Source organism: Equus asinus, chromosome 9 (genome assembly GCF_041296235.1).
Source record: "Equus asinus isolate D_3611 breed Donkey chromosome 9, EquAss-T2T_v2, whole genome shotgun sequence".
In the NCBI taxonomy this organism is placed as follows: Eukaryota; Metazoa; Chordata; class Mammalia; order Perissodactyla; family Equidae; genus Equus; species Equus asinus.
In genome coordinates, this window is record NC_091798.1 from 75,392,906 (window position 1) to 75,464,994 (window position 72,089).

General features: G+C 39.8%; 1 protein-coding gene across 1 annotated transcript; it reads left to right on the top strand.

Annotated features, from left to right (window-relative positions):
* The first annotated feature begins 3,401 nt into the window (after window positions 1-3,401).
* On the top strand, window positions 3,402-48,562 carry PCSK1 (proprotein convertase subtilisin/kexin type 1). Its single transcript, XM_014867508.3, has 14 exons — window positions 3,402-3,804; window positions 7,249-7,353; window positions 11,040-11,150; window positions 13,332-13,478; window positions 14,781-14,857; window positions 20,130-20,218; window positions 22,977-23,149; window positions 24,151-24,363; window positions 26,856-26,956; window positions 37,691-37,924; window positions 40,215-40,372; window positions 41,741-41,874; window positions 43,673-43,834; window positions 45,471-48,562. Exons 1-14 carry the CDS (start codon window positions 3,625-3,627, stop codon window positions 45,849-45,851), a joined length of 2,265 nt encoding a protein of 754 aa, XP_014722994.1. The 5' UTR covers window positions 3,402-3,624; the 3' UTR covers window positions 45,852-48,562.
* The last annotated feature ends 23,527 nt before the right edge of the window (window positions 48,563-72,089 follow it).

A 72,089-nucleotide genomic window follows, 5' to 3' on the forward strand; every position in this document is an offset into this window, starting at 1 on the left:
TTAGTGGTTGTAAAAATGTCAAAATTTTTATTCTCTACTTATGCAGATAAAATTTTTCATTGACAGTAGCTATCAAGAATTTGAATAGATTGTCATTAAAATGTTTTAATTGGAAATGGTATATAGGCCCTCAAGCATAAAACTTGAGATAAAAATTTATATTGAAGGAAGTATATTCATTTTCTCAATTTAAAGTTATCTATATTCAATTTTAATATGTTGCCCAAAATATTGCATTTCATTTTCTTGTAAACATTGTGTCATGTAAAGAAAATGTAATGAATCTCTTTACTAAGTCCCATACAGATGTCCCCAAATTTCCTCCAGTTTACCCCAGCATGCCCTACAAATATTATTTTCTATTTTGAGGAACACTGCTATAGGTAAACTTGCCTCTGTAAAATGCTCTGCTACCAAATATCTTCTAGTTTAATTACAGACTAATTAATTACAGACTTGACTTAATATATAGTTACTCTTACCCACAGGAAACAGATAAGTCTACATAACAACTGGAAAATGTTAAACCTAAGTTATTTCCTCACTCTTTCTCCTATGCCTCTTGAAAATCTTGGAATATTATTCTGGAGGGATAGCAATGATTTTTTTTTTCTTGAATTAAATAGTTACACAGTGTTAACTTTGTGATAAAGTGGGCACATTGTTTTGTCCACGTTAGTGTACATATTTTATTTCACAGTAACAAAAGGTTTAGAAAATTTGTTTTCGAAGACTAAAAAGATGGTGATTATAGGTCTCTGAACATATTCCTACTTCCTGCTGGTACTAGCCTTGCTCTTATTACTCTCCAAGAAAACTTAATAAATGATTAACTGCATCATTAACAGGGCAGTTGGGAGCCGTCATGAAAGACATGACACTTACGTGACAGTTCATAATAGAAACACAGTCCTCTGGTTTCTGAATTATCCTGTTTTCTATATAAATTAATCAGATGAGTCAAATGCTGTTAAAACTTATGGGTAATAATTGGCTCTTCTAATTCATGATATAAAATATGATGCTGATGGGTCTGGAGGTTATTACTATGATCCAAATAGCAGGATAGGGCTGGCCCTTGATATGACAAAGTTAAGATGGATCTCACATTTATTTGCACCCCTAGACTTGGCAAACATTCATTTCTTCTACATACCAGAAATTTGTGGTAAATAAGGTCCATTGGATAAAATTCAGACAATTTGAGAATAAATTACTCATATATATGCTATTACTATATATTGTATGTATATGTACTATATACTATATATATACAAATTACTATATATATATATAGTATATATAGTAGTTTGATTGAGGATATTATCTTCTTACTGTGAGAATTTAGTTTGCCCTATTAAGTATATCAAACAAATGTTTGTTCCAGGCTTGTAAGGTGCTCCATCTAAGACAAATGCTTCATTAATGAGACACTGGTTTCATTGCCAACACTATGCCAAGCTGATTTTCTTGAACAATAATAAGAAAGGGGCAAATATGTTCCTGCTCTAACCTTACCTACCATCATTAAACATTTGCCATGAGGTTCTCTTGCCTTGCTAGCACATAGTTAGCATCTGTCTGCTATGAGAATGAAACCCCCTAGAGAGCTTGAGGCCACGACTCAGCCTGAAGCATGAAGGGAAAAGAAGACAGCTCACTCAGCCATCAACAGTTACACATGTGAATTTACAGAGCAGACAGAAAAGCTATCGATCTGAGCCCATTCCACAACATCTCATGTGAGAGTTACTTACATTATTGTAATATCCTTAACTGCATCACATGGCTTATTAACACTGGCACTTGTTTTGGTTAAGAAGCTTTATGTTTAAAGAAATCATCTAGTCCACATGTCTGCAAACATGGAAGCAAATGAAGAATTAGCACCACTCAGCCTCATCCTCCACCAAGTCCCAGTCTCATTTGCTTCCTGTAAAGAACATCTCTTGCTTCCTTTCTCCACAAGCTGTCGTGCCTTCTTCTCAATCTTATATCCCTTTTCTTCTCTTTCTCTCGAATAGGCTGCGCCCCCCGGCGGTTGGGAGCTTAAAAAAAGAAAAAACCTTTCGCAGACGAGACTTCTAATCCTCAGCAATTTTATTTGGGGGCTGTGTCCAACGCGTTCCTGTGAGCTAGACGCAAGTAGTCACGATCATGAACCTAACCACATTTCCCCTCTGTGGTCAATTTCCTATTTTTCTATTTGAAAGTGGGGGAAGACACACGCCAAAAGAGAAACAGCTTGGTTCTGACCAGTCGCAGAAGGGCAGCCGTCCTTAGGGCTCAAAAGGAGGAGCAGCTCCGGCCACGGGCGCGCGTGGCGCTGTCCATTCCTCGGTGCTGAATACTACACACCAGGGCATTTCCTGCCAGGTTCCACCCCTCAGGATAGCAATAGGCTCAGCCACAGTAGACTGAACTCCTTTCTCTTGGGGACCGGGGGGTGGGGGGTGGGGGTGTTATTTAGACATTTGCCTATTCTCTTTCCATGGGAAAACATTCTTCCACAAAGAGATATTGTGCATTTTATGGGAAAGTAATGGCACAGCTCCAGTTCAACACCAAAACGAAATGCTCTACTGAAGGAAAAATGCAAAGTTCGGAGTTAACGAAACCTGCTCTTTCTCTCCCTGAGTCAACGCAACAGCATTAGGCCCCATTTGGGTCCCTAGACCCCCCTGTTGATGAAGAAAGAAAACAATTTTCTGTTTAAAAAATTCATGTAACTAATCATTTTTCTGATAAGCACTCTGAAAGAGGTGATGCTAGACTCTGCAATATCTGGAATAAAATTTTAGATATTGTTTTACTGAGGTTGAGAAACAGAGGAGAGAAGAAAGTAAACTTGTTAACTGAGGTGGTTCGAATGGCTAAAATACATTTTTAAAAGTATTTCCTTTAACATTATCTTCCAGATGTGCTCATTTTCTTAGGCAATTTAGATCAGAATCGGAGCAGTAGACGCTTTTCTCCTCTCTGTCCTCCCAGGCTCTGTCCGATTTGAAAGGCTTGAGAGCCCTGTTCTTCATAGCAGGTGCTAATATCCACAGGGCCATTGTAAGAATTCTCTTCCCTCCCTACCCCCCACCTCGAGACAATCAAGAAAATATAAAGAAAATGGACAGAAGGGAGGGAAAGTGTGCTGCACTCCCAGTTTTTGGTAGCACTTCTCTCTGAGAAGTAAAGGTGTTTCTCACGGCTGCAGAATTTACAGTCAGAGAGCAGACTTAACTGATCCCAGCAAACTGTTCCTTCCTTTTCTTAATCCCCCGCTGCTTATTTTAGCCGCTTCTCCACCCCGCCGGGAATACCATCCAGATCTTAGTCCAGGTAGATCTGACGTCAAGAGATGGCTTTCGTCGATTTGACGTGTAAACACTCATTTCCATTCCGGCTCTGAAGGGCTGGGGCTCCACTCAGCCGGGAGACCGAAGCGCTGCACTGAGCGCTCGCCGCCGCCCAGCCTCTTATCAAGTGCCTCCTATCTCCTCGCAGAACAACTGGGAGCGAGAAGTGGTCCAGAGCCCCGAGGGTGGAAAGGGCGAGTCTTTCCGGATTTTTTTCTATTTTGCTTCTTTCCCCCCTCTCCTTCCCACTTGTGTGCAAGCGAGTGTGTGAGCCATGGAGCGAAGAGCCTGGACTCTGCAGTGTACTGCTTTCGCTCTCTTTTGCGCTTGGTGTGCATTGAACAGTGTAAAAGCAAAGAGGCAGTTTGTGAATGAATGGGCGGCGGAAATCCCCGGGGGACCGGAGGCAGCCTCGGCCATAGCCGAGGAGCTGGGCTATGACCTTTTGGGTCAGGTAAGAGTTTGCACTTTCAAGAAACTTTCTGGGGCCCGAGGGGACGGGCGGTACTGAAGCGCGATATCCCAAGTGGGAGCCCCAGGTTGCACTCTCCTGAGCCCAGTCGCAAAGAGCAGGAGCTTCTCCAGCTCTCGTCCCTGGTGCGGTTGGAGAGAGAAGGCTTGCATTATTTATTGTTTGGGCAGGGCGCAGCCAGGCAGAACGAAGCCGCTGCAGCTGGGTAGAGCTTATTCTTGCTGTTGTCCTCTCTGGAATTGAAATCCGTTCCCGCGCGGTTTGGAAGAAAAATCTCTCCACGCTTGCTCACGGAACTTGAGATGCACGCAGGCTCTTACCAACCAAGCGTCCCCGGGAGAGGCAGCGCGCTCTGTTGCCTGGGACTCAGCGGGTCTGCGTCAGGAGCGGGCTGTTTCCTTCTTTTCAATATGGCAGCATCAGATCCAAGTCCTGATGCAAGGGGCCAAGCAGGCTTGGTGATGTCCGCCGCCAGCCTTTGGGAGCACGCCCAGGGTGTTGGGAGAGCACCAGCGGCCGGGACTTGCAACCCGGAGACTGGGGTGCCGCCGAGTGGCCTGGGTAGCCGGCGGGAGAAGAGGTGGGTAAAAGACAGAGGACCAGCTCTCCGCGTCTCCAATGGGAGCTCCAGGTTTTCACCGGGAACTTGCAAAGTCCAAGCTTCACAACTTTGCTAGGTCACGCTCCCTGAAGGAACAAGCTGCCGAATTGACTATGAGGAAAGGATTTATTTCTTTCTTGTTCCTCAGCCAAATGCGTAATAGCTTCCCCAGGGATTTCAGCTTGTGATGAAAACTGTTGCCTGTCCAAGTGAAGGCTGGGTTAATAGATAGCTGGGTGAGGGGGACATTAAGGCTTTACGAGGGAGGCTGCTGTGCGACTCCGGGGAACTCCAGGGGGTGTGAGTTCTAATCTAAGCTTTCTTTTCCTTGGCTCAGAATCAAGCCCTCGCCCCTTGCCTTGGAAGTCTGTACGCATCAAAGCGGGGGAGGAGGGAGTTGTGAAAATTTTGGCGCGTTTTTTCTGGAGGTGGTGGTAGAGACGCTGCTGAAGTCATGGATGAGTAATCGACGTGGGCGTTGGCGATTCCACAGATCGAATTCACTGGGGAATACGCCTTCCCTTGCCAGAGGCTTCATTCTCAAATTTTTTGAGCCAAACTGTCTTTGAAATGCCCAGCAGGAAAGTCAACACACAGATTAATTTCTCCGTGTCCCGGTAGCAAACCAAGACTTTTGCTTTTGTCCAGACCTTGTTCCGTGCCAGGCTTCGTCTTAGGGGCTGAGGAATAATAGGAGAAAAAGAAACTTTCAAGAAACCAAAAATCTAGAGGAGACTGGTTTGGAAACAAATGATTGCAATTACATGTAATTGCTGTAAAAGTTATGCCTGGAGTCTCAGTATTTGTTGATTGAAGGATTGAAGGTGGAAAGGAACTGGGGAGGGATAGAAGAAGACAGTCCAAAGGAGGAAGCAATTGCACAGGGTTTAGGAAGAAGAGTCAGAGGTTTCCAGGAGAACAGGAAGAGATTGGAGAAGACACTCCAGAGGTAGAAAACAGCTAGTGGGGAGCCAGGGAGATATAAAGAAAAGGGTTTAGTAGTAAGTCTGGAAAGTCTGCAAGGAATAGTTGGGACCTAAAGAGAGAGTGAGTAGTGGGTGGAATTGTACTGGTAGATACTGAGGGTATCATGGAAATCATGTGTGTCCTATGCAGGGAGGTGACTGGGGACTTAATCCTATATCCCTTGGGCAGCTAAATAGCACTGGTAACTGTGTGGAAGGAGATTAGAGGAGAGAGCAAAAAGTAAATCCCTCTTTCTTTTCTCACCTATTAGCCCCGGGTATACATCTAAACCTGGACCATTCATTATGGAAACTGCCTTTCAAAATCATAAATCCCAAAACTAAAAATAACAATAAATCAGTATTCTTGGTAGGATCTTCGAAGAAGGGATGGCATAGTCACAAGAAGCTTTAAAAGTAGTGAGAAAAACCACCTATATTTACACATGATTTGCATATTCTATATTTTCTCTAGCCATTTACAGTTAAAATGGCATTACTAACAACCGTTTAAAAAATAATAATTCTTTGTAAAAGACTGATAGAGCTTTGCTGGTTCTGCTTATTTCTCCCTTTGTTTACACGAACTTAGCATCACTATCCTGAGTTCCTTAAGGCCTCAAGACAAAGCTAGGATTAGGGGTGAACAGAATCAAAGCCAGTTGATATCAGAAACAGAGCTAAACATCGGTAATCTTTTCTTATGGCTACTGTTCTCTCTCTCCAACTCCATCTATAGCTTATAGCAGATTCACTGCCTGAGGTCCAGGCTTGGAGCAGGGCCTAGGCATCTCTATTAAAAAAATTCTCTAGGTGATGAGAACCACCAAGTTGAAGAATGTCATTCTTCTGAAATAACCCATTGTCAATTGTTTGTCTCTTAATTAAAAAAATACAGGGCATCTAGAGAATTTGCTGGATTCAAATTAAGTACCATTTTGAATAAAAGAAACACTAGCTTAAAAGAATAATGAACATGGTTCTAAATGGACCGAAGGTATTGACAGTCACCCAGAGAAGTTTACACACTCAGGTGGAACACCTGTCCTAAATGTGGCATGCTGGCTTTTTCCCACAGCCTTGAACTAGTGGAAAGTCAAATGGTCACTACTAGTAGCTTATAGCAATTATCACTATGGATTCAATAGCTATGTTTTACAACAACAACAAATTGTTTTAACTGAATATGGCACTGATAGTACACAAAGGGTTTGCCTGCTTTCCACAGATTATTGTTCTCTAACAGACTAAATTTGATGAAATGGGTATATTTTTTAGAAATGTCAACTACACAACATTGTCACGTAGGAAAACAAATGTAGTTCCTCTGAAATGTGTGAAACAGAAGTATCACAAGCCCACAAGTATATTGTGAACCCAACCGATAACATCATGAGGCTCATCTCGCTCAACACACTGACAAGAGAGGGAAGGCTTTTATCTGTGTCTTCCTCATGAAGAAAAAAAGTTAACTTCAAATACAAGGAATGAGCTTAATAAAAGTTGCCTATCTCTAAGTTAGTTGGGGCACAGTCTAACCCATATACACTTATTTTGGAAAGTGGACATTTTGCTTTTTGGTGAGGAAGATTGGCCCTGAGCTAACATCTGTTGCCAATCTTTCTTTTTATTTTTCTCCCCAAAGCCCCAGTACATAGTTTGTATATGCTAGTCATAAGTCCTTCTAGTTCTTCTATGTCGGATGCCACCAAAGCATGGCTTTATAAGCAGTGTGTAGGTCCACGTCCAGGATCCAAACAGGTGAACCCTAGGCAACCAAAGCAGAGTGTGCAAATTTAACCACTACGCCACCAGGCTGGCTCCGAAAGTAGATTTTAATTCTAATTTTTTCTTTTATAGATAGGATCACTTGAAAATCACTATTTATTCAAACATAAAAACCATCCCCGAAGATCTCGAAGGAGTGCCTTTCATATCACCAAGAGATTATCTGATGATGATCGTGTAAGTGTTATGCATTTGTCTTCAAATGGTAACCTGACTTATTTGCTTTTTTTTATAGTTGCCAACAAGAGCAAAAGCACTTTGCAAATATGATTCTTTTTTATTGTGCTCACAATTATTTATCTATAGTGTTTCCTGTTTTTCCTTAAGCTTATAATGGCACATAATAATAACTGAATTGAATTGGATTGGATTGATTGAGTTAACTAAATTATATATATAAATGAATAATATGTATAAAGACTATATAATATATATATAATACTAGCTCACAGGTCCAGTCTAAGAGCATTAAAGTGAATATTAAAAATCAGGTAGCAGTACTAATTAAAATGTTTGACAATAAAAGCAGTCAATAACCTTTTATTATATGCCTATTATGTACCAAGCCCTTTAATATCTCATGTAGGAATGCCAAAGAACTATAATACATGAAGCTTGCTTTTGATAACATTTCAGCATAACTTAAAAAACATTGTGTCATTTCTATTTGGTTTGGTTGTATAGGAAACTAGTGTTTATGAAAGAGCTTTAAATCCATGTCTTCATGAGGCAAATATTTTACTAAGTATTGTATTGTTTGATCCAAAGCATTGGATCTCTTTTTATCCTAGTTTGTATCCATATTCCATCATTAGGCAACAGCAGGAAATGTCTAGACCGAATGTAGATAAATAGTGTGGGGACAGTTTGAATGCATATCTAATGGACCTATTGATTTTTGAACTATGTTTTTGAAGTCAGCAAACATATCAATAGAAATATTGACTGTATTGGGAGTATTGCAATTTGCACACATAATGTTGCCTTTTCTCAAGAATGTGCCTTCCTGGTGGAAATTTATTCTGGCTGGCCTGATATCTGAATACATGATTTCTGTTGCCTAGGACACTCCGGGGAATATGGAAGCTTTGTGAGAGATAGAACACATCCTTTCAACTTCCCAGAAAGAAAAGTATAAGTGACGGAAAGGTGATAGAACTGTTGAAAGTACATGAACCCTGTGAAATAGTTTGCTATTTTATTTGTTCAGCAACTGATAGAATTTTTAAAAAAGAAGAGAGAAAATTATGAGAGTAGAGAATGACCGAGCCTGGGTTACCAGAGTTCAAATGTAAACGCAGCAGCCACACCCAGACAAAGAATACTGAGTCAGGACCACGGACAGCGACCCACAACTTAGACACATCCGTTGCTATATTTTACTCAGGTTAAAGGCTAGCTGTGGGAGACCAAATCAGAGACCCCGGACATTAAAAGTTTCTTGTCCGATGAAATCTTCCCTTCCCCATCCCAAGGCAGACGGCATATTGCACATGGTCTTTGAAAAGTAGGACAACTTCCAGCACCCTGACTAGGCTTAATTCTTATGTAAAGCAGGAGAGATTTCCTTGTCTGGCTAACTGCTTGCCTGATATTAATGCACAAGGAATCAAACTGACTTCCCTTCTCATCTTCATAGGAGAAAATTGGACACAGTAGAGCATACATAACTATTACTACTACTCAAAGTATCTCACTAATATGAACAGATGGTCCAGTTCTATTCTTTAGATATTTCCTTAATCGTTGATTTTGGGGAGAAATCTTAAGGCATAATTAAGAAGAACTAAGAATTTGCTCTGCAACATAACTTCATAAAAAAGGAGTCTATATAATCCTACGAAAAAAATATTTTTAGAATAATTTTATTTTAAGAAAAATCATAGAAGCTTGCAGTGAAAGCTTGGACTAGATGATCTTTAATGCTCTTTGCAAATCAAAAGTATTATTTACAATTAAGTACATGATACCTACTATATACAAAATACAAAGACACCACCAATTTGCTCTGTTCCATTTGTTCTGTTCTTGTAGAGATTAATATGGGATTTGGAGTTAATGGCATTAATCATAACACTGTTTCCAACAATTGGATGTTTATCTGATCAGATGGCAGAGTGCTTCTTCTTGTGCTTCATTTTTAAAAAATTGCTTTTGATTTTCACTTTATTGCTCTTTCTTTTGATAGGGAATAATATTCTCTCAAATTAGTCCTCTGACATGCAGCAATAGGCTATCTTTACAAGTCTGCTAATGAAATCTCCAACTGTAAGTGACTCTCTCCCTCAAAGATTAGTACTTGTTCCCTAGCAGCCAGCTCCAAAGACCAAATCAGATGAGAGGCAGTATATTCCAAGCATTGAGGTGTTTTAAGCCAAAACAATTAACTTAAAAATATAGGCACTTTAAAAATAAATTATAGTGACTAATTGCTAACTCTCAAGTCCCTCCCAATGTTTATAAAAGGTTTGCAGTATACTTTCTAATTGAAAATTCAGGACAGTCTTAGTGGATAATTTTAATCCCTTAATTGCAAATTATCTTTCAGTTTTTATTTTTGGGTTTAACTCCTGAGTATTCTCACATTAACAATATCCCACCGCACACTGGAGTATCATCACGTGTACAATAGACAGCGTATGTTTTGAGTAGGAAATAGTCATGTTGCCAAGCAAAATAAGAGCATGGTATTATCTCATAGGAGCTGCCCTGGTGGTCTAACGGTTAAAATTTGTGGTCTCATGACCAGAGCCTGGGTTTGTTTCCCAGTCAGGGAACCATACCACCTGTCTGTCAGTTGTCATACTGTGGCAGCTGCATGTTGCTGTGATACCGAAAGCTATGCCACCGGTATTTCAAATACTAGCAGGGTTACCCATGGTGGAGAGGTTTCAGCGGAGCTTCCAGACTAAGCCAAACTAGGAAGAAGGACCCACTTCTGAAATATTGGCCATGAAAACCTTATGAATAGCAGTGGAGCATTGTCTGATACAGTGCCAGAAGATGAGAGGATGGTGCAAAAAGACTGAGCAGCGTTCCACTCTGCTGGATACAGGGTCACTAGGAGTTGGAATCGACTCAACAGTACTACCAACAACAAATTATCTCATAATAAATAGAACCACAGGCAGCCCCTCATACTCTCAGGGCCTCAAGTATAATAGGATTATGCCATAAATATGGGGCAGGTAATTTTTGTATTGTCAGATCTCTTTGCATAATACATGAAACTAAATTAATGGTAAGTGTGTATAGTCAGTAGTGCCCATTCAACACCCTGGATCTGTTTCTCATATTAAACACTCTTAAGTAGGAGGTTGAAGCACAGGGGAGCCAGCGTTTCAGATATGCAAAGACACAGCACCTTTCTTGTCTTGTGTAACATTTGCAATTTCTACCTTTTGTGTGTAAAGAAAGAGAAATTAAGCTGTAACAGCACCAAACAGCAGTCTCTGGGATCTCTTAGCTTGTTGACTCATTCCATGAAAATGGACAAATTTTCAGCTACAGAGCCCTGGAACCTCAATACAAAAATGAGTATTATGGTCCATTTGCTGATGAAAGCAGGCTGAACTTTTACTTCCACTGTAATCACAGTGTAAATAATTTGAGGGAATCATCGCTTCACTGACTGGTTCTCCTCCCCCTAAAGGTACAATTTACTATAATAGAGGAAATATTCATCTTCCCAGTGGGTAACCCCTTCTTCTCATTGAGCTACCAGTTTGATCTGTAGTCAAATGAGAACATGGCGGAGCTGCCTGAACTCTGATAGGAAGGGCACCGGAACTAGTTAGAGGGAAGATGGTTACACAGAGGTGGCTATTTGGCTGTTGACTTTCTTGCTATAAATCTCCTTGTAGGTGATATGGGCTGAACAACAGTATGAAAAAGAGAGAAGTAAACGTTCAATTCTAAGAGACTCAGCACTAAATCTCTTCAATGATCCAATGTGGAATCAGCAGTGGTACTTGGTAAGTACCTACCAAAGGACTGTGTAGAACCTGGGTTATTTATATTGTTACGTTTGCACAATAGTTTTTTTTTTTTTTTTTTTGAGGAAGGTTAGTCCCGAGCTAACTACTGCCAATCCTCTTTTTACTAAGGAAGACTGGCCCTGAGCTAACATCCATGCCCATCTTCCTCTACTTTATACATGGGACACCTACCACAGAATGGCTTTTGCCAAGTAGTGCCATGTCCACACAGGGGATCCAAACTGGCAACCCTGGGCCACCGAGAAGCGGAACCTGTGAACTTAACTGCTGCATCACCGGGCTGGCCCCTAGATTTATTTTTTAATGATGGAGAATTCAGCAGAAGGCTATGTTACCTGGAAACTAGGGCCGATGGGACCTTCCATGATCTGGATCTTCTGTTTTACTAGGCGAGAGTGTCTAAACACAGATCTTTGGCTGCTGTGAGAGAAGTTGTTACCTTTTTGTCTTCTTAAGCTTATCAGGAGTAAATGCAGAAGAATCATGCCTTGCAAGTTAGGGATTCCAAAATAGTACTCATGGCAAAAATTGCATTTGGTCAAAGTTACTCTTGAGAACCATTTATATAACCCAAAGTGTACGGTGAATATGATTCAGTAGATACAGCCCTGAGTGGCAGTTTTTACATGCTTACAGGTGAGATTTTCTGAACTAGGTAAAAGAAGGAATACAAGGAAGGACAAAAGATATCTACTTGCAGTTATCTAGACTTGCAAACCATTCTACCTTTAAAATAGTTACTAAATATTTATTGGTATGTGGGCATTGAGTGGACAATTTGTAAGTGTTCCTGCTTGCCTGCAGAGTGTTTCCCATCGGTTTTAGTATTACGTCTCTATAGCAGTAATACAAGTTCATAGAAGTGTTTATTGTCGAGAGTATCATAAAAGATAAATTTTCTTGATAACCGTAAGCTAAGGCTTAGACTTCCTTGTGGCATAATGGATTGGAAAGCGGATCAATGCCTTTTGACACTCTCTTAACCTAAGCAGTACTTGCTCATTGCAGCAGAAGGGACTCATTAGCTAACATTTGTGCATACGTTATGTGCCAAATACTGTTCTAAGCGTTTGACATAAAATAATTCATCTGGTTCTCACCACATTATGCTGTAGATTCAAGAATTATGCCCATTTAACAGAGGAAGAAACAGAGGCATTGGCAAGTTGAATAACTTGCCAAAATCACATGGTTACTAGTGGTGGGGCCATAATTCATGGCTCCAGAGGCCATACTCTTAACAACCACACTCTATGATTGTTCTTGTGACTGACATGGGGGCTTTCTTCTCTGACTTTGGCCAACAATCTGTGTATATTTCCAGTCTCTTGTGAGTCAGCTTCATGGAGGCCTAGTAAGTTTTTTTTCCCCCACATCTTTCTGAGGAGCATCAGCCCAGGGGGCAATCCATTCACTGACACTTCTGGTTGTTTTTATTTATAAATTTCTTATTGACCCTTCATTATAAACCAGGCACTCTTCTAATACACCCCCCTCAAATGCTTGGGAATGTGCTCATATCTGCCTTCCCTTGCTGTCCATCTCTTCTCACCTTCAGTCTCATACACTGTAACTCAGAAGTTATCTGAAAAAGAAAACCCCAAGTCTCCTCTCAACACATACTTGCTCCCTAAATCACTCTTACTTGGAAGTAGGCCATTAAATTGCAAGTCCTGGTGAGACCACAGCCTCCTGGGCATTCCAGGTTCTGCTTCTTTTTTAGAAAATTTAGAAAAACATCTATGAACGAGAATATAAAGTGGGTTCAGTGTGGCGATGGAGGCTCAGTATTTTGGGGGAGACGGAAATATGGGACATCAAATAAAGCTTCAGTAGATGAAAAGCTTGAGCATATCCTTATAAATGAAAGAAACTAGAGACAAACTTCTTCTCTGAAGTCACAACGTTCAAAGAGAAGGGGCACAGGGTGATTCATCCTTTCTTGTGATTTTCCATTGGAACAATTGGGGAAAGAGCTGCACTCTGATGATTCACTTGGCCCTCAACTTTGTTTTTTATTTCATCTAATTGCCTTCGTCTACAGAGTAGAGTAACCCCAAGAAAAAGAAAGATGGGTCTCCAGACTGGAACTTCAGTTCTCATTTTGCAGCAAGCAAATCATGATTTTACCAGTGCTTCTTTGTTTTTCTTTACCAGCAAGATACTAGGATGACCGCAGCCCTGCCCAAACTGGACCTCCATGTGATACCTGTTTGGCAAAAAGGCATCACAGGAAAAGGAGTTGTTATCACTGTACTGGATGATGGCCTGGAGTGGAATCACACAGACATCTATGACAATTATGTGAGTGTGGGCCCTCTGGTGACTGCAGCTTAGGGAGGTCTCTACACAGACACACAGAGCTTTCCTTCCCTCAAGCAGAAGGCTGTTCTGATGTCCGGGCATGATGGGCCAAAGTTTTGCCATTTCCCTCACCCTCCTGCAAGCCCACGTGAACTTTTTTAGTATCAGTGGGCATTGAAAGAATTCACTGGAGCCAAGGATTGCACAAAAGCATATGCATTGGGGGTGGGGGTGGCACCTACACCAACTAAGTTATTAAAAGCCATTCAGACTCTATACCACTCAATATTTGGGGCATTAAAGCAATCAAATCTAGCCTGATGTCTGAGACTATTTTCACAGACTTCCTCCTTATATCCCTCATGGGTCAGTTTCTCTGACATTGTAAAGTTATATGAATGTAATTCCTTCCATGCAAATTCAAAGTGTACATTACACAGCACAAAAATGACAAGCTGAGAAAAATAAAAGTTTACTAGAAATGGGAAATAAGTAAATGAAAACTATTTACTTCATTGTTTATGAAGTTCTCCATAATACCTTAGGCTTTTAGATCAGTGTTTCATCTTTAAGATTGGCCCTTGTCTTTCTCTCATCCTTTCCGCTCATCCACTATTCCCCAACTAAAGAGCAAAGGAAAAGAGGGAAAAAAAGAGAAGAAAAAAGATAGTAGAAAGTAGGAATTACTGAAAGATATGGAAATATAGAGAAGTAGCAGTCTTGGTGACAGCATTCCTTTGTGGGAGATGTTTAAGTGTAGCAATCTGGTTGGAAAAGGGGGTGGTACATGGAAGCTTGTCTTAAATTTCAAGCTGATTCCCTTTAAGTAAATTACATGTTTATTTAGTGTAACTGTGGAGGCCGAAGGAGATTACTGTGGGCCTGAGCCCCACCCCACTGCCACCTCTTTGCACCTATCTTCATGGGAGAGATGAATGTCAAAGTGTCGCTAACTAGCTCTGTAGCTTAATTAAGGCATTCAACTTCTCTGGGCTTCAATTTTCTCATTTGAAAAGTGAGGTGGTTGAACTATGTAAACTCTGATTGATTCTGGTTCTAATATCCTATGAGATTCCACGAGCTGTAGGTTTGGTAACATTTACTGAGAATTGGATGCTGGCTTGCTTTTCTGCATACATCATCTGTTTGGTTTATGGGTGTAATAAATGATCAGTGACTGGGCCATAGTCTGAAATAGACTTTCAAGCTATCAGCCAGGATGGGACTGGGGAATGGGTAGAAGGCATGGGAAGTGCTGGTTTTTTAAATCATGCTGCAGTATTATTTTTATCGTCTCTTTAGGATCCAGAGGCTAGCTATGATTTTAACGATAATGACCATGATCCATTTCCCAGATATGATCCCACAAATGAGAACAAGTGAGTAACTGTGGATTGGTGGGGGAAATAAGTACTTTAAAATGCTTTTATCTTATTTCAGAAAGTTATACTAGAAATATGATCCACATTTCAGCTCTCAGAAAATGTGCATGCGCACCATCCATACCACAATATTTTGTTGTTTTTAAAACAGAAACCAAAGCTTCTGTTTTTATATTCCTTTTAGCTTACAGAATTACAGTTCAATTAAATTTTTTTCTTATATTATGAAGTGCTCCCCTCAGATGTTACTGAATAGGTATAGCTTTAGAATGAGTGTTGGGACATAAAGAGTAAAAATCTTGTGCCCGTCCCCACCGCCTTCAATTCCTCTAAGACTCAATTGGCAACATGCTTGATGTTACTCATGAAAAGAAATATAGATGACCAAAATAGCACATCCCCAGGACTTTCTGTGGTGGTCACAACCATGCTCACTAGTTCCCTCAGAAGAGCGTGGTCAGACACCAGACAAGAGAAATGCACCCTGAGGCCTGGCCCTCAAATTCAACACAGTCTCCAGGGCGTTGGACTAGTTTGTGGCCTGTTCCAGAATTCCTGCTGGGTATTCTCAAGCTAAAGGGAAGGGAAAGAGGGTATCTTCCAACTCCTAAATTAGCTCTCCGTAGCAGCCATAGGGCGATGAGGAAGGCCAAGAGCCAGACCTGCCAAAGCAAGAAGCCAAATAAAGACCAGGAGGCAAGAGACTTTTTAACTTTCTTTCCTAGCCCCAAAGAAACTTCAGCCTCTAGACATGTGGCCCCAAGTGTGCATGCCCATGTCAGAATTCTTTGCACATAATATTATCTCTCACAGACTCTGAGGAGACATGCTTTCTCTTCATTTGCTCCACCCAGAAGAGACTTGCACCAGAATAGATCAAAGCCAAGGCAAAATTAGGGCATGCTGCTACAAGTGGGGATGGAAAGAGCAAGCAATGACAGCTCTTTGTGTATGCCACATAAAGTGCTCCCCTTGTCCCTCATATGGCTTTTTCTCTCTGGGACTATCACCCAACTTAGATCAATTGTGTTCTCTCTCTCTGTCTCTCTCTCTTTCTCCCTCTCTCCTTCGCTCTCACTTTCCATCTCCCTATCTCCCTAATTTTCTCTCAGAATTCCCCTGTGGCTGTAATATCGTAACATTCCCATGGTGCAGTAATATTGACCTAAAGTTGCTTCTTTGGGTAGTCCCCCCCAGAAAGCCAACAACCCCCCAGAGGCAGGCTGGGGCCCATGCACTTGGCCTCAACTTCTGGGTTTATATTTCTTCCTTGGGCAGAAGGGGAGAGTTCAGGAGGGTTCCATGATATTGCTTCTTTGAGTACCATTTACTTCTTCTAGGGTTTATTTCTTAAAGGAGTTAACCACAAAGGCTCTCTACAGGTAAGAACATTCTAGTAACAATACAACAGGAACTGTGAAGAGGCACCTTTAGAGGAAAGGGGGATGTCTTAGAAACTTATAGCAGGAACCCCAGACAAGATTTCAGCCTTATATCTGAGTCAGGGCAGTGCAGGACCAGGAGGAACACCTACTCTTTTGGAGCATGACCTCGTAACGTTAGCCTGGCTGATAGTCACGGTTTTGCAGATTACCAGTATACAGGGTGACCTCTTTCTGCCTCCATTTTTAATTTTGTCTCCTAAAATGGGTGACAAGGCACCTGCTCCCTACACTCCCGAGAGGAACTTCCTAAAGAAATGGGCAGTAAGTGTTTGGAAGAAAGGAGCACCTTTCTTAGAATGAAGTAAAAGTGACAGCTCTTATGCCACTGCTTTGGTCAAGACTAAGAGAGAAATCTGCTCCCAGCCACACAGTGCTGCTGAGGAAACTGTTGGGGGGATAAGTCAGCCTCCTTCCTGGGCAGCACAGCCTGGGTCCAGCCCCAGGATCCAGTGTGAGTGCTAACTTGTGTGGTGGCTGGCATGATAGGGAAATACTTGGTGAAATAATATGCTGTGGAGTTTCTCTACTCATGAGAAGGGGACTCAGATTTTCCTCTTCATTCCCCCAAAAGGGGGAATCTAACATCACAGTATTTATAATAGCCAAATTTCCCCCAACTCACAGAGCTCCAAAGGCCCTTAGGAGGCAGCCCACGTAGTGATACTTATTTTGTATCTGAAAACTCTGAGCTTCCAGAACATAGCCTGCCATGGACCTTCCCCAAAGCATAGAGTTAGTCTGGCTAGCCAAACAGTTCAGAGAATAGACTTTGCAGCTAGATTTAGACCAAATATTAGATCTGCAACTCAATAGCTGAGTGACCTTGAACAAATTATTTAACTGCTTTGTGCCTCAGTTTTATCATTTATTAAAAAGAGATAATAGAATCTATTTCATAGGGTTATTATGGGGATTAAATGAGTTTATATATGTAATTGGCTTAGATAGTGCCTAGTACAGAGAAAAAGTGTTGTGATGATGATGACAATGACACTAATGACAATGATGATGATGAAGGCTTCTCATGTTGCAACTAAGGTAGACCTCCTTTTAGTGGGAAATCAGCATGACAAGAATAAGATCATTTGATAGGAGCAGAACCAGAGACAAGTCAATTTTCTAAGCCGATTTAGAATCTGCTGTTTGAAACTTACACAATAAACAACTATCTCTCAGGGTCCTCTTAACTATTAACCAAAAGGGCAGCATCCCTATCATTTATCAAAAGGTGTAATAAAAAATAGAGTCACCCTTCTAGTATGTTGTCAGAAATAGATCCCTTAGGTTTGGAAAATGAATGGCCCCGTTTTATCTTGGCCTTTATTGAAGTTAGAAAACTACCATCTCCTAATTCCAAAGGAATTCTCTCTCCAATCTGTGTTGCTGCTGTTCTTTATTAGTATGTAAATGAGATTAATAGAAGCTGCATTTGAATTCTTCTCCACAAATCAAAAGAGGAATCACTAAATCATAGAATCTTAAAAGTGCAGGTAACTCTTACTATTAAGTTGGCATGAATCTGAATTCAGTATTTCAACACCAAGTACAGATTATTTTTCTAGTTAAATAACATGTGTGACAAGATATTTTAACCAGCACAATATTAGTCTTTAAACTATCTTGTGCAATAATTTTTTAAAAATCAATTTGTTTAAACGTCACTTACAACCATTGTTCTAAGATAATAGAGCGTTTTTTTATCTCAGCACCTGATTTAAGGGGAAAAAAAGCTGTAGGTCTATAAAGAATGACATAGAACAATTTCGATAAAATCTCTTTTTCTTAAGGTGTGGAGCTGGGAAGTGGGGATAAGAGGAGGAAAAAATACCAACCCCTATTTGTACCATGATCCTATTGCAAATTCCAAGAAAATAGTCCTCAGTATGTAAGGAGAGATAAATAACAGGTGGCCACATTGCATCATTTTTAGGACCGAGGTACATTGCTGAGGATGTTTGCCAATGGGTTGATTCTGTTGGCTCAGGTTGGAGATTTTTCTGTCCCGGGCCCTGTGTCTCATCCTGTATAAAGAAATATAGGTGGTGGTGACTTTTGGGAGCACATTCCAGAGGATGACAACTGAATTTCTCCTACAATGACAAAGAGGGCCAATCCATCAAAGAAGTGTAAGGTCCTTTCTATGTGTTCAGTGTGCACATATTTCTCAGAGAATGGGTGTGTTGGTCAGGACACCTTCAGTGGCAAATGAAGATCCTAACTCAAAGATTAAGCAAAATGGTTTTTTTAAAAAAAAAAATCACCTAAAGGATGCTCTAGCTTCAGGCATTGCAAGATCCAGGAGCTCAGATAATATTCCACCAGGACACCAACCATTCTTTCCATCTCCTAGTGCTGCTTGCCTCTACTTAGCTTCATTCTCAAGAGAATCTTGCCTGGCATAAAGATCCACATGGTTCACAGGGAACCTAAAGCTCAAGAGAAAGAATGTAATTCTTTTCCCCGGAATCTGTATAAATCCTTGAAAGCTGTGTGGGACGAGGAGCCTCAGGGATAGAGAATCACAAGGAGTGAGGAACGACCACTTCCCAAAAGGGGAAAATGCTAGGAAACAAAAAAGAAGTAGATGTTTGCTGCATTAGGGAAAACCTTGAATTATTATTATATGTTGTTCTGATTTAGGATTCCTACCCAGGGTTAACATGAAAGAGCAGGAACATCATTTAACGGAAAAAGACCATGAAATCATCTTTGGTACTTTAGGAAAAAAAGATAAGTGAAAAACAGAATCATTTTGAATGGCCCAGTCAATTTAGGATTTTTACGCCCCATGCTGGGCTAAATTAATAGATGTCTAGTGCAGGAGTGTCTAAAAGTAGCCGGCTGACAGAGCTGCTCAGAGCTAACACTTCCTCTCTTTTCATCTATGTCAGGCTATGTCTGGTCAATGGCTCCTCCAAGGCAACAGCATTCACACTGCTCCTCGGTGCTTCCACAATGGAATAAAGTCATGAAATAAACAGTGAAAGTTCTCTTGACTTATTGGCCCTCATGAGGTCAGAGGGGTGGTGAGAAAAGACAATTACTATCCCCAGAATTTCAGAATTCATGCTTTAATAGTGGACTTTGGTGTGTTTTAGAGAAGGAATTTTTTTCTCCCAAATACTCTGAAATCATAAATTACCCCCTTTGTCTAATTGAAAAACCAGTCTTGTTTAGGCTTCTGGCCCCAGTCAGAGTTGCAGGAGCACCCTAGCTTCCCAATTAGCCTGTAGTGTCTTGTTAAAATCTCAAACTCCTCTTGGTACCAGAAACCCCTCAGATGTTGTAGTTTGGTGTATGGTTAGAAGAGGGGAGAAAGGCTTGAGAGGGGTCTCTGTTCTATCATATCCTACTAGGGCTGGCCCAGGACAGCCTAATTCAAGGAAGTCACTAGGGGAAAAGTGAGGAGCCACTTCACAACCATGCAGCAGCCATTTCTTTGAAAAGGTTTCCAAAAGTGTCAGATTTGCTCATAATAGTATCCATAACTAACATTTCCTAGGTTCTTACTATATACCTACTAGCCACTGTTCTAAGTGTTCTACATACAATATCTTGTGTGATGACACAACCCTTTGAGGACAAGTAAGTTCCCCAAGGTCATACCATACTTAGTGGCAGAAGCTCGAATTTGAACTCACATACTCTGGCTCCACTACCTGGGCTCTTCATCTGATATCTATACTTCATCTAACACGGATGAGAAGAAATCCAGCAATAAGGCGGAAAAAAAAACTTAATATATTCATGTACCATGGATTCATGTGCAAAAGAAAATGTTTATCCTCATTTATATTTTATAATTCCTATTTTTTAATCCTCAGACATGGGACCAGATGTGCAGGAGAAATTGCCATGCAAGCAAATAATCACAAGTGCGGGGTTGGAGTTGCATACAATTCCAAAGTCGGAGGTAAAGCAGAGGGCCATTCCTGTAGTTGTGCACTTTAATTTGAGTCTTGCATCACCTGGTATAAATGAGGTGGGGTGGGGGACTTTCAATAACCAGAGGAAGAAATGAACTCCATGCAAAATTTGCTATGAACTTGACTGTGACTTGCAAGCAAATCAATGGATCTGGATTCCTAGGAAATGATAGCTGAAAATAGCCTATACATTTTTGTAGGGAAATAAAATGGAAATGTTGAATAGTTTTTGAGCCAAATCTAATTTTCTCAGTGTTCTGATTTAGACGGGTTTGCTATTGAGTGCTTACTAAGGGACCAAAAGGACGAGGTAAATTTAGGTGGAGGTTCTCCCTACCTCCCAATTCTGTAGTTCTTCATTTCATAGCAAAGAACAGTTTTTAAAAATAAAAAGAAAACATATTTGTTATATTAAGCTAAAGGTTATCTTTGATAGCAGGAATTTAGAATTTTTCGTTGTTTCAGTCAGCATCTTTATGGGGAAACATATGGTAGGTTCCATCAGGGCAATTTAATAAAGGAACCATTTACTAGAGTTAAAGGAAACCAACGAGGGGCCAATTAGTGTAGGCAGATGTTACCACCTTTAGGCGTAATGGAGCAGGGGGAAGGAGAGGTCAGCAGAAACTGGAGATAGAAAGCTGTGGCCATCAGAGAGATCCACTGGACAAGAGCCATGGCCTTGAGCAAAACAACAGAGTTACCTCTAGGCAGAGAGGATCCAGGGGAATGAGTACCTCACTCTCCTCTCATCCCCCAACCTCTTGCTGCTGTCTTCAGTTGGCTGAACCCAGTGGAAAGGGAAGAGAACCCACTGGTGCAGTCCGTTTTCCTGTGGAGAAGGTGGAGAGGGGATCTGCAGGGGCTCACAGAGAATATAACAATACTCTCTCCTCTTTACACTATCCCTGCCATTGGCTTTCATGGTTATGCTATAAACTTCGAGTTTCTTTTGTTCTTAAAAACTATAACCACAAGAAAGTTCAGTTGTAGAACATGTCAATGACAGTAAAATTCTTTTAAACTCTTCATAAGTATATCTTGAATTCGGTTGTGTATTCCTTTTTAGAAATCAAATATATATACATCCTGGCATAGACAATGCATCTCTCACTAACAGCATACTTAGATTTTAAATGTTATTGCTAATTCCTTTGATACTAGCATCGCCAAAGTGCAGTGTTAATTTAAGGAAAATTAAGACAGAAGGACAAATTATGTAATTACCTGGAAAAAGAAATCACTTTTTAAGTTATGATGAACTAAGCAGCTACAGTTTGTGACAGAATCATCAATATAGAGGACGAATCAGAAACAAGATTCTCAAGGTAACAGTTTGTGGCAGTGTAGCACTAAAACACGAGACTTCTGAATCCAAGTCTACTGGTGTTTTTTTTTTATTACTCCACCCTTTGATGATCTAGCCCCAAATGCATTTTTTAAATAATATTTTTCATTTATTAGGCGCCTACAACACATTATAGGCAGTGTATCCTTGAAGTTAACAGGATGGATTTGGGTGCCAGATTTCTGGGATTCAAGTCCCAGCTCCCCAGTTTCAAGCTGTGTGGCCTTGGGCAAGTCACTTTTCCTCTCTGGCTTCAGTCTCTCCACCTGTAAAATGGGTAGAATTATGGCGCCCACCTCAAATGGTTGTCATAAGGATAGATGAGTTCATACATTTAAGGCCGATAGAATGGTAGTTCCATATAGTATAGCTTCAATGCATGTGAGCTGTTATTGTCCCCACTTTACAGATGAAGAAACTGAGGCACAGAGAGGTTAACTGGTTTGCACAAGATCATGCAGCTAGTCAGTAGAAGAGCTGGGATTTTATTTTCCCAAATGCATTTTTAACCAATTTTTTTTTTATAAATATGACTTTCACTAATCACGTCAATTACATGTTCTTTTTACCTATGCTCCATAGTAAAAAATAGTGTGAAAGTCTCAGGCTGTGTACTCCATTGCATTATCAGTCTGAAGCTGAGAATAACCAGGTAGCTTCATGTATCTGTCTAAATTGCTTTTGCCTTCCTTGTTCTTGGATCCATGAGTCTGATGATGGGTGACAGCCTGTTGGAAGGCACAAAAAGCTAGCACATCTGCCTTCTCCTGATGAAAAATGATTCTCCCTCAGGAGTGAAATCCATGGCAATGATTTCATCCTTGAGATTATTTAGAAGAAAAGGAAGCATGTTCCTTGAAAATGTTTCTTAGCAAACACATAAAAGAATGGCCTCTGGGTTATTTTTAATCAGTGCTTAGAAACAAAAGTTCTTTCTCTATTTGTTAGTTTTCTATTGTGGGTAGATCTTTTCAAGCTGCGTGGTTTCCTGTACGGAATCCTTTGTGCGGCACAGGCTGGGCCACAGCCATTCGTGGTATAGTCAGGAGCAGGAGTGTTGAGGCAGGGCTGCTTGATGCCTCTTTCTGAAAGCTATCTTGTCGTTTTCAGGTTATTGGGGTAGTGAGGGAGGGGAGACATTTTGTAATCAACAGAAACCATGGGCACTGCACATGCATATAGTTATCTCTAAAGGGCAGATAAGAAAGCTTATGCAGGCAGTGACTTGTATCTTCTGTGTTCTTAGCAGCTGAGTCTCTGGCATTTAGGACATCCAGTGGTTACCCTGTTTTTGACTCTTTTGAGAGTCCTTTAAAAAAAATGATTCAGCATTGTGCCATTTTACATGTACATGCTGACATCAACTTATGTGTATGCTTGTTTGTTTTGCTGTGCAGGCATAAGAATGCTGGATGGCATTGTGACTGATGCTATTGAAGCCAGTTCAATTGGATTCAATCCTGGACATGTGGATATTTACAGTGCCAGTTGGGGCCCAAATGATGATGGGAAAACTGTGGAAGGGCCTGGCCGATTAGCCCAGAAGGCTTTTGAATATGGTGTCAAACAGGTGAGATGCTTAACACAGACCCACCTACTATGAAACCTGACCGTTTGGAAATGAGGAGGGAATGCATTTATGTGAAAAGAAATGGTTGTGGATTTCTTGTCATTGCTTACAATTTGACGTGTATTTAGAGAGCCAAATCATTCTTCAAAGGGATGGAAGTTAAGGGTTAAGAGAGTTTTCCCCATTTGGGTCTGACATTCAAAAGAGATTTATTACTCCTAGAGTATTTCTTAAGAAATACTCCTTGTATGCCTTTTCTCATTTTCCTGCTGCTTTTGGATTTTTACACTAGGTAAACTACTACCCAGACTTCTTTTAAATGCTCTGAAAATGCATCCTTAAATACAGCCACGTGCCACTTCTCACTCTGCATGTGCCTGGTGAATACTTGCGCCTTGGTTGTGCTGCTCTGTGACTTGGATTTGCTGCATTCTTGCCAGGAGTCTGAGGCCTTGTTCTGCACAGGATGAAACAAAAGTAGAAACTTTGGAGAGTGCAAATTGAAAAATCATAGAAAGGGTAGCCTTGACGAGTTCTATTCAATTGAAGAGTCCCTTTTAATGCAGCTGCAAAGCAGATCTGAATAATGCCTGATTTTGTCATTCTATCAGTCAGCCAGAAGATTCAAGGAGAAAGAAAGAGAGGAAGTTCAAAGATTCAAGTGTAGTGACATAAGCCAAGGGAAGAGTGAAAAAATATGAGTGAGTGCTAAAGGCTGGATTATGAATCTGCGTAATAAAGAAAAGCACTCGCTCAGCCCCATCCCAGAGACAGCCCAGATGAAGCAGGACAGCAGAGCCAGAGCCCAGTGGCTTATAATATACAATCTTGTGAGATTTCCAACATTGTTGCTGGAGCCCCTGGAGTTGAAACAGGCTCCTCTGAATAACTGTCTCAGAGAACTTCCTTCATGTGTTTGTTGGGGATTTTATTGGGGTGTGACAGTGACCCACAATAGATGATAATAGATGTGATATGTTCTATTCTGGCTTTTCCTTTAGGGGAGACAAGGAAAGGGTTCCATCTTCGTCTGGGCTTCCGGGAACGGGGGGCGTCAGGGAGATAACTGTGACTGTGATGGGTACACGGACAGCATCTACACCATCTCCATCAGCAGTGCCTCGCAGCAAGGCCTGTCCCCCTGGTATGCTGAGAAGTGCTCCTCCACGCTGGCCACCTCCTACAGCAGCGGCGATTACACCGATCAGAGAATCGTATGTTGCTTTTGTCTAACTCTCTGCGTAGGTAGGAGCGCATGGCTTGTGTTCAAAAGGATCGCTTGGTCAGTATCTTTGGTAAAATTGATTTGCTTAAGCTTGATGTGTCAGTTGGGGAGACTCACGCTTTCCTTACTTGAAAGCCTGGCATATATTGGAAAGTTTTCTGTGCAGGCATAATGATGCTTCTGCCAAGATGATGTTGCCTCTCTGTCATTTTTAAACTCAGCCCTGAGAAGCCTGTCATTACAAATGGCTGAGACTCCAAATGTCTATTTGGTTTGTGCGATGGCTCCCTGAAAACAGCCTTAAAGGAGATTCCAGGGTTGTAGGGGCTTTATCACTCTTGTACTTGTTGATCCTTTAATATCAGGGATACGGTCTGACTTGCCCTTTAGCAGATGATAAAAATACAGAGCATACACCAGCTACGTCTCCTAAGAACGGACGACCTGAAGAAAAATAACAGTCCAAATTTCCCCTGAGGTGAACTTCTCAGCATCCAAATAAGCAGCTCGGGAAGGTTATATGCTCAGAGAGCATCTCCAGCCCACGCTTGGCTGTGTCTTTGCTTCCATGAGTCAGACTGCCAAGGGCAATTATTGGATTTCCCTTCAAGGGCACGATGAAGATGGGCCACAGGGGCCTTTGAGAACCAAGAGAGGTACTTTTAATTTAAAAATTTAAAGCCCCAAATTTAACTCCTGACACAGAAAGAACCAAATAGCTAAAGTTCGTAGATCCTAATCTCAATGAAATAACAGGTCATGATCCAATTATACTGTGGGTGAACTCCATAATAATTAGACTGTGGAATGTTTTTAAAATTCATATTAATGGCATCTCAACAAAATTGTCAGAACTACCTTCTTCTTCATACAGGATCACTATTCTGTAACTCTGCTTTTTTCTGCAACCTACTCTGGTTTAGACGGTATAAAACTGGGGTCTCAACTTAAAAGCCCTGGCTCCCCTCTCATGCCCATACCTTAATTACTCAAAAAATAGACACTGACGTTCTACCCAGAGGTCCTTTATGGCAGGCATACTATACCTTAGAAAGGGGTCTATCAGACATGGACCCCACTTGTGTTCAGAGCTCCTGGCTGTTGTTGCCTCTGTGGGTGGTCCAGAATTGCTTTTCAGAAAATAGCCTGTTATGCATTTCGGAGCCACCATTTCAAAGACTGTCCCTCATCTGAGCTACTCGGCTCTGAAATAGGAGGAAGAGTTTCCATTTTTGTAAAGATCCCTCCTTAGGTAAATCAGCCATATGAGAGACAGCTGGTGGATTCTATTTGAGACGGTTGCAATAACATAGCCTTTGTTTTACGCAAACCTTTTCCACAGCACAGTCATCTCTGAGGGCTTACTTGCGTCAACAGGTAAAAAGGGTAATCTTGCTTCTGCAGGCCTCTGAGGAGCGGAGACACTGTAACTTGAGAAATTCAGTGACTACAAGTGGGAAGCCAAAGGAGGTGATAATAGAACAAATTATTTTTTTACACCTCCCTCCCACACATTGAAGTCTTTAGGTAAAAACCATAGTGCAGGGGCCTGGTCGGGTGTCTTGTTAGCGATCCTTTGGCCCAACTACTTATTCAGCCAGCAGCGCTGTGGTCCTTAAAGTAGATGACTGGAAGTCTTTTGGGGTTCTTCCTTTCTTCTAGGCAACCTCTTCATTAAGCTACAATTAGGCTGGGTAACTCCTTACATGCAATGATATTGTGTAAAAATGCTTTCACAGACAGGATCTCACTTTAGCCTCAGAAAACGAGTCAGGAAATGTCAACCTGGCTTTACAGATGGAGAAACCAAGTGACTCGCCCCTGGGACACATCTACTGAGCAGCAGTTTTAGAATTTGAACCCAGATCTAAGTCTAGCACACTTTCCGTTTCAAAAACTCAGCATTTTCATCAAAGTGCAAGTGTGGACACTAACTCATAGGCATAAAATTATGTCAATAGTGAGCACAAACTACACACTAAACAATTTTGTGCAAGTAGTTCAAGTGGCCAAAATTAGGATGGCTTTCCATCCTTGTGCTGAAGAGGCCGTCAAATGTCAATCTGAAGGCAAAAGGGAATTTTGCATGAGGCAGAATTTCTAAATATGCCAGACCAAACACAATGGACCTGATGATTAATGGGCCAGCATGATTCACAGTGATTTCGAAACAGTCCCTTTTTTACAGACAGCATTTCGTTGGGAATCTCAGAAGAGAAAATATTCATAGTGGGAGTACTTCATCCCCAGAAAAGGCATCCTGATGCCAGAATTATAGACAAGTTGCATATAGAGGAGAGTGAACCAAAATATCAGCAGATGGCAAACATCCGCCTGGGGTTTAAAGGAGGAAGCGGGGGAATCGAATCAGCTGAGTTTCCTGATCATAGCAGATGCAGCCCTCCGTGTGGTTAACCCCCGGGGACAGGATCACACTGCTCACATGTTCTCCCATGTTTCTTTCCTCCCGATGCCACCTAGACGAGCGCCGACCTGCACAATGACTGCACAGAGACCCACACGGGCACCTCGGCCTCAGCACCCCTGGCTGCTGGCATCTTCGCTCTGGCCCTGGAAGCAAAGTAAGGCGTGGAAAGCTTCGAATCACGTTTACTAAGGCTGCTTCTCCTTCTTTTTAATAACATGGATTGTTTTCTGAATACCTGGTTACAGTAGAAAACTAAGAAAACTACAAAAAAAAAATTAAAATAAGCTCTCTTCCTGTTAAGATCTCAATGTATATTTAATGCACACACATCTTATAAAATTGGGATCTTAATATACACATTATTTTGTAATTGTTTGAATCCACTCTATAATATATTAAGAGCTCTTTCTCATGTCTAAATCAACGTTCCCTGACCTTTAGAAACCTGCTCTTCTCCCAATCCTCCTCCCACTCAGACACCAGGCCTTCTCACTTCTGTTTATTCCCACCAGGAAAGACTTTGTCCAGATAATTTCTTGTGGGCAGTATTAGGAACAACGAGTTTATAAAACATCCTTTTTTTCAGATTATATAAGCCCAGCCCTGGAGCTGATATAACACATCAGGGGATGTGAAAATTAAAAACAGGATTTTTATCTTTTTGTAGTATGTATTATATAATGCAAATTTTATTAAAATCATCTAATCATGCTTAGATGAGCACTCTTGTCCATAAATATTGGTTATCATCTCTGATAATTTCCGCAGGCTAAATAAACACCCACAATTAGAATTTCTGGGTCAAAGGCCATGCATGTGTTAATGATTTTGATACATATTGACAAGTTACTGTCCAGAGAGACTGTACCATTTTATATTCCCACCAGCAGTGTATGTGTGAAAGTGCCACTTTCCTAAACACTTATCAAAGCTACTTTTATTAGCTTTTGAAATGTTTGCTATTTTGATGGGTGAAAATGGTATCTCGTCTTTATAGGCTTTTATTTCATTACTAATTTAGCTCAATATTTTATATTCTTTGGCCATTTATCATCTGTGATTACTTAGTTGTGACCTTGATTTTGTTTTATGGGCTTAGTTTAGAAAAGCTATTCATGCTTGGTTAGTTTGACATTTACCTTTTAGTTTTATTTACACAATTTTTAATGTTCTGAAGTTAATGTGTACACAGTTATATTTGTCAGTCTCTTTCTTTAAGGCTTTTTCCTTTGCTTTTACGCTCAGAAAAATCTTTACAACGCAAAATTAGATAAACATTTATTTATATGTCTTTTATTATGGTTCCTTTACCATATTTAAGTTCTAAATCCCCCTGGCATGTATTTTACTGTATGATGTTAAAAAGGGATGTAATAACATTTTTTCCCCTCATAATAGTTACCCAATAGTCTAACACTTAATACAGAGGAAAATATCTGTCTCACACTGTATATTCACAACTTTTTGTCTTCATTTCTGCTTTCTGATTTTGTGTGGTGAGAAGTCATTAAATGTCAAGTCAAGAGCTATGCTTGCATGATAGAGGAAGCGACTGAACTTGTAAATTACTGTTATCCTTCCTAATAAGGAGGTTATCCTAGAAGAACATCCATATTCTCCAGAGAGAGGACAAGGCAGTGCCCTTATGTCATGTTCAGCAGAGGAGGTTCAAGTAGCAGAAGAGTAGAACACCATGGCCTGTGCCACAGCTGGGAAAGCCCTGAAGTTTCTGACTCTGTGTCCAGGAGAGTCCAGCACAGCTCCAGGAGCCCTGGGGCCACCTGTGGAGTTGTGGCTTAGTCCCTGGTATCTCAGCTATGAGATGGCCACAGTGGCTAAGAAAGACAGGCCTAGCAAGGCTCACACCAAGAGTCTACCTACTTGAGGGGGCTGGGAAGATGTCTGGTAAGTGAAGAGAACATCCAGGTGCTCGATCAGAAACAGAGGGAAAGTTGAAGCTCTTGGGCCAAACAGAAGAGCTATGTTCAGGATCTGAGTTCACTTGTAACAGGAAGAGGATGGACAGAGGGCAAAGTCTATGAACACAAGCTAAGACTGGCATCAGCCGATTCAAACCATATTTGAGGAAAAATTTCGAAGCCGTAAAAAGAGCATGGAACACCTGGCTTCAGGTTCTAGGCATATAACTCCAGCTGTCTGACCTTAGGCAAGTTAATTCCCCAATGAGAGCTCAATTTACCATCTATAAAACAGAGGGGTCAGATCAGACCATCTTTTTCAAACCTCTTCCCTTTAGAAGATTCTCCAATTTGTAATGGAAGGTGTCAGCATACATAGATCATCCAACATGGAATTGTGGAGGTTGGTGGTGAGAGGTCCAGAGAGGAAGAAAATAAGGTCCTGCGAAGACAAGCAGTTGCATACAGGTGGTGAGACAGGCTTATGATGTTCATGATTTTAGGATATAAGCTTTTAGCTCTGGGGAGTTATTAAAAGAAAACCATCCTTAAAATTTTGTCTTCTCTACCTAAACCTATTAGATGTATGTAAATGTAATTAGCCAAGTATAGCCCATCCTTGTCTAGTGGCCAGCATAGTATAAATCTAGCTCAACAGATGTAATGTTAATTTCACATAAAAACTGAAATTTCAAAATTGCAATCTCTGATTTTTAAAATTTCAAACCTTTTTCTGTACAAGGAGAAAATGATCTGAGAATGGTCTAGCCTCATTAACCTTAGTTAATTTCTAATGAACCGTTTATAAAGCAGGGGCTCCATGGATTGCTATGAAATACATGGATGAGTTTCCAGGGGTCCATGAACTTCTCTGAAACTAGATGCAGAATTGTTTGTGAGTGTGTGTATGGCATTTTCCTGGGCAGTGCTTTGTAGGTTCCATCAGATTCTCACACTGTTCATGATTTAAGAGACATTAAGAGTCTACGATATCCCTGGTGCATATTAAGAATTTAATTCCTTTCATTTTGATTCAATCATCAGTAAGATGAACACAACCTATCTTAACATTTATATACTTCCTGCCAAAGTACATAGAGATTATTGAGATGTCTGTTCTCACATAGACAATTTTCTGAACTCTATTCAATTGTCTATACCGAGATGATTAGTTCAGAAAATCTGAATGCCGGAATGTCTAGAAGTGTCCCTAGATGGTCAAGGTTAGAAGGATCATTTAACCATGTGCCACTCCTCAAGAAATAACTGTGGAGAATGAAGAAGAACTCGGGGCTAAATTTATCAAGAATAATAACATTCAGTATTCATCATGTTCTTACTACGACCAGGCACTGTGCTAACCTCTTTATAAACAATACTAATCCTTACAACATCCTTGTGACATAGAAATTAAGAGTTACATTTAATAAATGAAACTGAGGCTTAGAGAGGTTGAGAAATGTAACCAAGATCCCACAAAGAGATTCAAAATGAGGTCTATCTGACCCCAAAACCTGTGCCACCAGCAACTACACTACACTACCTCCCATTGCCCTGTAAAGAAGAGGAAACATTGAATGCCAGCCCATCATCCCCTCAAAGAGAGGGGGGGTCAGAAGATGGGGGCTCATAAAGGAACATCATAGCTCTCATCTGTCTATGAGTTCCTCATCAAAGGCTCCTGTCACAAGCAGACTACTTACTATGACACAGTAAATATTACACAGCTGGAGCACTGGGGATCGCGAAGAGGAGAGGGAAGAAGAAAGAATGGCTTATGGCTCAAATATATAGAGAGGAATACTTTCCTTCCTTAGAAGAGTGTTTCTTGGACACCAGCATATATAATAATCACCTTATTCTGCATAAACCTTGAGAGTTTATTTAGTATACAGATTCCTAAGTCCTATTGCCAGCAACTCAGATCCAGAAGTTTCTGGTATTTGGCCTACGAATCCACATTTTTAACAAGTATCCCAGGCAGTTTTAATGCTGGTAGTTATCTTAGCCAAATTTTGAGAAACAGCTGCAATAAAGAGTTACTTTAAAACTGTGTTTTCCTAACACCTCATCCAGCTGTTATTGGGAAGATCCCCATTAGGGTACTTAATAAGCATATCCTGGATATATATCTATATATATATACACATATACACACACACACGCTAAGGGATACATATATATATATACATGCACACTAATAAAGACAGGAACTGCTTAGATAAATGCCCATGGCACCATTATTATGTAGTGAGAATATCTAGGAAAGATGGCAGAAAATAACCTGTCTTCTGAAGAGAGTGCAAAGGAATCAATAATTTGTAATAAAGAACAAAGATTTTGAAGTGAAATATTGAATCCCCTCCCACCTTTGGAGGCATTAAACAAACATGAACCAATCTCCTGTTTTCATTAAAGGCTGGAGAAAGGGAAATGGGCTTTCAATGCTGCATGAAACCTCTACATAAATCCCATTAAAAAAATCCTTGACTCATTGGGTTGTGAAGTGTTGGAAAGTCTCCAGGTTAGAAAATCTTCCACATCCAGGCTCACTTTGATGTGATTAGAGGCTGAACCAGGTAGCCTCTAAAACTTTTTCACTTTAGAATTTTGTCTTCAGATTTCTTTCCCTACACTCTTCTAATTAGAAGCAATGCTTCACTTCAACGTTTAATTCCATAACCCTTATTTTCTATAAACATATCCTTGATTAGCAACCCAATGCAGTATTAAAAAATTTAATTATTGTGGATGCTGTTGAGCACTAATTAACAAAGGAAGGTTTTCAGCAACGAGATGCACTATTGTTAGAAGCTCCTTTTCATTTATGAAATGCAATCGCATGAATGAAGAAGAACTTTGTTAGGAAAATTGGCTTAATTTTTCTAATTGCATGACAATGAAGCCTCCTTAAATATTTTGCAAAGAATAAGTAAAAGAAAATAAAAAACAATGAAACTTGCAACTAAATATAAAACAAACGCTCTACTATAGCAATATAGAAAGTCTATCCTTTGTGTTTGATTATCATGATGATCACTATCAAGACCCTGCCTTATGCTTCCATAGTACACTTCATCCCAACCTCCATAACACACCTGTTCACACTGATGGTCTGAATGGGAGGTTGGTATGTTGCCTATTGACCACCTTGATAAGGGGCTTTTACCTAAAACTCCCTTTAAAAGACTGGAAGGAAGCAAGAATTTCAATAAAAGTGCTTTATAGGACAGACCTGGTTTCTACACTGAGAAAATAGCCATTTATGCTCAGCTAGTTAGTTATTCCTGAATGTGGGATGGCCGGCGTGGAAACAAGATCTACAACGAGGTATTTATGACATTGGGCAGATAGGAGGTCTGAATAGCAAGGAATTCTGGAGGTTGTCACACTCAACCCTCTCATCTTATAGATGAGTCAGCTCAGGCCCAGGGAGATGAAGTGACTTGCTTTAAGGTCACCCAGGTCCTTGGTAGTAGAAGATAGTTTAATGTGTCTTCTGTTACGCCCTATTTTGACTCCATGATTTGGAAAGATTTCTGATTGTCTTAATTAGTTATATGTTTGCATTCTCTCTTCTAACTCTTATTATTTTAGCTATAACATAGACAGTTTTTTTTATTATAAACATAAAATCATGTCCTACCCTCAGATATTTTGGTTCAGCAAGTGTGGTGGGACTCAGGAACTTTACAAGAGTAAAGTTATTCTTTTTATTATTTACAAGAGTACCAGGTGATTATGATGCAGGCTGTCTGGAACCCATGAGAATCACAGAACTGGAGTCTTTCTAAGGCCTCCATCAGTCACTCTGTGGGGTTAAGTGATGTTTGTCAGGCACTCAGCTGAGCTGAGAGTGTACTGAGCTGCCAGGTGTCAGAATAGTCAATTAAAGCAACAAACCAAAAATGAAAGAGTTAAGCCTTTAATGGCTCACTTGGTGGTGTAAGGCAGAGTCTAAAACCAGAGAAAATGCTGACTCCCCCTATTCCATTTTCCCCCACGGACAGGTGCACCAGTGGAGGGTCAGGTGGAGCATCACAGACATGGGAGTTGTCTCACTGCTGAGGGAGCCCCAACAAAAGACTCTCTTAGTTTTATGGACTCTGGGGTGCGGGTGGGGTGAGGTGGAAGGCCAGGAGTGGAGAAGTACTGGGAACTGAGTCAGAGTGGGATAAAGTGTCTTCAAGGTTTCTCCCTCCTTCCCCTGTAAGGAGGCCTTGGCAGAGACACCTGAAGAAGACCTCTGACCAAGGCCTCAAATAAGAAGACCTAGGAATGAAGTCGCAGGGGCTAGGAATGTAAATATGGGAAGAACTTGACCAGGGAGGGGCGCCTGAGTTCTTGACTGCAACTCCCTTCAGAAACTGCGATGCATGGTCTGTGCACACAGGCTGGCGCGGGGAGGGCAGCTTCCCTGTGAGGCCCGCCAGGTAGAGTCTTTGTAATGCCTGTGATGAGGCCGGGATTTTTAACCAGGAGCTGGACTCCTCAATGTTCAGGAATGTACATTGCTTCTTTCTTGTCACCAGGGGATTGTTTAACCAGTAAATTATGGTCTCTGGGGAGAAAACAGCAAATTGAGCCAGAGTCCCCTGATGGTTATTTCACAACCTAGTGATGAGAGAGAAACCTTGAGGACTAAACACTTGGGCATTTATTTATTAAATAATGCTTGATTAGCTTGATAGAAACAATGCAGGTCTCAAAGCCAAGGAAAAGTTTGAGATCTTGAAAGAATCTCATGACAAGTGGCAATAAGTTTTAAAATTATATTTGGGGCTATTTAACACTTAGGTACCTTCAATCATCCAACCAGCCAATATTTACTCAGCATATACCTGGCATATACATCCAGCCAACCAATATTTACTCAGCATATGCCTGCATTCTTCTGAGACCTTGCTACACATCGCAGAAGAAGGCAGATAAAAATCTCAGCCCTTCTCATGGCTAATTCTAGCAGGAGAGACAGATATTAATAATACACAAAACAAATGAGTTGTCCCATGTGTTAGAAGGTGATAAGTACTGTAGAAGAAAAAAGTATAGCAGGATAAGAGAGCTCAGGAGCATGTGGGGAGAACTGAAATTTTAAATAGGGTGATCAGAGAAGGCTTCATCTTCTTTTTAATAGACCCAACAATCCTATGCATCTCTGATTTATCTTTATATTGCTGCTAAAGTAAGTTTACTAAGACTTCTGATTATACCATTTTCTTGCTCAAAAATCCTTGATGATTCCCCATTGCTGAAAGGGTAAAGTATAAGCTCCTCTTCCTGGCATTCAAATCCTCGCTCTCTGGCTCAGTACTCCTCATTGCCTCTTCCCTGCCCCAGCAGACCAGACTATTCACTGTACTCTGGCCACATCCTGTACCTTCCTCCCTCAGAGGTTTGGCTCCATTGCCTCATCCCCTTTTCTCTCTCTCCACTTCACTTTGTTGTTGTTAATTTTCTTTTTTCTTAATTTATTTTATTGAGGTCACATTGGTTTATAACATTATATAAATTTCAGGTGTACATCATTATATTTTGACTTCTGTACGGACTGTATCCTGTTCACGACCAAACGTCTAGTTTCCATCCATCACCATACCCAATATGTATGTGCCCCTTTAGCCCTCCCCCCACTCACCTCCCCTCTGTTAATCTCCTTATCTGAGTATTTGTTCATTTGTTTATCTTCCACATACAAGTGAAGTCATACAGTAATTATCTTTCTCCCTCTGACTTATTTTGCTTAGCATAAAACCCTCAAGTTCTATGCATGTTGTTGCAAATGGAATGATTTCGTCATTTTTTGTGGCTGAGTAGTATTCCATCGTATATACATACTATATCTTCTTTATCCATTCACCCATTGATGGCCACTTAGGTTGCTTTCCAGTCTTGGCTATTGCAAATAATGCTGCAGTGAACATAGGGGTACATGTATGTTTTCAAATTAGTGTTTTCATGTTCTACTGGATAAATACCCAAAAGTGGAATACCTGGATCATATGGCATTTCTATTGTTAATTTTTAAAGAAATCTCCATACTGTTTTGCATGGTGGCTGCACCAATTTATATTCCCAGGACCATATGAGAGCTCCTTTTTCTCTATATCCTCTCTAAGACTTGTTATTTCTTGTCTTTTTAATAATCGCCATTCTGATGGGTGTGAGGTGATATCTCATTGTAGTTTTGATTTGCATTTCCCTAATAATTAGTGACATTGAACATGTTTTCATGTGCCTATTGGCCATCTGTATATCATCTTTGGAAAAATGTCTGCTCGTATCCTCTGCCTATTTTTTGATTGGGTTGTTCATGGTTTTTTTTGTTGTTGAGCTGTATGAGTTCTTTATATATTTTGGATATTAACCCCTTATCAGATATACGATTTGCAAATATTTTCTCCCACTTGGTGGGTTGTCGTTTTGTTTTGTTGATGGTTACCTGCACCATGCAGAAGCTTTTTAGTTTGATGTAGTCCCGTTTGTTTATTTTTTCCTTTGTTTCCCTTGCCTGAGTAGTCAGGGTATTTGAAAAGATACTGCTAAGACCAATGTCAAAAGACATACTGCCTATGTTTTCTTCTAGGAGTTTTATGGTTTCAGGTCTTACATTCAAACCTTTAATCCATTAATTATGAGTTAATTTTTGTGTATGGTATGAGACAATGGTCTACTTTCATTCTTTTGCATGTGGCTGTCCAGTTTTCCAAACAACATTTATTGAAAAGATGCTCCTTTCTCCACTGTGTTCTCGGCTCATTTGTTGAAGATTAGCTGTCCACAGATGTATGGGTTTATTTATGGGCTCTCAATTCTGTTCCATTGATCTGTGCCAGTGTGTCTGGTTTTGTGCCAGTACCATGCTGTTTTGATTACTATAGCTTTGTAGTATATTTGAAGTCAGGGATTGTGATCCTCCAGCTTTGTTCTTTTTTCTCAGGATTGCTTTGGCTATTTGGGGTCTTTGTTTTTCCACATACATTTTAGGATTCTTTGTTCTATTTCCGTGAAGAATGTCATTGGAATTCTGATTGGGATTGCATTGAATCTGTAGATTGCTTTAGGTAAAATGAACATTTTAACTATGTTTACTCTTCCAATCCATGAGTATGGAATATCTTCCTATTTCTTTATGTCTTCTTTGATCTCTTTCAGTAATGTCTTATAGTTTTCAGTGTATAAGTCTTTCACCTTCTTGGTTAAATTTATTCCTAGATATTTTATTATTTTTGTTGCCATTATAAATGGGATTATATTCTTGATTTCTCTTTCTGTCAGTTCATTGTTAGTGTACAGAAATGCGACTGCTTTTTTTTTTTTTTAAGATTTTATTTTTTCCTTTTTCTCCCCAAAGCCCCCCGGTACATAGTTGTATATTCTTCATTGTGGGTCCTTCTAGTTGTGGCATGTGGGACGCTTCCTCAGCATGGTTTGACGAGCAGTGCCATGTCCGCGCCCAGGATTCGAACCAACGAAACACTGGGCCGCCTGCAGCAGAGCGCGCAAACCTAACCACTCGGCCATGGGGCCAGCCCCAATGCGACTGCTTTTTGAATGTTGATTTTGTACCCTGCAAATTTACTGTATTTGCTAATTATTTCTAATAGCTTTTTGTGGATTTTTAAGAGTTTTCTATATATAGAATCACGTCATCTACAAATAGTGACAGTTTTACTTCTCCCTTTCCAATTTGTATCCCTTTTATTTCCTTTTCTTGCTTAACTGCTCTGGCTTGGACTTCCAATACTATGTTGAATAAGAGCAGTAAGAATGGGCGCCCTTGTCTTGTTCCTGATCTTAGAGGAATAGCTTTCAGTTTTTCCCCATTGAGTATGATGTTGGCTGTGGGTTTGTCATATATGACCTTTATTATGTTGAGGCACTTCCCTTCTATATTCATTTTATTGGGAGTTTTTATCATAAATGGATGTTGGATCTTGTCAAATGCTTTCTCTGCATCTATTGTCTCTCCCCTTCTTGACATTCTACCCACCCTTCAAAGTTCGGCTCAAATATTTCCTCCCAGTAAAGTCTTCCTAGATCTTTCCATCCTGAAAGAATTCTTTCTCCTCTAAACTCCTACAATACAGTATGAACAGATATAGTATAGTTATAAAAAGACTTAGTTCTTTTACTAGATTGTAAGCTTCTTAAAGACAAGAACCACCTCCTTGAATATACCCACAGTATTCAGCATAGTGCCTTGAAAGAATGATTTCAAGTAACTAAGAGTTTCTTGACACTTTTGCTCTGTAAAGAAAAGATGCGGGGCTGGCCGAATGGTTGAGTGGTTAAGTTCACGCGCTCGGCTTGAGTGGCCCAGGGTTTCACCAGTTTGAATCCTGGGTGCAGACATGGCACCGCTCATCAGGTCATGCTGAGGCGGCATCCCACATACCACAACTAGAAGGACTCACAACTAAAATAAATACAACTGTGTACTGAGGGACATTGGGGAGCAAAAGTAAAAATAAAATCTTTAAAAAAAAAAAAAAAGAAAAGGGGCAAGAAATATTTAAGAACAGGTAGCCAGCCTGTGCCTTTAAAGTCATCTGAGTCTTAAGAAGGAAGTCAAGCCCTCATCTGTGGATTCATAATGCTGAAAATGCTAAAGCTGTTAATGGACAGCAGAAGACAGGAAGACACAAAGGAAATGTCATTTTTAACTTTTCTCCAGTTAAATTTAAGTAATTAGAAATCAAGGACCAAGTCCTACATTTCTACAATGCTAAAGCCCAAATTTTATTCATAGTAAGAGCTTAACTTACATGGCATGGGGAATTTTCAGTACTCTATTTTGAATTCTGAATGAAAAGACATACCAATAGTCATACACACTAGAATTACATAAGTACAGTTGCAAAAGGCACTTCATAATCTCTGAATGGAGATGCTTGTTTTTAGCGTTTGCATTTGCAAGGAAACTTCATTTTGTCCCTGAAAGATATTTTGGGTCATTTCCCTTCCAGTCCAAATCTCACCTGGCGAGATATGCAGCACCTGGTTGTCTGGACCTCTGAGTATGACCCACTGGCCAATAACCCCGGATGGAAAAAGAATGGAGCAGGCTTGATGGTGAATAGTAGATTTGGATTTGGGTTGCTAAATGCCAAAGCTCTGGTGGATTTAGCTGAGCCCAGGACCTGGAGCAGCGTGCCTGAGAAGAAAGAGTGTGTTGTGAAGGACAATGACTTTGAGCCCAGGTAAGTGACTCTAAGAATTTTAAACAAGTGTGTGTCCGTGGCACTATTTGATTATGATGTTTGTCACTCTGCCTAATTCTTTTCTCACCTACCCTTCTGAAGTAGACAGAGACGGCATTTGACAGTGTTCCCTGTGGGTCCATGGAGAATCACTGAGAAATCAAAGATCTGTGAATCATGTTAGCATATTGGCATTTTCCTCTCATAGCCTACCTACCATATGGCATAAGTGTAAGGTACACCATTGTTTTACATACCACCAAGAAAAATCACTACCAATTAAACTATTACCAGCCATCAGTTTTAAGATTCATCCAAAATTCAAAGATATTAAAATATTTTTAAAAGTGCATCTTAGGATTGATGAAATGCAGCACTTGGCAACCAGTATTATCCAGAACCTTCCAAAAGAACCTCAGTTCATGCCACAGTGTTGTGATTCATAACTTTTCCATGAAAGGTCCTTTATCATACTGCTTTTACATAGACCACACCTGGCCCACCACATCTGGCTATAGAATCAGAATTTGATGTGACTATTTTGTTGAGTCTATCAAGACAACCATGATTATACTGAAGACCCACTTACACACAATGCCTAAGGATGGGAGGCTTAGGGCACATGCATTAGGAAGAGAAAATCATTTCTTAAGAGGGTCTATTGCAGTAATGGACCACTTTTTGAAGGATATAAGACAAACCTGCCTAAATTTGATTCCAAAGCAAATAGCATTGTATTCAAATATATGCGTTCCTTACCACTTTCTTTTCTTTTTACTGTGATAAGAAAACTTAACATGAAATCTACCCTCTTAACAAATTTTTAAGTGTACAGTACATTATTGTTAACTATAGGTAAAATGTTGTACAGCTGATCTCTAGAACTTATCTTGCTTAACTGAAACTTTATGCCCATGGATTAAGAAGTTACCATTTCCTGAAGCCCCTAGCTCCAGGCAACCACTATTCCACTCTTCGATTTTATGAATTTGACTATTTTAGAGAGCACAGAAGTGGAATCATGCAGTATTTATCTTCCTGTTACTGGCTTATTTCACTTAGCATAATGTCCTCAAGGTTCATCCATATTGTCACATAGTGCAGAATTTCCTTTTTTGTTAAAGCTGACTAATATTCCATTGTAAGTATATACCACATTTTCTTTATCCATTCATCTGTCGATGGACATTTAGCTTGTTTCCACATCTTGACTGTTGTACATAGTGTTGCAATGAACATAGGAGTGCTAATATCTCTCTGAGCTTCGGATTTCAATTCTTTTGGATAAATATCCAGAAATGGGGTTGCTGGATCACATGGTACCTCTATTTTTAATTTTTTGAGGAACCTCTATACTGTTTTCCATAGTGGCTGAACCATTTTGCATTCCCACCAATTGTACAAGGGTTCAAATTTCTCCATATCCTCACCAACGCTTGTCTTTTGTTTTTTTGATAATAGCCGTCCTGACAGGTTTTATAGTTTTGATTTGTATTTCCCTGATGACTAGTGATGGTGAGCATTTTTTCATATGTTAGTCAATAGAAATGTCTATTTAGGTCCTTAGCTCATTAGTGAATTGGGTTATTCGTTTTTTTGCTATTGAGTTGTAGGGGTTTGTATATATTTTGAAGATTAATTCCTTATCAGATATTGTCTCCCATTCTATAGGTTGTCTTTGCTCTGCAGAAGCTTTTTAGTTTGATGTAGTCCCACTTGTTTATTTTTATTTTTGCTGTCTGTGGTTTTGGTGTCTTATCTACGAAATCACTGTCAAGACCAATGTCATGATGCTTTTTCCCTATGTTTTCTTCACAGAGTTTTACAGTTTCAGGGCTTATGCTTAAGTCTTTAGCCCATTTTTGGTTGATTTTTGCATATGGTGTTAGATAAGGGTCCAGTTTCATCCTTTTGCTTGTGGATATCCAGTTTTCCCAGCACCATTTGTGGGAGAGACTACCCTTTCCCATTGTTTGCCCATTCTTGAAATCATTTTTAAATCAGGAAATGTGATGCCTCTAGCTTTGTTCTTCTTTCTCAGGAGTGATTTGGCTATTTGTGCTCTTTTGTGGTTCCACATAAATTGTAGAGGTTTTTTTTAATTTGGGTAAAAATCTTACCCATTGTCTTATGCATTAAAATTCATTTATACCCAATCCTGAATTGGGTTCTGCTCATAACAGGGAGAGAAAGCCTAGCTGAGTAGTTAAGGGTAATATGTACATATCTGCATAAAATGCAAGGAAGAAAAGATACGTTATATTCAGTGATGATTCTTTAATGTATTTAGAGCCTTGACAGCTAATGGAGAAGTTATCATTGAAATTCCAACAAGAGCTTGTGAAGGACAAGAAAATGCTATCAAGTCCTTGGAACACGTGCAATTTGAAGCAACGATTGAATATTCCCGCAGAGGAGATCTTCATGTCACACTCACTTCTGCTGCTGGTAAATTAAAAAAAAAAACCTTCAAGAGTTTCTTCTAAACTCTTTGTTTAAATTTTTAAGTGTAAGTTAAATAATTTCAAATCAATGATTGTTTTCGTTTATTTAGAGGACTAAGTCTTCCAATAGATATTTTTAAGTCTTAAAAAATATGCTAATTTTTAATTCATCTTTCTTGGCATCAGAACTCCACCCCACTCATTCCCACTGGTCCTTAGATAAACGGAGAATGAAGATTATTCAAATAATACCAATTAATAAACTTTCCTGGAGTCACACATTTTCAAGCTGTGCTCGCTTTCCCAGGTCACTAATATATCATTTGTTTCTCTCAGGTAATGCATTATTGAAAGTTACTCTGATAATTAATTTAAAAAGCTGACAAATATATCAGACACATACGATAAATCAATTGAAAAACTGAGAATTCTGATCCATGAAAGAGGGTTGAAAAGACTAACAAATTTTTCATGATGATGTGATTAAGGCCACATGATATGATATCTGCACATCTCCCTTTCCTGAGAGGGTGCTAATTCAGAAGAGATCCTGGATGGGAAAGAGTTTGTGAGCCATAAACCACAATCCAACCAGGGGAAGCTATCCCAATACTCTTTCACGTTTTAGTAGGATTCAACGGACTAAATTCAATTTCTATAGGTGATACATGAGGAAAGATGAGTTACCTCTGTAATCTCCTTCCAGGATATGAACTTCCTAGAAGACTGGAGTAGGCTCTGTTAATTTTGGAGTTATGCTTTCTAGATGTCTTAGAATTGATCTGAAGTATTTGTGGAATGCTTTTTCATTGATAGCCCTATGGTTCATTTGACTGTTTCGCTTAGAAAGAAATATTATTTATTGATCTATAGAGAGCTTGGATTTGAAATTTTAGAGTTACTCCTAGTTTTTATATGACAAGAGACTATTAAATTAATCTAGCTTTATTTTTTTATGTCTACGTTAGATTATAGATTCAGGCACCAATTAAATTTTTAAGATTTCCTCTTAAATTTCAAAATGATAGTTCTACAAAAATGTATTTTGAGTCTTTAACTCTCTTCTTTAATGTAACTTATCTTGTAATTTTCTCTGAGCTTTCTTAATCAAATAAACCATAATCAATATATCCATTCATTATTATTTTTCTATAATACTTATTGAGAACTTATATGCCAGGCAATATGCTAAGTACAGTGGATAAAAACTTTTTCTTCTTGTGAACGTCTCTATTCTAGTCTTAGACTGAAAGTGAAAATTAAGAGTGCTAATCTCTCCCAGTTTTCATTTTCAGTTATTAGATGCTAGAGAGTATCCTTCTATCAGAGCTGTTAGGACATTCATTAACCTCTGTTTGTTGCATGAAAACAGGAACCAGCACTGTACTGTTGGCTGAAAGAGAGCGGGATACATCTCCTAATGGCTTTAAGAACTGGGACTTCATGTCTGTTCACACGTGGGGAGAAAATCCCATCGGTACCTGGACTTTGCGAATTACAGACATGGTAAGCATGAAGGCAAGGGTCTAGAAACGCAAGCTTACAAGCACTTTAAGATTGGTATCATCATCAATCAGGGCCCTAAGGAACTTTAATCATCCCTAGGAAAAGTAAAGAAAAGGTGTAGTGTTTCAAGCCATGCCCACTTGGCTATATAGATTAAAGAAAAAAAATAGATTAAGCACTAGCCATACTATAAGAAAGAAAAGAGATATGCTGATCCAGAATGTGACAGACTGGGACAAATCCAAGTGTTCCCATATCAGAACGCAGCTGGCCACATGACCTACTCAGCCACCAGAATCACCTGTATTCACAAAGACAGTTAAATGCTAGAGCAGCTTTGCTATGACGCTCTGCTGGGGTCACCTCAAGGCACTCTTGCAGATATTTACTGCAGTGGCTATTTAGAAGTAGCTTACTGGTTAGACAAGAGAGCTTATTTAATAGGACTTGTTTTGTTTCAGTTATGAAACAAACTGAAAAACATCTCTCATTTCCCTTTCATTCTGTTTGCTAACAGTCTTGGCTATCTTTCTAAAATTGTGACACACAATCACAAAAATACAGCAAGGAGTGTCTGAGAGAAAAGCCAAATACAGCTGAATTATTTATTTTTGCATCATTTCGCCAGCACTTTCTACAGGTCAGCAGAGAAATGAATAGAGTTTCAGATCTGAGTTCTCCCGAGACAGAAGTGTCATAAGCAGCAGCAGCACTAGATTTCCACGTCTAGATAATTTTTCAAAAAGAAATCATTTTAAGTTCCTGAAGATGTCAATTAAATTAAAACAAATTCTATAAACATTGTTACCTTTTTCTCCAAGAATAGCTTTCTCTTAAAGACTGCTAAAATTGTGATTTAGAAATAGAAGATGTAAAACTTCCTGCTCTTCCAGGGAGAAGAAGAAAACGTTCTTAGTAAGTGGTCCTGTTCTTGAGCTTGGCTTCCACTCTTTAATTCAACTTCGCCTTCAGGAAACTAAGAAAATCTATTTACTAAGACGGGACTATTTTATATCAAGTCTGCAAAATCTGACTTACACTTTTAGATTTTTTTAGATTTCAGCACACTATTTTTAACATAATCGTTACGCCTCTGAAAATTATTACTCTTCCCATAAATACATAGTTTTTAAGGACTGATTAAAGCTGAAAGCTATTTAAAATACTTCACAGAGGCTGACTTTTTCCCAATGGAATGTTTCTACTAGTTGATAATTGATAAATATAATTCTATTTATAGAAGGTACAGTCAACTTTTCAAGAAGACTCCCAATATAGAAAACCAGGTTCACATACAGAGTTCTGCTTTTTTAATTAAATGAAGAAATGAATCAGTCTTTAAATTCTTGAACTTGTAAATGGTCAATGCTCATAGCAAGAACAAATCCAGTGATTTACTTTTCTGTATATAGGGCTCTACACATGGAATGCACAGAATTTTTTTTTTTTTTTTGAGGAAGATTAGCCCTGACCTAACATCTGCCGCCCATCCTCTCTTTTTGCTGAGGAAGATTGGCCCTGAGCTAACATCCGTGCCCATCTTCCTCTACTTTATATATGGGACGCCTGCCACAGCATGGCTTGACAAGTGGTGCATAGGTCTGCATCCAGGATCCGAATCGGGGAATACCAGGCCGCCAAAGTGGAATGTGCGAACTTAATAAATGCTGTGCCACCTGGCTGGCCCCCAGAATTTTTAAATTAGATTTTAACTATGAAATTCTTCTTAAATATTTTGAAGGAGTTTGTTTGATATTACTCAGAACATGCAGTAAAATTATGTATGCTTATACATTAGTCTGGAAGAATGCAAAACGAAGGAAGAATCGTGAACTGGAAGCTGATTTTGCATGGGACCTCTTCTCAGCCAGAACACATGAAACAGCCTCGTGTATATACATCCTACAACACCGTTCAGAATGACAGAAGAGGGGTGGAGAAGATGGTGGATTCGGGCGAGGTCTGTGTGGCACTGTTCTTGGCACGCTCTTCTTTGAGCCGTAGTAGACAGTGCAGTGAGGGAAGCTGCATGTAACTTTCAGGGAGGGCAGGAGTCAGAAGCGGGTGGCAAGGAAAGGGAGCGGGAGTGGCAAACTATTTTCCATAGGATGAAACCCTGTTATTTTTTAACGTATTCTTTTATCCAGAATTTAGAAATTAAAAGTAATGAATTCAAAATTATAAAATTCCCTAACATGAATTTTCTCCATTTATGACAGAGATCAAACTGAAAAGAGAGCTATCTTTATGTGTGATCAATCCACCTACCATTTGTATCGTACTTAGTTTTTAAGCATTTTTTACATTGTCTTGTCTAACGAACAATTCCTGCAACCTAGAAAGGGCAGACATTAGTATGTTTGTTTTGCAGAAAGAAAACCAAGCCTCCAGTGACCAAATGCTGTAGGTTTCCCTTTACTAATTCCTTAATCCACACTCCTTGGCAACTCCAAGGAGAGCTACAGAATCACAATTTCTCTCAGAAAATTTCAGAGGAGAGCTAAAGTCAGTCATTCATGTTCCTGCGCCTCAGCCTGCTGAGGCTGCCGGCTTCTCCCTTATCAGACGGCGGGTAGACACCACATTTTCCTTATCTCTGTAGCCCCCAGCATCTAGCACAGTGCCTCAGATATAGCAGGTAGGTTATCAGAATTTCTAGAATGACCTTCCCTGAAGTCTGGCTCTATGATGGGTGTTTGGAAGATATAAAGACACAGTATTTATTCAAGAAACTTATAAACTAGTTGTGTGAAGGCCTCAGCTCATATTCTGGCCCCATTTGTATTCTGCAAAGCAGCTTGCCCCTGGGACCGCACCCAGGGAACTTCTCTTCACGGTCCCAGAGGCAGGTTGACCATGACGGTGTTTCTGCCTCTGAGATTCTTTAGCGGGAATTAATAAGACCCGTTGTTTGTCAAAATGTTGAAATATGGTCCACAATGACTGACAAAGAGCTTCTTTTCTGAGATCGCCAGTTCCGCTTTACCTGGACCACCACTCCATTCTCTCCTGAGACACCTTCTTAAAGCTCAGGGGCCGAAAGAGCAAGGAGACTCTGGGAAGCTACTCCCACATGACAGCAGTGAGGGTGCCTTCTGGATGAGCTATTAAATATCTTAGTATCAGCTCCTTCCCAAAACATGGATGGGGAGGAAAGGGAGTGGAAGTGATAAACTGTATATTTTTTCATAGGATGAAAACTTATTATTTTTAAAATTTATTCCTGTATCCAGAATTTCAGAATTTAAATTAATGAATTCAAAATTATTAAATTTCCTAACATGAACTCTACTATAGCAGGCTGACAAGCGAAGGAGACCGATAGGGTATGGTGGTCTTCAAAACCACCAGAAATGGAGATGTTCTTATTTCCATTCCATTTTACAAATGAAGTTCAAGGAGATTTAAAAGGTGCCGAGGGTACGTCTTGGAAAAATGGGGACTGAAACCCGAGTTAGTGTGACTCCAAGCCTTGTGCTGTCTCTGCTCCTGAAGCTGCCTCTCCAGGGGCAGGCAGTGGGCATGGGCTGTAGCTGGCTTGCGTGGCCCTAAATAATGAGACTTCCTCCCTATGTCGGTGGCATTCTGTGTTTTAGGAGCAGCCCACACAAGAGAACCTGACCACGAACCCCCTGGCGTCAAAAAGCCCCAGCGGCAGCAGCAGCGTTGGGGGCAGAAGGGCCGAGCTAGCCGAGGGAGCCCCGTCCGAGGCCATGCTGCGACTCTTACAGAGCGCTTTCAGCAAAAACCCAGCCGCACAGCAATCACCAAAGAAGTCGCCAAGTGCAAAGCTCAACATCCCTTACGAAAATTTCTACCAAGCCCTGGAAAAGCTGAACAAACCTTCCCAGCTTAAAGACTCTGAGGACAGTCTGTATAACGACTATGTGGATGTTTTCTACAACACGAAACCTTACAAGCACAGAGATGACCGGCTGCTGCAAGCTCTGGTCGACATTCTGAGGGAGGAAAATTAAAATAAGCGTGTAGTCCTGAGTTGGAAATATTCATGCTTCTTCCCTCCCCTTAGATTTTGCCTGTGTCTGATGTGGTTGTTTTTGTCATTGATTCTTATGCTTATAATATCCTTTGAGGTACCTTTTCTTTTTCTCTCCAAACTGGACATTTGAAAGGGAGGAGCTTAAGTAGTAAATCCAGCTTCCTGAATTGACCATAGCTCTTTCAAAACACATCTACCCTGCCTGCACAAGTCAAATGTTTTGTTCTTTCTGGAGCCACAGTTCACACTTCCTCACACCACATTAGACTGCCTCCTTGGGCCCTCGCATTTCATTTCTCAGAAGAAAAGGCATAGCCTGGGCAACAGATTAATCTGAAGAAGTCATCTGCAAAGAACGAGAGAGAAAGAAAACTGTTCCTATAGCTTGTCCCCTGTCTCTGCCACGTGGTTCTTCTGATTTTCACGCCAAGGGAGGATTTGAAAGTCTCTCATAAAGAATTCACAATTAGAATCACACTCTAGGCTTTTCTACTCCAAAATACTACTTATTCTGGAAGTGGCCATCTGGTCATTTTGTGTAAAAGCTGGGTTATTTAGATCCAGAAACAGACCTCAAAATCTGCGTTATCTGGTTTGAGCAATTTTAGAGCATTCTTCTTTGTTTGGTGTGCCGTGTAGAGTCCTCTGTGGAGCTAAAGGTGACCGTGACTCATGCTGTGTGCTCTGGTCTGCCTCTATTTCTGCTTCTGAAGGTTTTCGTACCTGTCTTCTTTCTCAGCCACAAAGTCAGTCCTGACAGAACTAATTTATACTACTTTCTTGGAACAAACTTACACCTGCGACTTGGCAAATTCCTAGTCATAACTTTTTTTACAGTAATCATAGAAAACCATTCATAACATGGAGAACCAATGTAACAACAGGAAAATATTCATAATGGGGGGAGCCAACAGGATGTTTTGTTTGTTCGTTTTTAAGTTATATTCATTAGAACTGGTTTTTCTAGATCTTTCAAACTCAGTGTTCATTCCCTGACACTAAAGCCTCTTCCCCAGTCTTACAGCTCATAGTATTCAAATTCTCACCAAATTGCTTCTAAGCTTCAACTCAGAGGATGCATGCTGGCAGCCCACAGGCCACATTTGTCCCTCAGGTAGATTTTCTTTGGCATGTAAAATGTTTTTAAAATGTGAGTGATTATTGAAAGTATGAGATGTCACAAAAAACCTCATTCTCAGACCCACCTTCTCTCATGGCAACAGTTGGCTGGGGCTGAGTAGCGGGTGCCCAGCTGGGCTTGAGTGCCAGGTCCCTGTGGCACCCTGCTCCCTGCCACTTACAGCGGTCACCTTCCTGCTCTGCACTTGGTAGGCATTTGATTTTGCCCGCTCCTGCACCACGTGAACATGTACAACGTGTAAACGCATTAGGAAAAAAATACCCTCAACTTCTTTCAGGCAGGATCTGTATAGTGATCAATAATTATGAGAATTTGCCATGGTCTAGTTAATTTATAGGCAAGAATAAAAAGGTATTTTAGACACCCTATGAAATCACGTTTGACATAGTTGTTTAACTTCCCCTCATCTGGTTGCTCATTTGTACTAATTCATTGACTACCAACCCACTAGCTTCCCATTCTCTGTATGCTCACAAAGGCTCCAGTCACCTGCAAGGCTGGCATTCTCCCATTGAGCTTACTGTATGCAATTCTGCCATGAAGTTTGAACTTCCTAAGGCCACCTATGAACTGGACCAAGAAGAGAATGCTACAGCCTGTCACTTGCTTTAGTTTGAAGTGTGCTTGGTAAGACAAACTTTCACCCCCTGTCCTACCATTTGAATTTGTGCTCAGTGAGGGCATTTCCAGAGCTGTACTTATCATGCTCAGAGGATGTTCTCCTGAGAGAATTGCAGTATCACTCCGTCCTTGGAAGTTTCACATGTCATTTGATATAAAGTGTTGGATAGAATTTTGAATATTACAGCACAGCAACAAGTATTACAGCTGAAAAGGACCAGAGAGTTATTAGATACATTTCCAAATAAAAAACAAAGCTAAGCCAATAAAAGGTAATAAGTGAAAACTCACGCTTTCCCCATTCCTAATCGAGTGCTCATTGTAGGAGGCTTTCTTTTTCATCCTTCTAATAGTATCTTTTCCTGGTTAAAACCCCAACCAAAGGTTCACTTTAGAGAAGCTTTAAAATGTAAATAAAGTCATGTTTGAATGTTTCCAACCTGGAGAATATTGTTCGGACATAAAACATTTTTGTCAGTCTTTCCTAGTGCCTGTGTGGATTTTTGTGAAAATATAAAACAGGAAACTTATATAATATTTCCCTCAGAATTTTAAACTATATTTTCTTTACAGGTGTTTATAATGTACCAATGCTTTTATCAAACAGAATTTTAAGAGGCATAATAAATTATATTAAAGAACCAAAATTTTCCTGAGAATAAGAAAGTTTCATCCAATACAATATTTTTTGAAAGGCATGTTCCTCTGCCAGTGGAAAAAAGTATAATATGTATATGTTGTGATATTAAAAGTGACATTTGTCCATAGCCCAATACGATGTGTAGCTGAGTTTTACATGTGTGGTCTTAGCATTCTTAAGGGAACTCGTAAAATATACACTTGATGTATTAACCAGAATATGTGAAATATGTTTATAAATCATAAGAATAAATGGTTTCTCACTGTCAAAAAGAAAAAAAGCTCATGTTTCCAACAATAACAGGATCGCTTTCCCTTACTTATTGTGTTTCCCGAATGGACTGTAAAAAAGAAAAGCCAAAGGTTTACATTAAGAATTTAATTCCTTTTTAGAAAACTGGGCTTTCTAGGAGGCAATTCAAGAATCTACTTGAATAGGTATATTTCATTTTTCCTTGTAGTCCATTCTTCCACTCTCTTGACATCACAAGGTTGTATGAGCCTTAACTGAAGTGTTGAGGGGGAAAAAAAAACTAACTAAAGGGACTTGCTATATGTGAGAGAAATTATTTACAAAAGTTCACTAAAAATGACTGTATTTATAGGCCAGATTACAGCAACTAAGCATTGAATCTTTCCTAGAATTCCCCTCGTCAGAAGCCCCCGGTCCCCAACTTTGATCTCCTGTCCTCTTTTCTCTCACTTTTCTCTTTGAGAAAAGGCCCACTTTTCTCTCTGGTGTCAAACCTCCATCACCCATCATTTCAGAATCTGACCACTTCCTACCCATGGGGGTTGGTTCTCCCCCAGACTCCATTCCTTTCTTCTGAATCATAATTATTCAGTCAAACTAGAATAATTTTTCAAGAATTCCAGAAGCACTGTTCTAATAGGCTTTTGTCCTCCACATCTAGCCATCTTCAAAATCTTCCCACCAGGAGGGTTGAAAATATGTCTCCGTTTTCTTTTGAATGCCCATTTGGTAGCTATTGGATTAACCATGTGCAGGCTGCAAGTATAAACAGAAATGCACACATATGTCCCAAGGATAACCATTAATTCTTAAATACAAATTAAATCCATAAGGAGGAAGCATAATGTTTTCTTAACTGCCTCATAATTTTGCAAGGCTATAGCACTAATACACATGGTGATTATTATTACTCGCTCCACTCCCTCTGCCCCTGTGAACAGAGTGTCTTTCCTGGGCAGTGAAGTTGAGCTTGGCCATGTGATTTGGTCAGTGGAACGTTAATGGACGCGCTGCAAGCAAGGGCCTTGCACAGTTTGGCTTGGCTCTTGCTTTTCAGTGATCCAGTACTATGAGAAGAGGATGCCCCAGGGAGCTACAGCCCCTTCAACTTGTTTCCAGAACAAATGTGTATGGAGCAGATTCACATTCTAGAACCAAACCCAGCCAACTCACAGCATGAAACAGAACGGTCCAGATGAGTGTGGCCTAAATAAGCTGAACTTGTCACCTTGGCAACTTGTGAGAATGAAAGCAAATGCTTGGCGTGAGCCACTGAGTCTTGGGGTAGTTTGTTACATAGCCTTACTGTGTCAGCAACACTGACTAATAATAAAAGTTTCATTTGTTCATCCCACTGTCAATGCCACTCCTTTCAAATTGTGCCTTCTTGAGCCTAGAGTACAAAAAAAGAGCCAGTATTAAAACCATAGACCTCTTAATGCTGATCCCATAGCTAAACAAAGACCCTGCCCAAGCTTTGAAATTTTTCATTTTTAAAGGTCTGTCTTAGCTTAGATCTTCCCGAAAGCAGAGCCTCAGATAATCAATGAGTTGTGTATAGGTAGTTTATTTAGGAAGTAATAGCAGAGAGCAGAAGTGACTCACACATACCAGAGAGCAGCATGGAGCAGCGTTGATTAGTAGTACAGATCCATGGCCATCAGTAGCGGCACAGGGTTTCCCAAAGGCTCGAAGGGATGTTTCAGCTGATACTGGCACTGGAAAAAGATAACTCAGAACAGACATCTATGCTACCCTCACTCCCTTATCTTCACCCCATCCCTACTTTGGTACTTCCATTAGCCTCTCTCAGAAGTTAGACACAACTCCAGAGTAAGGGAATAAAATTTAATTGGCTGAGACCAAGTTCATACCACTTCCTAGAAAAGGAACTCAACAGAAACAAATTTCTGTTATTAAAAATGAAGTAATCTTTGCTCACCTGGGTTTTGGCTCGCAATTTGTACGTTTGTACAATTCATATTGCCTGTACATTGCTACATATAGATATTATGTAAGCATTACTCTATCATGAATGTATGGACAAGGAGGTAACTATAGGCATTTTGTGTCCACCATTCTCCTGGCATGTGCAAGGGTGGCAGACATCACTTTCCTGGTTTCTATACTGGGCCTCTACCATGGGTGCTACTTCCAGACAGTTTGCCTGGAAATCCACAAAACACTTTCACTGTCTTCCACATCCACATACCCCCACCTCCACATAACCTCATACTGTAGGTATCTTCATTGAGTATTTATCTGGGGAGGGGGCTACAAGCTCAAAAGGAGTTCTTGCTTATAAAAGAGGGTAGGGGAAAACATTCTCTGACTTGTTCTTGCAGGGTTGTCATGATTGTGTCCTTCCACTATCAGTTCCTTTATCTCTGTGCCTAGGAGCCTCAGGAGCAGGTGACTTATAAATCTGGATGATGTTTTGATGTGAGCAGAGTAGCCTCTGGGCCTGGTTCTGCCTTAAATACTTGATAGTTACTTCTCACAGCATCACTTCTCCTTCTCCAGATACCACTAGGGCCCAGCCCAAAACTCATTCTTGGGGAAGGTCCAGTGCTTTTCCTACCTTATGCACAATTTTCAGTTTACAGTCACGGTCACAGAAATGAGTGTCACTTGAGTGTTCCACAGTACTGTGCGTGATGCCAGTCTGTTTTGCATGAGGAAACGCTTCTTGCATAGTATAAATTTTGAAGCAAAAATTTTAAGATCAGAGGGATTTGTAATGAAAGAGGAATGTATGGGGTGTTTGAAGTTCTCTTGTCAGAGAGAACCAGAGTGAAGACAGCTACCTATGATACTCTATCCACACCAACAGAGCTCTCATGGGTGGATCAAGCCTGCCTTGTTTATCTGAACATCCACGCCTCAGCTCTGGTCATTCTTTACCAGCATTTACTAAGCTTTCATGACATGAACAACTGGCCCTGAATCTGCTGCCACGTTGTTATGATGCTATTTTTACTTATAGAAACCAAAAAGCCACAAGCTTTAGGTTTATCAGTTATTTGCTGTAATTTATGTTGTTTTAATCATTAAAGGGCAAAAAAAAAGGTCTGAAAATATAACAGCAACACTAACTGACCAGAGGTATGGGCTTTTGAGACAGCCACAAGTGAGTCTCAATCCCGGGTCTACCAGCGCTGAGCTGTGTGTCCTTGAGCAAGTCACTTCACCTCTGGGCCTTCTTTCCTCATCTATAACAATGGAGTCTCCCGCTTATAGGTTTGCTGTTAGGATTAAGTAAGATAATGCAGATAAAGAATTCAGTGTGGTTTCTGTACCCAGTAAATATTCAATAAATGTTAGCTTTTATTATTAGTGAGACTGATGCTCTTATTATTATTGTGGTGTTGTGAAAAGGAAATGGACTTTAGGGACAAATAGATTTGAATTTGTAGCTCTTATCTAAAAATTCAATAAAGGAGAAAATATTAGAATCAATGAAGAAGATGGAAATACCATAAATTGTTGCTCGTCAAGACGGTGTTGCCTTGGAATTCCAAAAGTCCTATGCACCCCAATGTTTATTGCAGCATTATTTACAATAGCCAAGACATGGAAGCAACCTAAGTGCCCATCAACAGATGATTGGATAAAGAAGATGTGGTATATATATATACAATGGAATACTACTCAGCTGTAAAACAGAACAAAATCATCCCATTTGCAACAAGACGGACGGACATTGAGGGAATTATGTTAAGTGAAATAAGCTAGATAGAGAAGGACAATCTCTGTATGACTCCACTCATATGAGGAATTTAAAAACGTAGACAAAGAGAACAGATTAGTGGCTACCAGGGGAAAGGTGTGGTGGGGGGTGGGCACAAAGGGTGAAGGGGTGCACCTACAACACGACTGACAGACAATAATGTACAACTGAAATTTCACAAGATTGTAACCTATCATTAACTCAATAAAAATTTTAAAAAAAAGATGGTGTTGCCTTGGGAATTGTCATTCCAATGTAAACCTTCTTCTTCTAAGGCCACGTTGGAAACCATTTAACTGTAGCCAGTGTAGACAGACTGCATTGAGCAGGGAGCGGAAAATGACAGGTGAGACTCAAAGAGCAGTTATCAAAGGCCAAGGCCACCCTGAGGCAACAAGTAAAGAGAAAGGAGATCACAAAAAAATGGAAAGCATTTGTTTAATTTTCTCTTATGCCCAATCATCTTTTGTGTAATGAATTAGGGTACCAGTTTTCAAATACAAACATTTTACAAAGCATTGAAAAGTGTTGATATTAACAACAATGAAAAACAATGAGTTCTTAACTGTATCCACAGCACGGTGCATTGTTTAATTGAATTCTCACAAGAATTGTAAAACAAATAGGAGATAGATATAATTGTCTCTAATTTGTAGACTGGAAAGGTGAGGCAGTGAGAGGTAACATGGTTTGTTCAAAGTCACACAGATAGCAAGTAGTAGAGTTGAGATTTTAACCTGGCAGTTATTCTAGAACCCAAGGTATGACTTACATTAGCAAGACAAAAAGCACAACATTTAGAAGTTATCTATAGTATGGGAATCAAATGAGTACTGTGTGTCTTATACTATCAATTATTTTCTGCTCTTTTAAACAATAGAAATAGCTTTTATTAATTGAATATTTACTACATGTTAAGCACATATATTCTATACTTTCACAATAATGACATAATTCATAAGAATAAGATAATGCTTGCATTATTCTGCAAGTGAAGTGTCTACAGATATGGAAATTGAAATTCAGAGAGGTTAGTCACTTGCACAAGGTCACACAGCTAAGCCAGGATTTTAAAACTGGTCTATCTGACCCCGTCTTTCCACTATTCCAATCTGTTTCACTTTTTGGCTTCACTTCAAAATTTTTCAAACTGATGCCTTAATAGGCAATCTCATGCTTCCAGGAACAACTAGGTAGATTTTCTACTGCTTCCTTACTTCCAATTTTGGAAACCCCAATAAATTTAAAAGTGAGACAGGCAGTTATCCTTGTAAGTCATCACTCCTTGACTTATCTTGAAATAAACCAAAGCTCTTCTCTTAGGGGAGCAACAGGCCAACCCCATGGTTCAGGCGTCCTTTGGATCGAGAATTAAGCCCATATGAATTTATATGTAGTGCAGACCCAGGGTTGCCAAAATATGTTGAAAGTCAGGACGTCATAATAGTCTGGGCACCATCTCTAGGAGTTTTCTACTATGTTAGGTCATTTTATTTCTCTCCCCATTCCTTAGCCTTCCTACCTTGATGCTAATGTGACTTTTTTTTAATTTCCCAAAATGTGTTCTTCAGCATATTAATCAGTGTGTGTGTGTGTGTGTGTGTGTGTGAATGTATGCGTGTGTGTGTGTTGAAAAAGGATCCCCTGGTCATGTACTTCTGTGAAATACTGAATAAAAACTGAGTTTTCATATTTCTTCACTGTAGTTCTCAGAAGTCCTTTTAATATGCTAGGGTGCATTGTGACTCTTCAAGATGGGGATGTGTTTCTCCAGACAGAATCCCTTTTTCCTGGACCATCTCCTAGGACCAGTGTTCTCTTAGCTCACTTGGAGAGACGCTATCTTCCAGCTCACTATCTCCAGTTAATAATTTCCCAGCTTGATTCTGGGTTCTATCAGAAGTGAGGCTTATGATCACCACATGTCTGATTATTTCTGCAAGCTTACAGCTCATGCCTTCTCCTTGCCTCAGTACAAAATGCTGCGGCACCAGTCAGCTGACAGAAAACAGGTGCCAACTGTAGTCACTGAGAAGATGAGTCAGCGCCCACCAACAGTGATGTAGGGGAGAGCTGAAACTCACCTTCAGGAGGGAAAATGACTGTGATGTGGGAAAAAAGAGGGAACCTATTCAGTCACTCATGTCCATAATTGAGTGGTCATTGTCCCAATTTGTTGAGGACAGCTCAGTTTATCTCTGTTGTCCCAGTATAAATTATTATTTCAAAAGTATCTTGTTGGACAATAGTTATATCCTGTTGCTAGAGCATTGGTATGGACTGCCTTTCTGGCTTGCAGGTGATAATGCACTTGTCTAAATTGGTTTCCTCCCACCGCAATCAGAGAGTCTCAGAATAGGAAGGGGTTATCTATTTTTCTACCCAATCTCCTACACTTGAGAGAAGTGCTAGGAAGGATTCCGGGGAAAGTATTGCCCCTTTATAAAAAGAGATGCAGAGAAGGAAGCCCCTTCTCTTATTCATCCAGACCTTTGTGTCTGTATGCAATGTTGGGCACTTTGCCAGCCATCTTGGGATCTTCCTTTATACAGTAAATTCATTTCTGGAAAAGCTCCCCAATTCCAAAAGCTTTAGGTCCCATAAAATCTGGATTTGCCTCCTGTTCATCTCCCTTATCTGAGTCACCAAGTCTATCAGTTCTATCTTTCAAATCTACCCACTTGTCTCCGTTTCCAATACCACTATCCTGGTCTACACCGGCATCTTTCAAGAGAGTTCTCACTGGTCTCCTTTCATACTGTGATATTTTTAAATTGTCTGTCTTATCACATCACTCTCTTTTTTAAAACCCTCTGTGCTCAGGATAAGACTAAAATGCTTAACCTGGTTTGGAAGCCCTGGACATTTTGGCCCTAATCTGTCTCTATAGCTTCATGTCATCTTATTGCTTTACTTAGTCTCTGAGTGTAGCACACTGGCATTTTTTTCTTTTATTGCAATGCCCAACTTTCCTTTAAGTTGCAATGCCCAACTTAGTCTTGGGGACATGCTCTTCTCTGAGAAATCCTCTTGCTCCATTTCTTTTCTGGTTAATTCCTTTCTACTCTCCGCTCAGAGCTCAAATTAAAAATCTCTTCCTGAGGGAAGCATCTCTGACTATGTGCCAGATTAGGTGAGAACCCCTGACATATGCTCTCATATAGCATTCATCACAAGTGCCATCATATTTATAATTCATTGTTTAGTGTCTGTCTCCCTGGAAGCAATGTAAGTTCCACTAACATTTCTCATGTTAATTGTTATATCCTCAAAGGTTAGAACAGTGTCTTGTACAAGAAGGTGGGTACTCAATAAATACTTAGGGAATGTTTTGTTGGGCATTTGGTTTATCTGCAGGGCAATGATATGCTTTGGAAATTCAAAATTGGGGGGAGCCAAATTCACACTTCTCAAGCAGCAAGGATAGCTACTGTTAGCATTTCCTTCCTAAAGATGCAGTACAGGTACTGGCTCTAAGCTGAGTCAAGCTCAGGTGGTTTCAATTCTGACTCTGTGACTTCCTACTAGGGTGATACTGGATAAATTACTCTTCCTTTCTAAGTCTCAGTTTTTTAACCTGTAAAATGGTGAGAGTCATTACACTTACCTCAGAAGGATGCGTGTTGGCTATGTTTGTTAAACGTCTACCATATGTCAGGCAATTCTGTTAGAGGCCAGAAATAGAGCAGTGGGCAACGTGGACGAGGCCTCCACCCTCACGGACACTGTTTTTATTCATCTCTGTATCCTTAGCCCTAGCACAAAGCCTGGTATATAATAGTTTAATACATATTTGTTGAATTATCTAATATAATTCTTTATTTTCCCATCCATTTAACGTACAGTTGAGATGAAAGTGCCTATGAGTAAAGCAGTGAAGAACCATAGCAGATGTTCACGGAGGACTCACCGGGTGGGAGGCAGAATGTGGAGCATGGTACATGGATTGTCTCACTTAACCTGCATCCAATGATGCAGATCCGCATATTACTATCCCCGTTTTAAAGAAGGGAAATAGCACAAACAGCTGACATTGCTTGATCAAGGTCACATAGCTAGTAAGTAGTGAACACGTATTTGAATACTGGTAACTTCGCTATGCTGACAGCAGCCTTAAGTCATGTCAAACTCTAGCTGAGAATCCAGAGGCCCAGAGAGAAAGGAAATGAGAGAAATTCAAAGCACCAAAAGGGAAATATTGATATCAGAAAAGCAGCAGGGAAATATCTTTCTTTTCTTTCTCTATTTTCATCCAGCCGCTTAGTTATCTATGAAGATCTCATACACCTTTTTCCTTCTTCTGTTTTTATGTTCTATATCAGATAAGAATAGACTTAACTATGTCAGACTGTATAGTTTTATTCAACTTTACGTTTTATGTCATCAGTTGAAGGGCTGAGTCCTAAGAATGCCATCTAATTCTATGTATTTTGATAAGGAAATGCACTTAAAACTGTAGTCTGCCGACTATTCCTCATGCTGATTTCAAAGTCCCCCGATGAAACAACATCATAAAAGGTAGACAAAGAAGAAAGCCATATGCCAGATGTATTAAACACAAGGAAGGCAGACAGAAGACTAGCATCTGAGATCAGAAAAGCGTGTGTATGACGTGGCAAAGCAAACAGCCTCCCTGGGAGACCAAGAGCCGCGCTCACCGTCACGTGTCAGTAATCAAGTTCAGCAGACTTCAGGGCACGTGAACAAAGTACCAAAGAAGCCTTTTAAAGCTTTGCTTTCCTTTTTGATTTCTCTTAATCAATTATTTATGTGGCTGTTATTGGTCATTACACACAATTTTTACATTCAAATCAGGAGGTCATCCTAATCTATTGCTGACTATGTTAACTCACTTGGTATATCTTCATGATATTCACATGCAAAATTTCCCAAGAATAATTTATTAGGGTAGCAGTTGTTAAATTTTCTGGAATCAAGTCCCCCTTATATTCTAAATATTACTGAGGACTCCGAAGGAATTTTGTTGGTGTGGGTTATAACTATTGGAACTTTTTTTTTTTTTTTGAGGAAGAAGAGCCCTGAGCTAACATCTGCTGCCAATCCTCCTCTTTTTGCTGAGGAAGACTGGCCCTGAGCTAACATCCGTGCCCATCTTCCTCTACATTATATGTGGGACGCCTACCACAGCATGGCTTGCCAAGCAGTGCCACCTCCACAGCCGGGATCTGAACGGCAACCCCCGGCTGCTGAAGAGGAACGGGCGAACTTAACTGCTGCGCCGCTGGGCCGCCCCCTGGAACTCTTTTTTTTTTTTTAATTAAAATTGAAAAAAAATCTATTTATTAATTCCCAAATTACAATAATAGACCCATTGCACATTAACATAAATAACATATTTTCGTGAAAAATAACTATTTCTAAGACAAAAAGTTAGTGAGAAGAATGGCATTGTTTCATATTTTTGCAAATCTCTTTAAAGTCGTGCTTAATAGAAGAAAGCTGGATTCTGTCATCTTCATCTTCACCTCAGCATTCAACCTGCTACAAAGTGATGTTTTGGTTGAAATATATGAAGAAAATATATCCGCATATAAATGTAGCTGAAAAGGAAGGAGTATACTTGAGGATATTCTTCTTTGATACCACACCAGGGTTCAACAAGCAGTTTCTTAAAAAGTAGATACAATGTAGACTCTGAAATCATATCAATAAACTTTTTGCACTCTCTTAAACTAAAATCCACTGGTATATCTTGAACTTAGAATAAAACTTTTACCCATGCGTAATTTGGTAACAACGTGCATTATTATTTAAAAAATATTGATTTAACGAGTTATGCAGATACTCCAAATGCTACCATATTTCATCATACAATATTTTTTAAAAGCACCACCAATCTCATAAAAGTCTAAGTATTAAGAAATTGTCAAGCTCATGATGGTAGATACAAGTTTTCCAAAATTTTAATTTAGCCGAAAGCTCAGATTTTATCATTGGCAACAAATACTGTCAATTGTTTTCCTTGAAGTGACAGGCTCACTTTATTCATTCTCAAGAAAATTTCTGCCAAACATCCAGGTCAAAGTAACCATAGCTTGTCTGTCAGTCAGTCACTTTTTCAAGTAAAAATGTTATGCCATGAAAAAAACCCAGCTAGTTCAACCTGCAACTCAATTGCATAAATGTTTTTCCTCAAGACAACCATGATAATTTGGTATATAGCAAAGTGCCTACATGTATATTTCCAACTTTGTCACTTAAATTATTAAAAAGCTACCTATTCAAGGGTCAATATTTAATTTTTAGTGCTTCACCAAGGGTATTCTTGAGTGCTGTTTGTTTGTTTAACATGAGTGCGTGATGGTGAGGCACAGTGACTGCTAGCATGGTTTCGAGCCACAGCCTTGAATCTTGCTAAGGTGCCATCATTGCTTTTGCACCATCTGTACAAATGTCACCGAAGTGAAAAAGGCAAATAATGTCATGGTTATTATGAAAACAGCTTTGGCTTTGCAGACACCTCTTAAAGGGTGTCAAGAATTTGGGGACTCCCAGGGGTCTCTGGATCATGCTTTGAGAGGACTCCTAGGATTTCCAGTACTATGTTGAATAGGAGTGGTGAGAGTGAGCACTCTTGTCTTGTTCCCGATCCTAGAGGAAAAGCTTTCAATCTTTCACTGTTAAGTATGATGGTAGCTGGAGGCTTGTTGTATATGGTCTTCATTACTTTGAGGTACTTTGCTTCTATAGCCAATTGGTTGAGAGTTTTTATCATGAAAGGAGCTGAATTTTGTCAAATGCTTTTTCCACTTCTATTGAGATGATCATATAATTTTGATCTTTTGATTTTTCAGTCTATTAATGTGATGTATCATATTTATTGATTTGCATATGTTTAACCATCCTTGTATATCAGAGACTTCCTTTCTTTCTGAGAAAGATTAGTCCTGAGCTAACATCTGCCACAAATCCTCCTCTTTTTGCTGAGGAAGACTGGCCCTGAGCTAACATCTGTGATGATCTTCCTCTATTTTATATGTGGGACACCTGCCACAGCATGGCTTGACAAGCGATGCACATGTCTGTGCCTGGGATCTGGACTGGCGGACCCTGGGCCGCTGAAGCGGAGGGTGTGAAAACTGTTATGCCACCAGGCTGGCCCCCATAGTGTATGATCCTTTTAATGTACTGTTGAATTTAGTTTGCTAGTATTTTGTTGAAGTACTAGCCGAAACAACGCTGGAGGCATCACACTTCCCGATTTCAATCTATACCACAAAGCTACAGTAAACGAACAGTACGGTACTGGCATAAAAACAGATACATAGACCAATAGAATAGAATTAAGAGGCCAGAAATAAACCCACACATATACAGTCAACTAATATTTGACAAAGGGGCCAAGAACACTCTAAGGAGTAAAGATAGTCTCTTTAATAGATACTGTTGGAAAAACCAGATATTCATAAACAAAAGAATGAAACTGGATTCCTATCTTATGTCACTCACAAATATTAACTCAAAATGGATTAAAGATTTAAATGTAAGACTTGAAACCATAACATTCCTAGAAGAAAACATAGGGAAAAGTCTCCTTAACACTAGTCTTGACAATAATTTTTTGGGTATGACACCAAAAGTACCAGCGACAAAAGTAAAAATCATCAAAAAAATCTACATCAAACTAAAAAGCTTCTGCACAGCCAAAGAAAAAAATCAACAAAATGAAAAGGCAACCTACAGAATGGGAGAAAATATTTGCAAATCATGTATCTGATAAGGATTAATATCCAAAATAAATAAGAAACTCATACAACTCAAAGGCAAAAAAACCCCCAATACTGTCATGCATTGCATAATGAAGTTTCAGTCAACAACAGACACATATGGTGCTGGCCCCATGAGATTAGTACCATATAGCCTTGGTGTGTTGTAGGCTATACTATGTAGGTTTGTTTAACTACCCTCTATGATGTTCACACAAGGATGAAATCACCTAACAACGCCTTTCTCAGAACACGTCCCCATTGTTATGTAATACATGCCTGTGATCCAACTAAAAAATGGGCAAAGGAACTGAATAGACATTTTTCCAAAGAAAACATACAAATGGCCAACAGGTACATGATGAGGTGCTTAACATCACCAGTCATCAGAGAGACACAAATCAAAACCACTATGAAATATTACCTCACACCTATTAGATTGGCTATTATCAGAAAGACAAGCAATAACAAGTGCTGGTGATGCTTTGGAGAGAAGGGAACACTTGTGCACTGTTGGTGGGAATGTAAATTTGTACAACCACCATGGAAAACAGTATGCAGCTTCCTCAAAAAGTTAAAACTAGAACTAGATCATATGATCCCACAATTCCACTTCTGGGCATATCCAAAGGAAAAGAAATCACTATCTTGAAGAAGTACCTGCACCCTCACATTCATTGCAGCATTATTTACAATAACCAAGACATGGAAACAACCTGTGTCCATTGACAGATGAATGGATAAAGAAAAGTGGCATATATATATACAATGGAATATTGTTCAGTCATAAAAAGAAAGAAATTCTGCCATTTGTGACAATATGGATGAACTTTGAGGACATTACACTAAGTGAAATAAGTCAGACAGAGGCAGGAGGCCAGTGAGGGCGAGAATGGGTGGTAGACAAAGGGTACACATTTCCAGTTATAAGATGAATAAGTTCTGGGGATCTAATGTACAACATGGTGACTATAGTTAACAACTCTGTATTTGTATACTTGAAAACTGCTAAGAGAGCAGATCTTAAAAGTTCTCACTACACACACACACACACACACACACATACAAAGGTAACTATGTGAGTTGATGGATGTGTTAACTAACCTTACTGTGATAATCATTTCACAATACATACGTATATCAAATCATCATGTTGTACACCTTAAATTTACGCAATGCTATATTGTGTAAGGGGGAAAAAGCTAATGATAAATTATCCTAGATGATGATTTGGGACAATTTTTATTTTCTTCATGCTATTTTACAAAGTCTTTAAAATACTCAAGATTTTTTTTCCTTACTGCCTTTCCTTGTACAGCTATGGGGAAAATTTAGGGGAAAAAATCCCATATTTAATCAAGAAGAGAACTTCCAAATTTGAAGACCCGCTGATTGATCAGATTCTTTCAGTCTATGGACACTTCAACTCTTTCATTCCCAATGCCTTTCTGTTCTATTGTGGCTGAAGTTAAACCAGTTCTCTGTTACCATGTTCTCTTTGTTTTGTTTCCATTGTTCCGGTCAGGAGCCTTTAGCTGCAAATCACAGGATAATTTTGAACTAATTTAAGCAAAATAGGATTTATTAAAGTATATTAGTAACTTCATCAGGATCTCAAGGAGAGCCAGAAAAAATGCTAAGTAGCTAATAAAGCACACAGGAATAATACCCATCCACCTGTGGGGAAATGTCTTAGTGAAAACACCACTGCTGCCACCCCCCACTGCTCGGCACTGGGCATACCTGGGACTGGATGCCAGATCTGGCACCACCGCAAACCCAGAAGCAGCAGAACCCCCGCCGCCACCACACTTGCCAGGAAATGGGTCTGTATGGGACCACATCCTAACATTGCTCCCTTCCTCATCCATATCTTGTCCAGTGTATCCAAATGGGAAAATCTAGGTCAAGTGTTTTTGTACCTTAAGCAGCAAGAGATTCTGATGCAGTCTTTGGCATCCTACCTTGACAAGGCAGGACTCAAAATGTAGGAACCATCATGACATAAGAGAGTGTTTTCAAAAGATGTCGAGCAGTCATAGGTGCTTACCATACCCATTGGCACATGGCTTATTCAGATTGAATAGATAATATGGTGAGCCACAAAGAAAGCTCAGTGTCCTAGCGGTGTAGCATTCCTACCTCTCTAGCCTTGAGCCAGAGGAGTGGAAATCAGAAATCATTTCAGTCCACAATGATTTCCATTGTACCTTCTTTATGACAAAATTTCCAGAATAGATTAAATATTCATGAGCATATAAAAGTTTTTACTGGGATGTCCTTTTCTAAAGCACTGGCTTACTTTTTGGAAACGGGTCTGTGTTAGATGGTCCTAAATATTTCCTGCTGTTTTCTCACTTGTCATATCAGCAAAAATCAGATAAAGAAAGGAGGAGAACATTCAGAATCAAAAAGAACCTGTGCCGGAATTGGAAAACATATAGTTCAGGCAGATATTGCTTTGGTGCCATGGAAACTCATCTTTCCTCCACCAAGCATATTTGAATAGCTGACAATTATCCAATTTTGAGTGGTGAGAAACAGGTTCTCTACATAAGGTGCCCAATCTTAATGTTTTTACACATGTTTTATATCAACTTCATATGCTAAATGGAGCAGCAAATCCTACTGCCCACACTCACAATAGGCAAAATATCAACTCTTTTCATCAAAAACAACTAGCTCAAGAAGATATTATATAAGGCCAATGTTTTCTGGAATTCTGGTAGATTGATATTTCTCAGTTAGGCTGCTTCTCACTACTGAAATAGTTAGGAAAATAATCTGTCCAGGTCCTTCCTCCACTGATTCAAAGAATGAGAAGATTTCCCATGGCTGCAACAACTCAGTTTCTACTAAAATGAAATCACATGCTCCATGTCTAGTACAACCAGCTTCACAGATGACAAAACTGCTCATGTCATGCCTGTAAACATTACAATTCCATACTTAGATGTGAAGTTATTTAGAAGTGTGTCCTCAAAGGGAGTAGCTGCTTTTCTTCCCTATGGAAATGTTCACAGGGCTGCAAATTTTCCAGGATATTAAGCAATTTTTTGAAAGCCATACACTTTAGTAAAAGAAGAAAACCTGCCATTCCTGAAAAGGACAGTGGCTACACTCTCTGTGGAATATTTTTGGAAAAGCAGAGATTAAGTTGATCTACAGCATTAGAGAATTCTATTGCATTGTCATCTATTTTGGCAGAGAAAAATAACACTCTGTTACAGAACCTGAGATATTTCATGTCTTACCCTGCACCTTACCCAAAGAGCCTATTAGCCATTATAAACAGTCCCTTGGTGCTCTCTGCCATCTCATTCCCAACTCACAAGTAGAAATGATCCTGAAGCCTTAATTACTTTTCATAGGTCATCATCACTGTCATCCAGTGCTCTTTTAGGAGCAAAATTTTAAAAGGCATGTAACGTAATCAGCTGTCAGAGTGCTCAGCTTTTCCTTGCCTGTCAAGTGGAGAGAAAATATCACAGCAGAAAGATATGCATGCCTGGATTCAAGCAGATGCTAAGGATTCTTTCATGAGAAAGAAAGCTAAGAAAATGGAGGATCAGCTCAAAAGAGAGAGGGATGCAGCTCCTAATTACTAAACAATTTCCTTTCCTAGCTGTGCCTGGACATTGCACCAAATAAATTGAAAACAAAATGCCAAAGCCGCTGAGGAACGAACTGCTGTAGTTCAGCTTGGGAGCTTGATCATGAAGAACAAAGAGAAGGAAGGGCTGAAATTGAGCTTTCAGTGATGTGAGGCATTGAGAATAACCATGAGCTTAGAGGAAGCAACAAACAGAGGCTCGACTCTTGTGCCCCAAAAGCTGGACAGAGACGCAGATTGTCAGGAGATCTGTGAAGCTCCATTTCATGGGGTTGAATATAAATTGGTGAAAAACACATCCAGGAGCTAGTCTTCTAAGATGGTAATGAAGAAGAAGCTCTCTTTGGTGTGCGCTGATGGGGCCTCAGGCTGAGTGCATCCATAAAGCAAGGAAAGAGGATCACAGAAGATAAATAAGAGAGTGGTTCTCAAGGTACAGCCTGAGGAGAGGCAGAAATCTGGGAGATTTTAGCCAGGAAGCTGTGACGGAAGCCCCAGCAGGGTTTGTTGCTTTTGTAGAGACAGGGACAACATTTAAATCTGGAAATAGCCAGGACCCCCAAGTTACCCTTCTCCCTGGTATCAGATTTGCTCATCCTCTGCCCAAGATATGGTATCTACATTTGTGGCCAATGCAGCACTTTCTGGTGAGTTCTACTTTCTCAAGGAGTGTTCAGCCGTGCCCTTGAGCAAATGGGGTTCATCCTCCCAGAGTCCTCCTCCTGCAGGTTGTCAAGGCTTCTGAGGTCAGCTGCCGCAGTACTCATTGGCAGTAAGAGCTAACTCTGGCCAAGGCCTAGTCAAATTCTGAAGGTCGTGAGTACCACTTAAACGTCATCAAATTAATGGGCAAAAGAAAAAAATTAAAGGATTGAAGAACAAAGCTCTCAGGAAATTCTATCCTAAATAGAATTCAAGAGGATGATGTATGTCCAGGGAGTACTGAAGGAGCCATTTGATGTTTAATAGACAGAGGGTCGAAGGAGTCAAATACACCTGGGTTCATATCCTAGCCATTCCATCTACTACCTGTGGAAAAACTACTTAAACTCTCAGTGCCCCAAATTTCCCATCTCCAAAATACTGATGATCTCTGCTTCCTGTAATTTATGGGAGAAAACAAGGTAAGCATCTCTGTACAATATCAACACTTAATAAATGTTAGTTTTAAAAAAGGGACATAGTCAAGGGCAACTTATTGGGGGGAAAATCAGAAAGTGAGCTGGAGGAATTTATATCAGTGATAACAAAGGCAGCCAGGTATACGGCCTTAGTATTAGATTATAAAGTGTCATTTACCTCTATAGTGATTAAAAATTCTGTTGTGTTAAAGGTTTCTTTTTCTGCTTGTCTTCACTTTTTATCATATTTTCAGCCTATATATCTGGTGTGCTCTTTAAAGACTAATATAGATTGTCCAACCAGGCACATGACCAAAATTCCTCCCAATGTATGTATATAATTTAGTCATACTTTCAGCCAATGAGTATTTAGTGAGCACCTACTATGTGCTTGATGCTCTGAGAGGCAATGAGGATCCAATGCTCAGGATGGTTCCTTCCTTCCTGGAATGTATAGTGCAACAGGTGAAAGAGACACAGAGTCTCCTACTGCAAGATAATTGAAGGAAAGTGCCATTTCACTCCTTGAGAGTCCAGTCACTTTATAAAATATTTTATCACCATAAAACTGGCAAAAACATTTCTGGAAGAAGGAAGGAAGAAAGGAAGGGAGAGAGAGGAGAAAGTGTGTCACTGGAAAATAAAATAAATGTGAACGTGCTAAGCCCCTGCCCCATACCTCGTTGAGACTTGACAGTGATCCAAGTAGACCTACCCTCCCCCACAGGCAGCCACAGGATTAGTAAAGTATCTACAGGCGGTTGGGAGTCGTTGAACAGCCTTATTAATGATGACCTTCCTGGAAACTTTGCTAGAATCTCTGAGGGGTTTTTTTACCTCCTCTGAAGCAATCATGCTTTATCAGCTTTTCTACATAACGACCTATGGAAATGAGCCAACCATGGAAGAATGACTCCATTTACTTAGCTCTGAGCTACAGATGGTCTAGTGAACACTGTGAGCTAATGGAAAACTAACACACGCTGGTGCAGGTCAACAGCTGTTTCCATTGTAACTGTGGCCTGTGAGACACAGGTGTATTTCACGGGCTCTTATGTAGACTGCCATCTACTCAATGAATGTTTTTCATTTCCTTTAAATATGAAGATACATACGGTGAATTGAAAGTGTAAGTGGGTGTATTATGGACATCAGCTTTGCTTCTCTTAGGCTTACATGGTTGGAGAGCCTTCCAATCTGATTTACATGATGCACAGGTGAAACTATAACTCAGCACCTCAAGCTTTCTCATCACTCTTCTCTGGGAGAAATAGGAAAGATCTGTGCCTGTCATTTTGCTTGAAGATTTGTTATTTATGTACTCTTGTAACTTCACCACATTAAATCTCTCTGGAGTAATAGGTGCACCTTGTAGTAGAAGCAGTCTGGCTGGGCACTTACAATCCAAGCTCTTTACCATATCCTCAACCTGAACATGGAAATGGCGCAGATAAAGCAACAGTACTCTTGATTCCTAGGCCTACCCTTCACTGTGAATCACCTCCCCTTTCCCTGTGGATTTCAGTACTCTGCGTATACAGACTGGAAGCAGTGGTGGAGATAAGAGTTGAAGGAATAGTCTGGCCCTGGAGGGGTGTTTGGCAGCTCCATGTTACTCTCTTTAGTTCATGAGGGTTCATATTGCCTATTGTCCCCAGTTTGGGGCCTTTAGCTGAAATTGCAAGATAATAAGAAAATTCCGTTCAATGCCCTATTAAACTTGTTTGCTTGATTTTTATCTTTCTCACTTCCAGAAATACCCAGCAGAGGCCATGTCTATTTTAGTCAATGGTTCATCTCTGGAGCCTCCAATAGTGCCTGGTACATCCAAGATTCTGGTCCTAGTTCTACTACTGACTAACATGGTCTGATCTTGGGCCAGTCATCTAACTTCTCTGGGCTTGAGTTTCCTCACTTATTATTTATTAGATTAATTTTATACAATAAACTATGAAAGATATTCAATACCTCCTATAATTACTTCTATATCACTAGGAAATGGTGATAATCCATAGCCGTTTGGATCCTCTTTTATTTAGTTTGAACTATATAAAGTGGCATTTTGAAGGCGAAAAACAGTTGAATAGCAGAAATTTCATATGATTAACCTAACTTATTACATAAATTTTTATTGAGCACCTCCATGTGCAAGGTATTGTTGTCACATATTGGGGATACAGCAGTGAGCAAAAAGAGACAAAGCCATTTTCATTGACCTTACATTCTAATTGGAGAATTACAAGTCAAAAAGAAATTGCAAAGAAAAAACAAATTAACAGATGAAAATATAATAAATAAATAAAAGGAGACAGAAAAGAATATTGGGGGCTGGGCGGGGGGCAAGAAATCATCAAGTAAATAATTCAAGGAACTATTGACAAATCATTGTGAAGTTTCAGAAGCGTGGCCACAAAGAAATGCACACTTTCAAAAAGGGGAGAAAACATGTTTCACATAACAGCAATACTGGACTAAGGGAAAAATGGAGCAATACTTTCTAAATACTAGGGGAAATTCTTTCCAGCTTGAAATTTTATACCCCGGCAATTAAATGTAGGGTAGAATAAAATTATTTTTAGACATGCAAGATTTCAAAACATTACTTTGAAACTTTCTCAGAAAAGTAATACAAAAGACATTCTATACAAGGTAGCAAATCAGGAAAGAATATGTAGGATCCAAGAAGCAGGGGCTTGAAAGAGAGAACAAGAATCCCAGGGAGATGGTAAAAGGAAATGCCAAGCTCACAGCTCTGCAGCAGGCCGAGTGATCAGTCACTTCTGACTGGAGTGGGTCAGAAGGCTCTGGAACTAAATGTTTCTGAGATTTATACACAGCGGAGTGAATTTGAGAATAATTATACAGTCATGCATTGCTTAATGATGGGGATACTTTGTGAGAAATGTGTTGTTACATGATTTCCTCATTGTGTGAACATCACAGAGTGTACTTACCCAAACCTAGATGGTATAGCCTACTACACAGCCAGGCTATATGGTACTAATCTTGTGGGACCACTAGCATATATCCAATCCCTCATTGATTGTAACGTCATTATATGATGCATGACTGTATAGAAATTTAAGCAAATTTTTTTTTTTTAAAAGACAGTAGTGCACCCAGCCCCATGGCATGGTGGTTAAGTTGGGCACACTCCACTTTGGAGGCCTGGGTTCCCAGGTTTGGATCCTGGGCGTGGACCTACTCTACTCATCAGTCATGCTGTGGCAGCTACCTACATATAAAATAGAGGAAGTTTGGCACAGATGTTAGCTCAGGGCTAATCTCCCTCAAGCAAAAAAAGAGGAAGATTGGCAACAGATGTTAGCTGAGGGTGAATCTTCCTCAGCAAAAGAAAGAAAAAAAAAAGTAAATCCAGGGAAAAACAGAAAGGAAAAGGAAGGAAAGGATAAATAATTAATGAATATTATATGGTCCAACTGTGAAAATGCATATATAGTCATACTATGAAAATGTTGGATATTAATATAATCAAATTATGTTATATGTGGATGAGGGGGACAAAGGGTGAAAGGGTATAAAAGCGTAATACACCTTCGTCTTCCATAGTGGGAAATCAGTGCTTAATGCCTAAACCAGAGAATCAAGAACATAAACATATATGTAAATATACATACACACAAATATATATTTATATACAAGCACATTATTCAGCCATCCCTGGTAGTCCAGTGGTGAAAGTTTGGCGCTTTCACCACCATGGCCTGGGTTTGTTTCCTGGTCGAGGAACCACATCACTGGTCTGTCTGTAGTCATACTGTGGTGGCTGCATGTTGCTGTGATGCTGAAAGCTATGCCGCCAGTATTTCAAATACCAGAAGGGTCACCATGGTGGACAGGTTTCAGTGGAGCTTCCAGACTAAGACAGCCTAGGAAGAAGGACCTGGCCACCCACTTCCGGAAAAATTGGCCATGAAAACCATACGAATGGCAGCAAAGCATTGTCTTACAAAGCGCCAGAAGGTGAGAGGACGGTGCAAAAGGATGGCCAGGGCTCTGTACATGGGGTTACTAGGAGTTGCAATTATCTTGATGGCACTAACAACAACAAAGAGTGTTAGTCAAAGAAATGAAAGCACCGTATTTCTTCAATTCTGAGACACGTTATTTTTTTACATTTCAACATCTCCATCATCAGGATATGTCTTTCAACCCATGGTGTGTCACACTGTAACTGACAGCATTTGTTGCATCATATAATCATGGGCATTGTCGATTTAATGAAGTGTGGTCAGTATCAAAAGAATCAGATAAAGGAGTTCAAAGTGGCTGCCTCTGGGAAGCACTAAATGGGAGGGAGGGACTACTGTTCTAATACAAAACTTTCTGACTCTTTTGACTATTTAAATTATATGTTGGTAAACTTGATTTTAAAAAACATTCCTGTTGGCTGCTTTGTGAAGTGTCCCTAAGAGAACAAGATTTGGAGGAAGGAGATGAGTAGGAGCTCTGGCTTAGTCCAGAAAGGGACTGGTGATGGCTTGGACTAGATTGAGAACAATGGAGGTGATGATAAGTGGTCAGATTTTTAATATATATTTAAAATAAAGCTGACCAAATCTACCAATGCATTGAATGCGGAATGTGAGAGAAAGAGGAGAGTCAGACATAACTCCAAAATTTTTGGCCTGAGCAGCTAGAAGAATAAGCTTCACTTTCCTGAGATAGGGAAGACGACAGAAAAAGCAAGTCAAGGAAGAGGGAAGATCAAGAGTGCAGTTGGGAAGTATAAGTTGGGACGCCTGTTAGACATCTGAATGGAAGTGGTTAGTGGGCAGGTAGAGAAATCTGGAGCTCTGTTCTAGCCAGGCTGAGGATAAAATCTGGGTTTGTTTCTTCACTTCCCTGCCTCCTCCCTTTAAACAGTATAGTCATTTTTTGCTTGCTTTTATGGATAGTAATAAACTAAGTCTTAGTTTTGTTTATGCACTTATTCAAAAAGAAGTCATTAAGTATTCATTGTTTTTAATCAATTGATATTTGCAAGTGTTTGCTTCTCTCTGGTATTGTCAGCAAATGCTGGCCACGACCAGGTAAGACTGCATACCTGTCCAGAAAACCTAAGCCCTCCTTACCTAGATTTTGGTTCTTTTAGGTAGAATTAATTTAGTTCTAGGTATTGTGTTAAAAGGGATGTTATAACCTCATTGGTGGAAACAAGATACTTCCTACTTGAAAAAAAGTTAAAACCAGATCTCCTGTTGCGCTGAACCATGTATGCCTCATTTCTCCTGTAACACAGTTAAACAAGCCTTCTGAATCCCCTGGAAACACTTGACTGGTACATTGCTAGTCAATTACATTATGCCTAATTGCTTGGAGCTCCCTCCACACACACATACATACACCCGAAAGCAATTACAGACAAATACATTAGAGTCAGATAAAGCAAGTTGTGCTTACTTTCTTCAAAGTAACACTCAAGTCAGGCCCTGATTTTAACCTCTCATTGGATTTTTTTTCTTAATTGAGATATAATTGACGTATAACAATGTGTAAGTTTAAGGTGTACAACATGTTGATTTGGTATGTATATAGATGATTATATCAACAATACTGTATTATAAGTTTCAAAATTGCTAAGAGACTAAACCTTATCTGTTCTCACCACAAAAAAAAATAATTATGTGACGTGAGAGATGTTCACTAATGCTACGGTGGTAATCATATTGCAATATATAAATGTATTTCATCAGACTTTTTAATCTACATTGTGCATTTCCCTTTGAAGAACACGCCAAGAAACATAAAGGAAATTCTTCCTTTCTAACCAAGAAAATATCTATCAACCTGATAAAGTCTTAAGCAGCTTGGAGAAAGGGTCTTTGGAGGCTTCCTTCTTGAGTTCTAACCAGTCTTTGGCTGTCACACGTTGCGCATCTCATGGGTGATGGGCAGATCTGACAGACCCATCCAATATTCCAAGTGTGGAATGATCCTGTAAGACGTGATTGGCAGGATGGGGCACACACGCAAAGGCTGATCTCAGATGAGGAGTCAGAACACTCAGCCAACAATTATTCTGCTCTCTGTGGTGAGAGGCATCTCTAGAAGTTCGCTCTTCTCTGCTCCTTTTAGAAAATCTCGAGAACTTGCCATTTCTTTATACTTTATTATTTTGAAGTTCCAATTCTTCCACCTCCTTCCTTACCACTATGCACTTAAAACAAAATATTTGATCATTTTTATAGGAGTATATAGTTAAACATAAAAGAACAAGTGGGTTATTTTCACCAATTTCTAGTGACAATTTAAAGACTATTTTCTACCAATTTTTTCCTGTTACACCCACGCTGCCTTTCCCCCCAATGTTTCTGTCTTTTAAAAATTACTCTAGATTTATAATACTGATGTGCAATAGAAATACATACCCCTTATCAGTCAAGATAGGTTGATTATGTTGTGGTAACAACTCCCAACCTCAGTGGCTTAAAGCAACAAAGGTTTATTTCTTGAACATAACACATTTCCCTCACATGCCAGCTGAGGGCTCTGCTTCACTCTGCTTTGTCCTCACCCAGGGACCCAGCCTGAGAGAGCAGCTGCTGACTGTACCAGTTGCCAAGGCAGAGGGTAAAGGCAGCATTGCAAAAGGCACTGGTTCTTAAACTCCCACCTGGAGGGGACATGCGTGTTACTGCCATTACATTTCTTTGGCCAAAGCAAGTTATATGACCAAACCTAACTTTAAAGGGTTATATAATCATAATTTTTTTGCAAGTGGGGCACTGAATATTAGTAAATCATTGTACAGTCTATTATACAGACTCAATGACACAGTTATAACACATCTGCTCTTATATCAAAATCCCTAGAAATGGAGGAAATTTCTGTACATTTTTCCCAGATGTTGTTTAGAACAACATTTAAATTCTGATTCAAAGTCCCATGTCACTGTCGCAACCTCACTCTGTATGTTTGGTTAACAGTTAATGGTGTCACATTTTGTAGATAAATAAAGGTCATCATCTCATTAAACAAACGTGTTTCAGACCACAGGAAAATGTGTGACATGGTTACTAAGGTTCTTCACTTATAACGAAGATCTGAAAATGTCACCAGGGGAAACTAAGAGCCAATTTCAGGCTGGAAGGATCAGTTCCAATTGTGATTGTGCAACGGTAATTATGCAATTGTTTTCCATCCCTCCTCCCTAATGTTACGGATGTCAGGAAACGTGCTGTTCCTTTTAACACAAATTCTACATGGCTCAGAAAGATATTTGGGGCATATAGGGAAGGATGAAGTAGGAGTGGGAGTAGGGAAAAAAACATAAGGTCGGGAATCATGACCTTTCCAGTATATTGCGACAAATGAGGCAGTTTAGTCAGTTGGCAATCAAGTGTGGG

Excerpts from the sequence above, each read along its gene's own strand:
- PCSK1 (XM_014867508.3), top strand. The coding sequence starts at position 3,625 with ATGGAGCGAAGAGCCTGGACTCTGCAGTGTACTGCTTTCGCTCTCTTT. Across the intron at positions 13,479-14,780 it reads CAGACATCTATGACAATTAT|GATCCAGAGGCTAGCTATGA; the intron begins GTGAGTGTGGGC and ends TCGTCTCTTTAG. Across the intron at positions 37,925-40,214 it reads GACAATGACTTTGAGCCCAG|AGCCTTGACAGCTAATGGAG; the intron begins GTAAGTGACTCT and ends TAATGTATTTAG.